General features: G+C 39.0%; 2 protein-coding genes and 1 long non-coding RNA gene across 4 annotated transcripts in view; all 3 read right to left on the bottom strand.

The window, feature by feature from the left end:
* cenpx (centromere protein X) overlaps positions 1 to 6078 on the bottom strand; it is a 15851-nt gene extending 9773 nt beyond the window's left edge. Inside the window, exons 1-3 of the mRNA XM_063019069.1 lie at positions 5995 to 6078; positions 5800 to 5851; positions 5653 to 5706 (exon numbers count right to left, since the gene is read on the bottom strand). Of these exons, the coding sequence (XP_062875139.1) occupies positions 5653 to 5706; positions 5800 to 5851; positions 5995 to 6030 (142 nt within the window). The 5' untranslated portion in view covers positions 6031 to 6078. The remainder of the gene's footprint in view (positions 1 to 5652; positions 5707 to 5799; positions 5852 to 5994) is intronic.
* Positions 6079 to 19702: 13624 nt separating this feature from the next.
* LOC134300036 (uncharacterized) lies at positions 19703 to 20802 on the bottom strand. Its single transcript, XR_010007295.1, has 2 exons — positions 20111 to 20802; positions 19703 to 19878 (listed from the first exon to the last, which is right to left on the bottom strand). It is a non-coding gene; the product is annotated as an uncharacterized LOC134300036 (long non-coding RNA).
* A 5780-nt stretch (positions 20803 to 26582) lies between these two features.
* On the bottom strand, positions 26583 to 68975 carry tsen54 (TSEN54 tRNA splicing endonuclease subunit). Of its 2 annotated transcripts, XM_063019009.1 has the most exons (10): positions 68890 to 68975; positions 65365 to 65523; positions 64118 to 64181; positions 63944 to 64027; positions 50053 to 50151; positions 41572 to 41624; positions 36088 to 36638; positions 34871 to 34940; positions 27551 to 27664; positions 26583 to 26855 (listed from the first exon to the last, which is right to left on the bottom strand). In XM_063019009.1, exons 1-10 carry the CDS (start codon positions 68949 to 68951, stop codon positions 26708 to 26710), a joined length of 1404 nt encoding a protein of 467 aa, XP_062875079.1. In that variant the 5' UTR covers positions 68952 to 68975; the 3' UTR covers positions 26583 to 26707. The 2 variants fall into 2 exon arrangements, with proteins under 2 accessions (XP_062875079.1, XP_062875080.1); XM_063019010.1 differs by lacking the exon at positions 50053 to 50151.
* Between the last annotated feature and the right edge of the window lie 3114 nt (positions 68976 to 72089).

Raw genomic sequence — 72089 nt, 5'->3', positions numbered from 1 at the left:
GGAACCAGAGCTGGGATCTTGAATACACCGTATCGAATCTCAGATCTGCCTGCCGGCTAAGATTGGCCTGTTGTTCAGATGGGCGGGACTAAGCTGGATGGGGTCTCTCTCTCTCTCATGACTGGTGCAATTACAACCTCTGCTGGCTGACTGATGCCGCCTGAACAGAGATAAGAAAAGAGTGCTCTGAGAGTGTGTCTCTCCATACACAACGCTGAGCTGCACTGCACTCGTCAAAGTGTAGGTGATAAGATGCATATGGCATGCTGCCCACGTGTCGGAGGGGGCGTGGGTTAGCTTCGTTCTCCTCAATCAGAGCAGGGATCGACATTGGTGGAAAGGAAGCATGATGCAATCGGGTAATTGGATGGACTAAAAAGGGAGAAAAAGGGGAGAAAATGCATAAAGAAATATATATACAGTGGATATAAAAAGTGTACACACCCCCATTAAAATTCCAGGTTTAGTGATGTAAAAAAATTAGACCAAGAAAAATCATTTCAGAACTTTTACCACCTTTAATGTGACCTATAACCTGTACATCTCAATTGAAAAACAAACTGAAATCTTTAGGGGGAAGAAACAATGTGGTTGCATAAGTGTGCACACCCTTAAACTAATACTTTGTTGAAGCACCTTTTGATGTTATTACAGCACTCAGTCTTTTTGGGTAGGAGCCTATCAGCATGGCACATCTTGACTTAGCAATATTTGCAAAAACGCTCCAAATCTGTCAGATTGTGGGGGCATCTCCTGTGTACAGCCCTCTTCAGATCACCCCACAGATTTTCAATCGGATTTAGATCTGGGCTCTGGCTGGGCCATTCCAAAACTTAAATCTTCTTCTGGTGAAGCCATTCTTTGGTTGATTTGGATGTATGCTTTGGGTCATTTGGGTCATTGGACAGTTTGGAAAGTCTGATCACGTCGCCATCTTTCTCATGCCTAAATATAAACAAAGGCTGAAACAGGAGGTTCCGGTTCAGAGGGAGGTCACGGGCTGGACGGACCAATCGGTGGCTGCCTTTCAGGACGCTCTGGATGACGCAGACTGGGATATGTTCCGAGAGAGCTCCGCCGATGATGTCAGCGTGTTTACGGAGGCGGTTGTGGGATTTGTTGGGAAACTGGTGGACGATACGGTGGAGAAAACCGTAGTGAAAACTTTTCCCAACCAGAAGCCGTGGGTGGATAAAACCATCCGCGACGCTCTGACCTCTCGCACCGCTGCCTACAATGCAGGGCTCATCAGCGGTAACATGGAGGAATATAAAGCTGCGTCTTACGGAGTACGCCGAGCGGTGAAAGAGGCGAAGCGGCGCTACGGGGAGAAAATAGAGACGCAGTTCCAGCAGAGTGACTCTAGAACCCTGTGGCAGGGACTACGAACCATCACGGACTACAGAAGCCCACCCTCCAGACTGGTGAGTGCGGACGCGTCTCTGGCGACCGAGCTGAACACTTTCTACGCCTGCTTCGAGGCTGCAGCCGGCAACGCTAACAGCGCTAACAATGCCATCAGCACTACCGGTGTGACCAGCATGCAGACGGAGCTCGTCGGAACGCAGAGACCGCTCATCATCAGGGAGAGTGATGTACGGAGAGCTTTCAGGAGAGTGAACACCAGGAAAGCAGCAGGACCGGACGGGATCGCCGGCCGAGTCATCAAAGCCTGCGCGGACCAGCTAGCACCGGTGTTCACGGTGATCTTCAACTTATCCCCGACCCAAAGCATCGTACCAGAGTGCTTCAAACAGTCCATCATCGTTCCAGTCCCGAAGAAGAGCCAGCCAGCCTGCCTTAATGACTTTCGCCCAGTGGCCCTGACATCAGTCGTGATGAAGTGCTTCGAGAGGATCATCAGAGACTTTATCACCTCATCACTTCCGGACTCTATGGACCCTTTACAGTTTGCATACCGCCACAACCGTTCCACAGACGATGCCATCACCTACCTCCTTCACACCACATTATCACACCTGGACGCTGGGAGGGGTAATTATGTTAAAATGCTGTTTGTTGACTACAGCTCAGCATTTAACACGATTATCCCTTCTAAACTAACCATCAAGTTGGAGAACCTGGGACTTCATCCATCCTTGCGTCACTGGATCTCTAACTTTTTGACGGACAGACCACAAGCTGTGCGGGTAGGAAAACACATCTCACCCACACTCACCCTTAGCACTGGCGCCCCCCAGGGCTGTGTCCTGAGCCCCCTGCTGTACTCACTGTACACATATGACTGTGTGGCCACTTCCAGCTCTACCACCATTGTCAAGTTTGCTGACGACACTGTTGTGGTGGGCCTGATCTCTAACAACGATGAGAGGGCCTACCTAGAGGAGATTAAACACCTGGAGAACTGGTGCCAGGACAACAATCTCCTCCTTAACGTCAGCAAGACAAAGGAGCTGATAGTGGACTGCAGCATAAAGCAGGAGAGGAACTATAACCCCGTTATGATCAGTGGCACCGCAGTGGAAAGAGTAGACAATTTCAAGTACCTTGGAGTTCACATCTCTGAGGACCTGTCATGGTCTTGCCACACCACTGCGCTGGCAAAGAAGGCCCGTCAGCGTCTTTATCACCTAAGACGCTTAAGGGACTTCAAACTACCATCCAAGGTGCTTCGTAACTTCTACACCTGCACCATTGAATCCATCATAACGGGAAACATCACAACCTGGTTCGGAAACAGCTCCAAGCAGGATAGGCAGGCTCTACAGAGGGTGGTGCGTTGAGCTGAACGCATAATCCGGACTGAGCTTCCTGACCTGCAGTCCATATACAGGAAACGGTGCTGGACAAGGGCCAGGAGGATAGTAAAGGACCCCAGTCATCCCAGTAATGGACTGTTTTCTTTGTTACAGTCTGGGAAGCGTTTTCGTGCTCTAAAAGCCAAAACGGAGAGGATGAGGAGGAGCTTTTTCCCAAAAGCTATTCGAGTCCTCAACGAAAATAGCATTTAGGACCATTTACACAACGTGCACAATCTAATTTATATGCGTGTATACTGTTTTATATGTATATGTATGTATACGTATAGATTAGTATTTGTGTATTTATTTATCACATCTGTATAGCATTATGTAGCATTATGTTCTGCACTACTTGTCACTTTACTTTACACACTTGTTCACTTTAAATTGCCCTTTGTAATTATATTGTTAATTCTTCTAATGTTCACTTTACTTTAAATTGCTCTTTTTAATTATATTGTTAATTGTTCTAGAATGTTTCTAGATTCTTACTTTTAAAAACATTCTATATTTTTTGTATAATATATTTTTTTAACTATTTTGTAGTTTTTGTAATTACTGTGGCGGAGCAGTCACTAAAGCATTTCACTGCCAGTTGTACTGTGTATGACCATGGGTGTGTTCGAAAAGCTAGTGTGCTGTCTACATAGGCAGCATTTTACGTCATCCTGTGCGCGCTCCCGAGAAGGAGGCTGTTCGAAATCCTAGATGCCTTAAAATCCACACTTCTGAGGCATCTTATTATTTCAATGTTATTTTGGCTCAAGAACGAGTGAGATTTTGTGCCAACATTGACTGGTATTTGGAACTGTTCATAATTTCCTCCACCTTGACTAAGGCCCCAGTTGAAGAAAAACAGCCCCACAGCATGATGCTGCCACCACCATGCTTCACTGTGGGTATGGTATTCTTTTGGTGATGTGCAGTGTTGTTTTTGCGCCAAACATACCTTTTTGGAATTATGGCCGAAAAGTTCAACCTTGGTTTCATCAGACCATAACACATTTTCCCACATGCTTTTAGGAGAGTTCAAATGCGTTTTTGCAAAATTTAGCCGGGCTTGGATGTTTTTCTTCGTAAGAAAAGGCTTCCATCTTGCCACCCTACCCCATAGCGCAGACATATGAAGAATACAGGATATTGTTGTCACATGTAGTACACAGCCAGTGAGTGCCAGAAATTCCTGCAACTCCTTTAATGTTGCTGTAGGCCTCTTGGTAGCCTCCCTGACCAGTTTTCTTCTTGTCTTTTCATCAATTTTGGAGGGACGTCCTGTTCTTGGCAATGTCACCATTGTCCTATATTTTCTCCACTTGATGATGACTGTCTTCACTGTGTTCCATGGTATATCTAATGCCTTGGAAATTCTTTTGTACCCTTCTCCAGACTGATGCCTTTGACTATGAGATCCCTCTGATGCTTTGGGAGCTCTCAGCGGACCATGGCTTTTGCTGTAAGACGCAACTAACAAAATGTCAGGAAAAGCCTACTAGAACAACTGAACTTATTTGGGGTTAATCAGAGGCACTTTAAATGATGGCAGGTGTCTACTGATTCCTATTTAACATAAGTTTGAATGTGATTGGTTCATTCTGAACACAGCCACACCCCCAATTATAAGAGGGTGTGCACACTTATGCAACTACATTATTTTTTTTATTTTTTACTTCTTCCCCCTAAAGATTTCAGTTTGTTTTTCAATTGAGATGTACAGGTTATAGGTCACATTAAAGGTGGTAAAAGTTCTGAAATGATTTATCTTGGTCTCATTTTTTACATTACTAAACCTGGCATTTTAACAGGGGTGTGTACACTTTTAAAGTTTGTCAAAAAACACCTAGACAAAGACCAGGACTTCTGGAACAACGTGCTTTGGACAGATGAATCCAAAGTTGAATTAATTGGGCACAGTAACAAAAGACATGTTTGGTACAAACCAAACACAGCATTTGAGCACAAGAACATCATACCAACTGTGAAGCATGGAGGTGGAAATGTCATGATTTGGGGCTGCTTTGCAGCAGAAGGGCATGGCAAGCTCTCCATTGTAGTATCCACAATGAATTCGTCACTGTATCAGAGAGTGCTTGAGGAAAATGTAAGACTGTCTGTCCAAAAACTGAAGCTGAAGCAGAGGTGGACCATGCAGCATGACAACGACCCAAAACATTCCAGTAAATCCACCAAGGAATGGCTCAAAAGAAAGAAATGGAGAGTTCTGGAATTGCCAAGTCAAAGCCCAGATCTTAATCCTATAGGGATGCTGTGGGGTGATTTGAAACTGGCTTTGCATGCAAGAAACCCCTCAAACCTCACACAGCTGAAGAAATTCTGCATGGAGGAGTGGGAAAAATGTTCTCCCAGTCGATGTCAGAGACTGGTATATGGTTATAGGAAATGTCTAATTGAGGTTATTTCAGCCAAAGGGGGAAATGCCAGCTATTAGGGCACAGGGTGTCCTAACCTTTTCCTCACAAAAAATTTCCATTTTTGTTCATTTTACATGTGTCCAAAAGTAAATTTTTCAGTTTTATTTGTTCAGTTACATAAATTCCATCTTTCAATATTGTTTAAATGAAGCTCAAATGTCCATATGTTTAAAAACATTCAAAAAGACAAAGGTTTTCATGGGGTGTCCTAACTTTTTTACATGACTGTACATAACAAGGCGGGGGGAAAAAACACGTTCTGAATGCTGAACTGGTTCCGCTCATGGTGTTCATGTTACTGTTGTATACTACTACCAAGATCATTGTGTAACTTGTGCCACTTTGGTTTTTAAGTGATCATGAGTATTATCATAATAGTGCTAAAGTGGAACAAGTGTGTACAACAGCAATAAAAACGTTCGGCATTAAGGTAAAGGGTACGTCTGAAAACAAGAACTTACCAACAACAAAAATTTTCAACATTTCAGCCATCAGACTGACAGCATCGTTGCTGGCTAAAACAAAAAGAAAAACAGATCACAAAATACCTAGTAACCTTCCGGAGTCACTAGAACATTAAAATGTGGTTTTCGATTATACTACCAAACCTTTGGCTTTGTTGTTCTTGAAGAACTGAGTCAAAAGTCTGCTAACAGTCTCCTAAAAATACAAGTTTCATACTGAGTCAAATGTGGCAAAAGGTGTCACGTTTGACGAAAAATAGCTTAAGGACTACGTCAACACAGATATGTTGTAGTATAAAGAAATTATTTAGAGAAGTAACATAGATGCACAAACGTTACCTTTTTGAAGACTATTTCGCTCTCTCTACCAGCCATAGCTTTGGGATAAGAACCAACAGCTATGTTGCGTTATAGTCTTCTTCTATGCCCGCGTTTTATAAAAAATCTGCTGCCATCTTGCTGTAGCCGAATGCAGTGCCAGTCACTGTGATTGGTAACGCCTCGAGCATTGTTTCTTCTCCTTTATGTTTTTGTAAGTGCGTTTATATGCACACAGGTAATCTGATTAGAATCAGACTCGAGCAGTAATTGTTTTTATGGTCATGCAAACAACCTTTAACCCCCCTCCAAAGCATTTACAGTTGTAATCAGAAATAATTATTTATGACTCAAACTTCTGCGAAGCTGTGGAAGTGAAAGTTGGAACTTTAAACATGGACACTGACTGGAAAAGCAAGAGCGCTAGCTGATATAATGGAAAGGAGAAATGTAGCAAGCCCACTTGTAGCAAGCCTGGAGATCTGTGGTTTTGCTCTAACAGAATCATATCAATCTGCCTTCCAGCTGTGACTGTGGTTAAGGCATGGACACACAGATAATTTATGTGTTGGGTGACTGACAGCCTCTTAACTGACAGCCACCTGTGCCTCTTTGGGCATTAATTCATTTGGGATGGAAGTGTTTCTATTATTCATGGTTTCTTCCTCACAGAAGCAACCAGCTTTTCTCTCAAAACTGTCTGCAATTTCAGTTTGGTCCTGTCCAATTTCTGTTGCCTTTTTTGCTAGGGCTCTAGAGATTACATGACTTCCCTTTTCTGAAGTAGACCCTATTTAGATCCACACCTATGTTTTTATTTCTGCACTATTCCTTTTCTATCCACTTTCTCTAGTGCAGGCTGTGGATATTTTTCTGTCTTACATTTGTTGAATTTGGTCATTGCATAGACCATCACCTTGTTGGACATCCCATGTCAAAAACAAATGGTATTAAAATAGTGTGCCATCTATGTGATCTTTTCAGCTATAACAAGAGCCACTCTTCTAGAAAAGCGTTTTAAAGACTTTGCAGTATGTTCATTGGGCATTTGTGCCCATTCAGGCAAAAAAGCATTTGTATGACTGAGCATCATTGATGCTGAAACAGGAAAGGGCCTTCCCTAAACTGCTGCTTCAAAGTTAGAAGCATAAAATTTCCTTTATATAATTGGTTTATTAAAACTAATTGAAGTTGTTGTGGCTGAAACACATTAATTAAAAGAAGGAAGAATATATCAAGAGTGTAGTGGAGGTAGAGTTTTTGACAGAGTGATGAGTATGAAGCTGGAAATTGAGAAAGTGCTGACATCATGGACTAACAGAAATACCAGGGCATTTAAGGGTAAAGTGTTATGCATTTGATGAAATTGAACCTTGGTAATAATTGGATTTTCCAAGAAGACAATTATCCCAAACATAATCACCAAATCAACCAAAGTTTGATTAAGTAATCGGTCCTGGAATATCCTGAGAAGGCCATCTTAGTCTGCAAATTTAAATCCTTTACATTTAAATAAAGTAGTTGCAGCACAAAAGCCATCAAACCTAAAATGATATAATGTTCATCACTGTAATGTTGCAGTGCTTACTTTTATTAATTACATTTAATTTCATGATGCTCTAAATTGCATTGTTAGACCAATGCGGAAATAATTTATTTAGGACTTTCAAGCAACAAAAGGTTCTTATAAGAGTGTTACTGCTAGGAATATGTTAGTTATGGCCCTCCTCCATGGTTATATTATTAGATTATTGCAATGCTCTTCTCTCTGGATGTTCTAGTAGATTCATAAACAAGCTCCAATTGGTTTCAAAATGCTGCAGCTTTTACCCCGAGGTGATTTTGAAGGGAACCTTTTTACCCACTTGAGGCTGAAGCCTGCGATGTTTGAGACTGCAATGCCCCTCCTGCTAAATATGATGGAAATCTGCCGTGTCTGTACTCAAAATGCCCAGAGTTCCCTATTAGAATTGACTGCATAATAAAGAACTTAAATTCTTTTTTCTTTTCGCTATTTACACCTTTTGTTTAAAATTATTTTTGTTTGTGTATGGTTTGTTTAATTGTAATTTATATAAATGACACAACATGCTGTGTCTGGTTCCTTTTAAAATTTCTTTCTGTTATTTTAAGAAAGTTCTTTCCTGCCACTGTCCTGAATGCTGTGAATTTGAGATAATATTTATTGTAAAAGTGAAATACAAATAAATTTGACTTGACATATATGGTTAAAATATGTCTTAAGAAGAATGTTACTGTTGTAAAAAAAAATACTGTCCAATTTATTTCTGTGCTTTTAGAGTTGCACATACATGTTTAATAAACTGCAATTGCTTAAAAAACTAATTTTGTGTATCAGTGATGGAAGTGCACTATGTTTTAAAAATGTCCTGTTATACAGAAGTATTACAAAAACATTACAAACATAAAACATACTTGCTTTGACCAAAACCATAGATTAAATGCTCTTTAATTAAACACATTATTAGTTAGATTGTATGAGTATGAGTACACTGTAAAAAATGAATCAGTGATCCAGTAGATTTCATACAAATGCCCAGCTAACAATTTTTGGTTCCCAGAACGTTCCGGGAACGTTAGTTTTTGGTTCCCAGAACGTTCTGGGAACGGATCATTTTGGTTGCCCTTTGGTTCCCCAGGAAAGTTTTCTTTACGGAAATAGAACGTTCCCGTTTGGTTGTGCATTATAGTTGTGGGAACGTTTCCCTAACGTTCCCGTAACCTTAAAATTATTGAAACCTTAAGGGAACCTTTTGTACTAACCTTTAAATTATTGAAAACTTTAGACAACCTTGCAATAACACTCCGGTAACACCGGCAGCCCGTGTCGGCTCTGACTCTTTTTGAATGACTGCCCAGAATCGGGCCAAATACACTGGCCCAAATCCGGATGCCAGATCTCCGCCGACTCTCCCATAACTGGGCCGGAATAGCCCCCGAAACACTACGATACCATTTATTTACCGTTTTCTTCTCCTTTCACATCCTCACAGATAAAATAGTAGATTTATGCTACAGATTAACTACAGATGCTACAGATTAACTACAGATTGTGCAGTAGAAAGTATTTTATTAAGATAATTGCAGCAAGTAGTATAATAATAATAATCAGAATATTATAAATAAGACAAATTACAAAAGTGAACCAAAATGACAGCTATATGAATACTATACATAGAAAATAACATATGATTGCATATAAGAATAATAATTATAAAAGTAAATTATATATATATATATATATATATATATATATATATATATATATATATATATATACAATATAAAGAAGTACTGTTTGTTTGTTTATTAGGATTTTAACCTCATGTTTTACACTTTGGTTACATTCATGACAGGAACGGTAGTTACTCATAACACAAGATTCATCAGTTCTCAAGGTTATATCAAACACATGAACAATTTAGTGTCTCCAATTCACCTCACTTGCATGTCTTTGGACTGTGGGAGGAAACCGGAGCACCCGGATGAAACCTACGCGGACATGGGGAGAACTTGCAAACAACACAGAAATGACCCAGACCGCCCCACCTGGGGATCGAACCCAGAACCTTCTTGCTGGATCTTGTGACCTTGGCTGATGATCTACACCGGCTGTTAGATGCTGCAGAGTAGTGTTCATAGTTTTTACTCATGTATGAGAGGTGAATAAGCAAATGTGGCTCAGTGATGGTAGTGGACACTTGAATATCTACAAAAAATACAAGGGACAATCTTTGGGTTATAAAATTATATACGATCAGCCATAACATTAAAACCACCTCTTTGTATGTATACTCTTTTTCTATCAGCTCCAATAACCATATACGTAGTTTACTAACCATTTACTGACTTTCCCTATGGGATTAATAAAGTTATCTATCTATAGGTGCACTTTGTAGCTCTACAGTTCCACTGTCGTCCATCAGTTACTCTGCATACTTTGTTAGCCCCCTTTTACCTTATTCTTCAATAGTCAGGACCTCCACATGACCACCTCAGAGCAGGTATTATTTAGGTGGTGGATCATTCTCAGCACTTCAGTGACACTGACGTGGTTGGTGGTGTGTTACTGTGTGTTGTGCTTATATGACTGGATCAGACACAGCATCGCTGCTGGAGTTTTCAAATACCGTGTCCACTCACTATCCACTCTTAAATTATACACACCTGCTTTGTTGGTCCACCTTGTGGATGTAGTCAGAGATGGTAGGGTCGTCTGTTGCTTATTATTGTATTACTATTATTGTTGTTGTTGTTCTTGTTGCTTATTGTAGCTTTTAAGTTTACGTTATCCACAGTATTCAATGAACTTTAATTATTTAGCAGCTGTTGTCTAATGCTAGAAACTGTTAGCCTTTTAGCTAACGTTACCTGAAGTGTTTCAGTTCAGACTACCAGTTAACCTGAAACTCACTAGATAACATTACCATAAACAGTTTCCATTTCCAAATTGTTCTCTATCTTAATCCAAAACTCATTTATATACTTTCTGCTTACATTTTACTAAGTAAAAAGTTGTTGAGATTAAATGTTTATTTACCTCACACGAACGAACGATTCCTCTTCTTCAACGGCTCGCATCGCACTGTTGCTATGGTGACGCTCGTTCTGCCGCCGCTGAATCAGAGACTGGACGCTGGGCCACAGCCGGACAACCAGCGTCGGCGCGCACGCGTTTCTACGAGCACCAGCCAAACCCAGCTGTGGTAACAACTGGGCCGGATCTGGCTACATTGATTCTGGCCGATTCTGACACTCGGCCGACTGTGCCGATAGAAAAGTGGGAACTGGGCCAGATGATTGTGCTAGCTGGGTTAACTTAGAAACCTTCTGGGAACGTTACTGGAACGATACTTTATACACATAAGAAATAAAACCTTATACAAGCTTTACCTAACGTCCTCTGTTAGTTCTCATAAAACCATGAGAGAACGTTAGGTTTCATAGCTTTATAGTTGGTACTTGTAAGTAAAGGTTGATCTACATGGACCGTCTCAAGCAAAAGGCTGTTTTTTTGGTAAGTTCCTACCAAAAAACTTTAAAGATCATAAGAAAACCTTCCGGGAACGTTACTGGAACGTTACTTTAAACACATAAGAAAGAAAATCTTAACTCAACTCAACTCAAGTCAACTTTATTTATAGAGCACTTTAAAAACAACAACAGCTGTGACAAAGTGCTGTACATAGATAATTATAAAACATAAAACAAACACTAGAAACAATGAGAAGTCTCATGCTGGATTGAAAGCCAAGGAATAAAAATGGGTTTTAAGACTAGTTTTAAAAATAGCCAGTGAAGAGGCCTGTCTAATATGGAGTGGTAGGTTGTTCCATAATTTAGGGGCAGCGATTGAAAAAGCTCTATCCCCTCTGAGCTTACGCTTTGACCTTGGTACCTCCAGGAGCAGCTGATCAGCTGACCTGAGGCACCGAGCAGAAGTGTGGGGATGGAGCAGTTCAGCGAGGTAAGGCGGGGCAAGTCCATTTAAAGATTTAAAAACAAACAACAGAATCTTAAAATGTACTCTGAAATGCACGGGCAGCCAATGGAGGGAGGCCAGAATGGGGGTTATATGCTCTCTCTTACGTGATCCCATTAAAAGTCGGGCCGCAGCATTTTGCACTAACTGGAGACGTTTGAGGGAGGACTGGCTGACTCCAAAATAAAGTGCATTACAGTAGTCCAGCCGAGATGTGATGAAGGCATGGATCACTGTTTGAAAGTGCTCATGTGAAAGGATTGACTTCACCTTTGCCAGCTGCCTCAAATGGAAAAAGCTGGATTTGACTACTGCACCAATTTGACGGTCCAATTTAAAATCACTGTCCATCTTAAAACCCAAGTTAGAGATTGTATGCTTCACATGCTGTGTCAAAGGGCCCAAATCAACAGGAGGGGCTTCACAGGAACCACTGGGACCAAACACCATCACTTCTGTTTTCTTTTCATTGAAATTCAGAAAATTTAAGGCCATCCAGGCTTTAATGTCATTAAGACATAACAGAAGTGGCTTAATAGAGAAAGCATCTTTCTTCTTCAGCGGGACATATATCTGACTGTCATCAGCGTAGCAATGAAATGAGATGCCATGCTTTCTCAAAATGGAGCCCAGTGGAAGCAGATAAAGTGAGAAGAGGAGGGGTCCTAAAATTGAGCCCTGTGGAACCCCATACGGCAGGGGAGCTGGGGAGGAGTCTGAACCAGCAAAACTCACACACAAAGTTCTGTCCGTCAGATAGGACCTAAACCATTCCAAAGCACTACCACAAATGCCCACTAGGTGCTGCAACCGGGAGACTAAAATGTTATGATCTACCGTGTCAAAAGCCGCGGTTAGATCCAACAGGACAAGGATCACATGGTCACCAGAATCATTGGCCAGGAGGATGTCATTGAAAACCCTAAGCAACGCTGACTCTGTGCTGTGCAGGGTTTTAAAACCAGACTGAAAGACCTCCAGGATATTATGCTCATCCAGAAAAACTTTCAGCTGAGCATAAACAACTTTCTCCAAGATCTTTGAAATAAAGGGCAGCTTGGAAATAGGCCTATAATTAGCCAATACCGTGTGGTCAAGGCCAGGTTTCTTAAGCAGGGGTTGCACTACAGCATGTTTAAAACTCACAGGAACAACACCAGAGGATAGACTCCTGTTAATAATGGCCAGAACCTGTTGCCCTATACTATGAAAAATCTCTTTAAAAAAGTGAGGAGGCATATCGTCACAGGGAGAACCAGAAGGCTTTAAATGGCCTACCACATCCTCCAAGTGCGACAGAGTCACCGGCTCAAAACTATCAAACACAGTCAGGCAAGGGACAGAGTCAGAGGGGTCGAAGGCAGGAGCTGTGGTAGGAGCTCGTGCTGCGACAATCTTGTCAATAAAAAAGTGCAGAAAGTTATCACACATTTCAGGGGATGCTTCTGAACAGATGGGCTGAGGGGCCTTAAGAACAGAGTCAATGGTTTTAAATAACACCCGTGGATTATGACAATTTGCCATGATAATATTTGACAAATATTTTCTTTTGGCTTCTTTGATAGTGTTCTGGTAAGAACGCCAGCAATCTTTTAAGATTTGAAATGAAACCTGCAGCTTGTCCTTCTTCCATTTGCGCTCAGCTTTGCGACACTCCCGCTTTGCTGCACGAGTTCTGTCATTAAGCCAGGGCTCGGGTTTAACTTTCGGCTGTATGGTTCTTAATGGGGCCACTGAGTCCAGTATGGTTCTGCAAGAGACATCAAACCAGGAGCTGAGCTCCCCCGTATCAACAGAGGCTGAGTCAGGAGGGGGACAAAGCTGATCGAAAGCAGCAGAGAATTGACCAGCAGTGAGGGGGTTAACACTCCGACAAAGCCGAGCAGGAACGCAAGATTTAACTGCAGCACAGGATAAAACAACATCGAATAAAACAGGCATGTGATCAGAAAACCCACTGTCACAGATCTCTAAATTTGACACAGACAAACCATGAGAAAGAACAAGGTCTAAGGTATGACCATGTTCATGTGTGGGACCGGACACATACTGCACTAAATTAAAAGAGTCAATGATGTTTAAAAATTCCCTCACCAGCGGTTTATCAGGACAACATACATGAATGTTAAAATCCCCGACAATAAGGATGCGATCATAATTTGGCATAAGTCCAGCCAGGAAATCAGAAAAGTCATTCACAAAGTCCTTATTGTATTTAGGGGGTCGGTAGATGACAGCGCACAGCACCAGGTCAGCGCGACCCACCTCAAATAAGGTGACTTCAAAACTGGAGAAAGAAGATGATACAGCGTGCTGTTTACATTTAAAGTCATTTTTAAACACAGCCGCCGTTCCTCCTCCCCGGCCTGACGTCCGCGGTGAATTAAAATAATTACAGCCAGCCGGTAAAAGTTCAACAAGAGCGCTGTACTCACCGGCACCAATCCAAGTCTCAGTCACACAGAGAAAATCCAGGCTTCGGAAACAGAAGAAATCCTTTAGGATAAAAGTTTTATTTGCCAGTGATCTGCCATTCACCAGACCGATCCTGGCGGGAACTGGGGCCTGTGGTTTAGCGAATCTGGAAGCCCGGAGCAACGTCCTCAAATTACCTGGATTCACCCCACGCTGGCGGAGCCGAGGAGAGCAGGGGCGGCGGGGCCCGAAACCTTCATCCAAGTCGGTGACAGGTACCAGGGAGATGTCGATGGGCTCCAGAAAGCGCCGGGACACACTAAATGGAGGGGGTAATTCATGTCCTGTCCGGGAAATGGACGGAGAATTTGCCAGATAGACTTTCAGCTTCACTAACCGACCGGCACGTTTACCGCGGCGGCGACGGCGCTTCCGCCGGGGGATTAGAGCCGAGGCCCGGTACAGGTGAGTCGGAATATCCGATAGGAGCGGGGGCAGAGTGTTTTGTCTATCATAATTAAACACATTTAGATAGCTGACATTATGTCTAAGATCCAGGAGAGATTGGCGATCATACACCAGTAGAGACTTAATATGTGAGATGCCAAAGCTTAGCAACATTAACAACGCTAACCAAAGCGAGAGTAACAGACGGCCAGCCACACACACCGGCGCCATCATGTCACAGGCCACACAGACTAGTTAAAATAATTGAACTAACAGACACGCAATTAGCGCAGCAGATTTGCTTACCCAATACAGGAAAAAGATACAAATAAATAAAAATAAATAAAAGATAGTCCAGTTGGCGCGCAGATCCAGCCGGTGCGCAGATCCAACAGCGGCGGTGTCACCAGATCCAGCCGGTGCGCAGATCCAACAGCGGCGGTGTTAGTCACCAGATCCAGCCGGTGCGCAGATCCAACAGCGGCAGTGTCACCAGATCCAGCCGGTGCGCAGAACCAACAGCGGCGGTGTTAGTCACCAGATCCAGCCGGTGCGCAGATCCAACAGCGGCAGTGTCACCAGATCCAGCCGGTGCGCAGATCCAACAGCGGCAGTGTCACCAGATCCAGCCGGTGCGCAGATCCAACAGCGGCAGTGTCACCAGATCCAGCCGGTGCGCAGATCCAACAGCGGCGGTGTTAGTCACCAGATCCAGCCGGTGCGCAGATCCAACAGCGGCGGTGTTAGTCACCAGATCCAGCCGGTGCGCAGATCCAACAGCGGCGGTGTTAGTCACCAGATCCAGCCGGTGCGCAGATCCAACAGCGGCGGTGTTAGTCACCAGATCCAGCCGGCGCACAAAGTAATAAAAACTTAGTTTAAAATATTAAACTTTGGCAAAAATTGATTAAATAAAATAAAATAAATAAATAAAAACAACAATAATAAAATCAACTGTATTAGGTTTTTAAAAATAAACAAAAAAAATCATATTGAATACCCAGCTCATTTAACCGCTCCAGAGTGAGTTTAACCACGGGGAGGTCTGAAACTAAACACTCGGCCATCACACCCGTAACAAAACAGCTTAAAAACTCAAAAACAAACCAAAACTTTCATATAGAAATAAAAAATAAAAGTAAAATAAATCTGCGGTACTACTCTGCGTGCTGTGTGAGGATTCGTGTTGCTATGTTACAATGACAAGGCAACTTTTAGATAACGTTCTCTGTTAGTTTTCATAAAACCATGAGAGAACGTTAGGTTTCATAGTTCCCGGAACGTTCCGGGAACAGCGCTAATTTTTTTAACGAAAATAGAACGTTCCCATAACGTTATGGGATGGTTCCCTAAAAATAACCATAGGGGAACCAAAATCTAACGTTACGGGAACGTTCTGTGTTAGCTGGGTGTTTTGTGTTAAATTTATTTAATGGAATTGAGTTCTTGAATTTATGGCTATTATTTGAGTAAATTTTACTTATTAAAAAATGCTATAAAATCTACTTATTTTATTCGTGTGAATATAAAAATAATAAGTTATATAAATACGTTGATTTCAATGTACAAGCACTTCCGGTCTGTGCGCGCGCGTGTTTTTTTTTGTTTTTCTCATCTAATCCTCAACGGTTGTGAAGAGCCTCCACAACGGAATCCAGATTGCACAGTTTGTGAGCAAATGAACTAAGGTAAATAATTCTGTTCTATTAATCTGTATAGTTACCACAGTTTATTACTGTAAACTTAGTATTAGTTTTAAGTTGAACGTGAAACTGTGTGTTGTTACATTTGCTTCAAATAACAACATTACATGTTAGAGATGCTGAAGTATTCTTGTAGTTTTATTAATTACAACGTCTCACTTTTCTCATCTGAAAATAGGTTGAACTGTTCTTTAGGCTTGTCATTTTGTGAACTGAGCTATTTAGGTGGTTCATTTTGGCCTTTTTTGTAACTTAGCAAATATCTCTGTTGGCTGAGGTAAGTTAGCTAGCTAATAAAAACTTTTCTCATTTGAATGCTTAGAGGAAACAACTTTAACCCAGCGTTGAGAGCGAAGTTAAAACATGATAACATACAGATGGTATGCTGTATGAAGTTTTATCTGAAATCTGGAAAAAAGTTTAGCATTCATCTGTAAACATGCTAAGCTTGTTAGACAAAACATAGTTAACTTCATTTAAACCTCATGTCAGGGTAGTTAACTTGGTTAACCACAACATACCGAGTAATTTTTTTGCAAACCTCAATTATCTTAATATTCAAAGTCATTTGTGAGACATATTTAAACTATTCCAATTTGGTACATTTTATCTTAATAAAGATTAAACTATAAACATGTAATTAAAATGAAATGTGTTAATGTCAAGTCAAGTCAACTTTATTTATATAGCGCTTTTTACAATAGACATTGTCTCAAAGCAACTTTACAAAATCCAGGACCAACAGATACAAAAACCCCTGTTGAGCAAGCCGAGGGCGACTGTGGCAAGGAAAAACTCCCTGAAAATTACAGGAAGAAACCTTGAGAGGAACCAGACTCAGCAGGGCCCATCCTTCTTGGGTGGCCTGGAGGATACTTTAAATAAATACACGATTTACACAAATCATACAAACACAGAATTAAATGATCTAAAAGTCATAACTGGTAATAAATAGATAAATAAACAATTAAATAATAATAGAGTTGTTTTCCGCTCTAGTCTTCAATAAAGTCTGTAGTGATTTCTTGTCGTTGCAATTACTCCAGACCAGTCACATCTGACAGGAGCAGCATCGTTGTCCCGGCAGTCTCGACTTTAATCCTTAACCTCGGCGGGTAAACAGGTTTCCATCAGAATGCCCTCGGGGTAAAACAACAGAGAATGTAGTTAATAATGTACAATGCTAGTTGACAAACAGTTTTACAGAGAGTTTTAGACTCCGGCAGCCCTAATTATTACAGCATAACTAAAAGGGAGAGCGAGCAGGTAACAAGGTCATGAAGGCTTTCACAGGACATCAGCGCCCATCTCCCCATCGTCACCAAACCTTAGTGATCGGACAAGAGAGGCAGAACGACAGCAACCCAACATCCCTGATCACCACAAGTTTCTATGACCAAGAACCCCCAAGCTCTGCGCCTTTGTCTATACTAATCAAAAGCCTGAGAAAATAAATATTTTTTCAGTCTAGACTTAAACATTGAGACTGTCCGAATCCCGAATAGAGGCAGGAAGATTATTCCAGAGTTGTGGAGCTTTGTAAGAAAACGCTCTTCCACCAGCCGTGATCTTTTTAATTTTAGGAACTATAAGTAACCCTGCATCTTGTGAACGAAGTGGACGCGCTGGGCTGTAGTGATTAATAAGTTCACTCAGATACTGTGGAGCCAGACCATGTAGCGCTTTATAAGTTAGTAAAAGTATTTTGTAATCAATGCGAAATTTAACTGGCAGCCAGTGTAGAGATGATAGAACAGGAGTAATATGGTCAAATTTTTTAGTTCTAGTTAGCACTCGAGCTGCTGCATTTTGAACTAATTGGAGTTTGTTTAAGGATCTACCAGAGCATCCAGTTAGAAGAGCATTACAATAATCTAACCGAGAAGTTATAAACGCATGGATCAGTTTTTCGGCGTCATTAACAGATAGTATATTTCTTATTTTAGAAATGTTACGCAAATGATAGAAAGCAACTCTAGTAATATTATTAACGTGTGTATCAAATGAGAGATCTGAATCTATTGTGACACCTACGTTTTTTACATCTGGGCTGGGAGTAACAGAGAACGTGTTTAAGTTTAGCACCAGGTTAGACAACTTGTCTCTTGCAGCTTTAGAGCCAACAAGTAAAACCTCTGTTTTATCTGAATTAAGTAAAAGAAAATTACATGACATCCAGTTTTTTATGTCGTTTACACAATCTTCTATCTTACTGATTGTGTCAGTATCATTTGGTTTGGCTGATATATACAGCTGTGTGTCATCTGCATAGCAGTGAAAGTTTATGCCATGTTTATGAATAATTTCACCTAGTGGAAGCATATAGAGTGTAAATAATAGCGGTCCCAGTACCGACCCCTGTGGAACACCATACTTTACTTTTGTAGTTTCCGAGCATTTATTATTTACATAAACGAATTGAGAGCGGTCAGTCAGATATGATTTAAACCAAGAGAGTGCGAGTCCTTTAACACCTACTGTATTTTCTAGCCTCTCCAGTAAAATGTTATGATCGACCGTATCAAACGCTGCGCTAAGATCTAATAGAACAAGAAAAGAGACACATCCATTATCAGAAGACATTAACAACTCGTTAACTACTCTAATTAATGCGGTTTCGGTACTATGGTTGGGTCTATTAATGTGACAATTAGTTTGATGTCTGCGTGTTGCATTTCCAAAAATGTAATGTTTATTAACTGCATGTTTTGACAAGACAAATTGAAGTATTAACAAATTACTTTTGACACTTTTCATACTATAATAATTGATGTTGCAGGACCCTGAAGGTTTAGAAGTGGACCAGCTCTCATCGCCAGTAGTTATGTTGAGGAACATGGGAGCTTCTGCAGGTGACACACCAAAGGACATCATGATTATTATTGAGAAAGTACATGTCATCACAGGACTAAAAGATAATGCTATGGCTCATGCTGCCTTCCTTGGCTTGACCCATGTGCTAAACCGGCAGACATTACAAAGGCATGGCTGTGGAAGAAAAGGGTCAAGTATTGGACCGGCCTACCAGAGAGAATGTGTGGAGAATTTTGTAAGAAATACGTGACTATGACAACTCTGTACTTTTGCACACCTTAAGACAAGTTTTCAGGAAGAATGATACAAAATACACACTCAAAAAAAAAATTCTTTGGCTGAACTTAATTGAATTATGGAAAGTATTTCCACACAATTGTATTTATTTCTTTGGACATAAAGCAATTTTGTTTATCCACCACAATTTATTTAAGTAGTCTAAACTTAATTTGATCTGTTAAGTTTGACTCAACTCATTAAGGTAATCTGGACAAGATTTTCTAGTGTTGATCCAATTTATTTTCCTAAAGTTGATGCAACTTATTTCATTTAAGTTGTTCCAAACCATGTTGATTTAACTTATTTTACTTATGTTGGTTCTACTAATTGTACTAAAATTGATGTAACAATTAAGTTAATTTTGTTGATTTAACTTATGATTTAAAAAAATTAAGTTATTACACATAAAAGGCAAGTTGATTAAACTTTCTTTTTTTGTTATAGCAACTGCTTTTCCCAATAATTCTACTTATCTTGAGCTCAATTTAAAAAAATAGTTTAAAATAGTTTGTTAAATACATTTTAAATATCAATTAGAAATGTTTATTTATAGAAAAACAGACAATCATAAAATTCTTCTCTTTTTTATTTCACTTCAGAAGTATTTACTTAAAATACAACATGTCAAGGAAACATTAAAAACTGTACAGACTGTATGAAAGCACAAACAGCTCTTTACAGTAACCATGAACCTGTACTGTTTCACACGGCGAGCTGATTTCTTAACATTTGGCTGGCAGCTCTCTAAAACAAAACAAAGAAACAAGAAACAAAAATATTAATATCAACATTAATAGCGTTCATTTAAGGATTACAATAAAGCAAGCCAGCACACTCTTTGCTTCGTATGAAGGCTAGCATGCTAGCATGTAGCCTAAATACGGCAAATAAAGCATTGCTGTTTGATTATTTATTTAGAGTCAACATTAAAATAATTTATTTTAAACAAAATTGTTAAGTAAAGTACAACACTTACCAACATTAGACTGGAGTTGGGTTAACGGATGAAAGATGAAAAAGCTCCGTCAGACTGGTGTACATGCTACTCAAACACAGCACAGTCGGGGGAAAAAATTCGTCGACTTAGTTTAACAAAGGTTCTACTTTCCAAAATATATTCGAGAAAGACACGTTTACTTTTACAAAAAGCCTTAAATGAAAAGTAAAAAGTAATTTGCAGGTTACAAAAGTTAAAACAAATGACCCTCACACAAGAAAAAATGGCTACCCGAAAATCATTTTTGATTCACCAACACCTGAAAAGGAGCGGACTTACACGTTTATGGGAGGGGTTTTCTGTTCAATTACTTAACTTTTTTAAGTTAATCAAAAGTAATTTTTTTGTTTAATGAATTTAAAACCTCGCAAGAGTTGGATAAACTCAATTTATTCTCTTTTATTTCAGTTGATTGATTTAGGTCAATTTAACAATTAGGATAATTACGTTGTATTAACACAGATATTTTAAGTACATTTTAAAAATGGGTCAAATCAATTAATATCAATTTGATTTGTTTGCTTAACAAGAACGAATGCCAATTCTTTGTTTTTTGAGTGCACTGGAACACTTCATTCACCGTGCCAAAACATCTTTGTGTTGAGACAGAATGGCAACATTTCAAAGTGGTAAATGCTTTACCATCCCAACTTTTTTGGAAGGTGTTGCAGCCCTGAAATGCAGGAATGGATGTTTACTAACATGAAATTAATGTGACCAGGCAAAAACTGAAAAATGTTGGGTTCATTCTGTCTGCAATTTAATGAGTCAAAGGAAATGTAAGAAACACTGCATTTTGTATTTGCATTTTCCGGTCTGTCTCAAATTTTTCTTATTTAGAGTTGTATATTAAATTATCAAAACTGTTTTACTATTTTCTGTTTAAAAATTTAAATAAATTTTTGTTTAAGCAGTTGAAACAAAATTAAAATTTCAGCTGGGACAACTTTATTTTTAAGTCACTGCAAGAGTATTCAAATAAAGAATTAACCTCTGAAGTGGTTCCTTTTTCATGTTTTCCATTTACAGTTATTCATGTCATTAATATTATTATTCTGTTGGCTTAATTTTATTGAGTAAATATCACTAATTATGTTTTCTATAGTCAACTTAATTTTATTAGTACTAATTGTAGTTTGCGCTTTGAATCTACTTAATTCTTTTGTGTAGATTGAAATTAAATATTTAATATATTGTATTACCTCTACTCAAATTAAATGGATTTTTTAAAGTGTTATAATTGATAACATTTGAATCAAAATATAGCCTAGTAGTATTTACTTAATAGTATTGCGTGTAATCTGTTGCCTCAATTTTATTGAGTAGATATAGGGTAATATTTTTTTACAGTGTACAGGTGTTACACCAAAATCTGCATTTACATAAACTACATAAATAGGGATCGTTGGGATCATAAGTTGCGATTGTTCCTTGTTCAGAGCATGTCATTGCTGCAAATCGTTTTTTCCTGTGGAAAAAGAGGCAACGTTTCTCAATCATTTAAATAAATAACACTTTTACACATTTTACAGGAAACATAAACAATAATTCATTGAGTACCCATTTGCATCAGAATATGTGACCCCACTGTACACTCATAAAAATCTAATCAAAAACCAAACAAGATTTTAGCTGTTGTGTCCTCCTCTCACATTCATTTGCTCACAGGTATTCATGTCTGGGACCAGCAGAGAGCCAGCAGCACCCAGGTTACAATTTCTGACAGCTGTCATCAGAATATGTGACCCCACTGTACCCTCATAATAAACCAGTCAAAAACCAAATAAAACGTTTTCAGGTGCTGTGTTCTTCTTTCACATTCATATGCACCCAAACATTAATGCCTGGGATCAACAGAGCCAGCAGCAGCCAGGTCCCAATTTCTGACAGTTGTCGTCAGAAATTTGTCGTTGTCGTCAGACAAGCTGGTGTTAGACAATGCTCTCAGGTGTTGTGTCATCTTCTGACATTCATTTACACACAGGTATTCATGTCTAGGATCAGCAGAGAACCATTTTTGATAGCTGTCATCAAAACATTTGACAGAAAACACAAAGCTACATGTTTTAAAACATAAATGTATTTTTATGGGTGTGTTTGAAAACCTAGGGAGCTGCCTTATTGTATACATAGGCAGCTGCCTAAGTAGAGAGGATTCTAATAAGTCATTGACTCATAAGGCAGCTTATTCGAACGCACTACGTAGACATTGCTATCTACATACTGCGTTCGAATAAGCTGCCTAACATCGGGTTTCGCTTACTAAGCTAACACAGTTAGCATTATGCCATTCAAACCAATGGGATGAGGTGGCACAACACGCTAGCATGTCAAATAACAGCTCCGTGTACTGGAAATGGTTAAACTGTCCCTGACAAGTCCGAACTTGCAAATAAATACACTTGTACAAGTTTATACAAATTAAAAATCAATAATAATTTATTTACATTTGAAAATAACTCCGCACTGTCTGCCATGTTTTTTAAAATTTTTCTGTGAGAATGCTGGGATTGCCTTGGCCGCTAAGGACGCTTCCGATACCTTACTAGACAGCTTCTAGGATCTAGGATTTCGAACAGCCTCCTTCTCGGGAGCGCACATAGGATGACGTAAAATGCTGTCTATGTAGAGAGCTCCCTAGGTTTTCGAACACACCCTATATCTTTACTTTAAAGATATATTAACAAAACTCAAAAATGGCAGAAATGGCAAACATCTAAAACAGTCAAGTAAATTTAAAACTAAGTGAAACATTTGGACAATATTCACAAATAATTATTAATTTTGCCTAGCAATAAGGTTGAACGCTTAGTAATGTGTATACAGTTGTGTTCAAAATAATAGCAGTCCAACATCACTAACCAGATCAATCACTGTTTTTGGTAGAAATTATATTACTACATGACAAAAAATACTAGTAGATGTAGTAGAGTAATAAAAAACCAACAGACACAACAGTCATGACATGCATGCGGCTGATTCTGTGTAATTAAATAATTAACTAAAAGAGGCGTTTTCAAAATAATAGCAGTGTAAAGTTCAATTAGTACGGTCATTCATTCTGTGAAAAAACAGGTGTCAAACAGGTGGCCCTTAATAAAGTATGAAAGCAGCAGATGTTGTACATGCTGGTTATAGTGCAATTCTCTCTGAAAAACTGAGTAAAATGGGTTGTTCCAGACATTGTTCAGAAGAACAGCGTACTTTGATTAAAAGTTGATTGGAGAGGAGAAAACATATAAAGAAGTGCAGAAAATTATAGGCTGCTCAGCTAAAATGATCTCAAATGCTTTAAAATGGCAACCAAAACCAGAAAGACATAAAAGAAAATGAAACATTCGAATGGATCGAAGAATAGCCAAAATGGCAAAGTCTCAGCCAATGATCAGCTCCAGGTAGATCAAAGAAGGTCTAAAGTTACCTGTGAGTACTGTAACAATTAGAAGACGTCTATGTGAAGCCAAGCTATTGGCAAGAAGCCCCCGCAAAGTCCAATTGTTGCAAAAACGACATGTGCTGAAGAGGTTACAATTTGCCAAATAACACATTGACTGGCCTAAAGAGAAATAGCGCAACATTTTGTGGACTGATGAAAGCAAATTTTTTTTTTTTTATCTACATAAGCAGCAGACAATTTGTCAGACAACCCCCAAACAATGAATTCAAGCCACAGTACACTGTGAAGACAGTGAAGCATGGTGGCGCAAGCATCATGATATAAGGATGTTTCTCATACTATGGTGTCGGGCCTATTTATCACATACGAGGGATCATGGATCAGTTTGAATACATCAAAATACTTGAAGAGGTCATGTTGCCTTATGCCGAAGAGAAAATGCCCTTGAAATGAGTGTTTCAACAAGACTATGACCCCAAACACACCAGTAAGCATGCAACGTCTTGGTTCAAGAAAAACAAGATTAACGTTATGGAGTGGCCAGGCCAATCTCCGGACCCTAATCCAATAGAAACCTGGTGGAGTGACATAAAAAATGCTGTTTTCGAGGCAATACCAAGAAATGCAGAGGAATTTTGAAATGTAGTCCAGTTGTCCTGGGCTGTAATACTTGTTCACAGGTGTCAGAAGTTGGTAGTTCTCAGAAACAGTGGTTATACAACTAAATATTAGTTTAGTAGTTCACAGAAAAGCTAAATATTCAAGCATTTTTCAGTTTATACAATAAATGTTTGAGTTTGTAATGAAAAATGCAGACTGCTATTTTCTTGAACAACCTAATATTCCCTTTTCTTTAATTTCTGTAAAGTAATAACAAATTTGATCAATTTTATTTCATGTTTTGATTTAGAGTAGAATGTGCAGTGTTTTCAATGCATTTTTGTGTATAAAAATAAAAGCTATTACAAGAATTTTGAGCTTTAGTCACTTTTTTAAACACACTGCTATTATTTTGAACACAACTGTATGTAGAACAGCTTTAGTATTTCTTTCTGTCTGGTCTCATGGTGGTCACCAGCACCTGTCACAGTGGTCACACTGGATCTGAAACCAAGGTCATGAATAGTAGAAAGTTTTTATGTCAAACATTGCTTCACTTTAGAAGCAGCGTTACCCGATGAATCAAGCAGAAGTCGTCTGTTGTGATGGATAGATGGCCTGGAAACGTTTTAGACAATCACCATTTATTCTACAATTTATCCTACTTAATCCCGAGTGTGTCCTTAAAAAATAATAGAAATACATAAAGAAATAAGTTTTACTAACCGTGAATATCTAATGATTTGTAAATGTGTAAAAATTCCACTTGCAATCAGCAACAATTAGGATCTTCAATTTCAAAACAATTAAAAAGTATAATTTAAAAAGGTGATGTGACTCAGTGGTAAACATGCCTATGCCCAGCGTTTCTCAGTGTGTTGCAAACATTAATGTAAATGGTGCATCATGAAGAGGAGAATTAGACAGCGGTGACCATGAACTGGTGAGCAGCTCAAGACTTGTAAACAGCAAGAATAGACAAATAATGTAAGAATATACAGCAAGCTATGATAGAACAGAGGCAGGGAGATTATTAAGAGATTATTAAGTTGTGGGCTATGTAAGAAAATGCTCGTCCACCAGCTGTTATTTTTTTTATTCCAGGAACTATAATTCTGGGAACTATAAGTAATCCAGCACCTTGTGAATGAGGAAACATGTTATACAGAGACCCCTGTGGAACACGCGTGTGCACCAAGAGAGTGCAAGTGCTTTAACAGCTACTGTATTTTCATACTGCAGTTAGTTTAGTTTGGGAGATTGAATTAAAGGAATTTAGTTGGATAAATTTGTTGGATAATTCACTATTATCCCCCATGCTGCTCCAGGTGAATTGATGCTTAAATGATACAGTTGCATTTGCCAGCGCTTTTAGGTTTGCTCTGACGTCGGGCGCCCTGGCCCCTGAATACAGGTGACTATGGTTTTGAAGCTGAGAGTCTCCCATAACCATTAACAGGTTATTAACAGGTTTCTCAGCGCGTGCGTCGCTAAGTAAGAAAAACCTGTTGGACACATAGAGCTGATAAGTTTGGTGCTTAGCCCTACGACTATGTCGCCGAGACTTCAACCAGTTGCCTGCTGTGAGGGCTCTAATGACGGAGTCTGAACTAATGGCATGCTGATCTGCAAAAACAATTTCTGAGCATTTCTCATTATCACTAGTCTGTTCTAAAGCCCGAATGCACTTGCACTGAAATCTTCGTCAAACTAACTACTACTCTAATCTACACATAAAACTATCTCTAACGACAGAGAGAGAATAACTAAACAAACCACACTTCAGCACAGGGAAACAGAGCTGCTGCAGGAGCCATGACAACAGTGAAAAAGATACTTAGCTTAGAATCATGAGTTAAAGTTTGTGCTGGTAGTCACAGAAAACGGCTTTAATACCAGATGAAAAACATGTTAATGTGCTGGAGTAAAAAGTAAACAAAATGTGATTAGTTCAGAGGCCGGTAGCAGGAGTTTCCCGGCTACAGATTTACGTCAGAGAACACAAGCTCTACTTTATGTCAAAGACTATAAAGCTAAACACGTTATATTATTTATATATTAAAAATATTAATTTTAAATTTTAACGCCTGAAGGTTTTGTGCCAAATCTGATACTTGGAACTGTTAATAATTCCCTAATTCATAATAAATAGTTAATAATATCACAATAAAGCACATACAGACAAGGGGTCTATGCATTGACATTGCTGTCCTAAATAAACCACAATATTTTAAAAATAAATTACAATGGCAGTGTACTGATTTGGTGTACAAATGTTAGTACTCTGCTGTAATTTTAACCAATTATATTGTAATTGGTTGTATCCTAAATATACTACAGTTAAGAGCAGAAGTTTTTAAACTTTTTAAACTTTAAATTTATGTCATGGCAGTCTTTATACGTCAATGATGTCTGCAACAGAAACATCTACGTTGCTTTTAAAAAGAAAAAACGTTTGGATTTTTTCAAGTTTATTCTTGTTTTTTTTTTTTTAAATACACTATCAAAATAAACATGCAGCTACATCTGAATTATTTAGTACATGGGTTAATACACCAGTGACCAAGAATGAACATAAGTTAATATACATAAGCAGGAAGCTTGAAGTCCCTAAAACAGTAGAAGGAAATGTCTCCATGGTCCACTACTGCAAACGTTACAGCCACATCCTTGCTCTGGAAGAACAGCTGCTTCATGTCAATTAAGTCTGGCACTGGATTGTCAAAACTAGGCAAAGAAGAAAGTCCCAAGTCAACAGTTCAGACTCAGTAAAACCTAAGTTCACACAAACAAGACTAAAAAGATGTATGATTAATAAATTATGTACTAGAAAACAATACAGTATTTGTATACAGAGAGATGCAACTATTTTTGTATTAATTAAAATAAAAAACACAATGTAAAAAAACACAAATATTGTATTACTAATGTGAAGACAAGAGGAAAAAGTATGTAAACCTTATGTATTTTTAGACCACTGCAGGATTTCTTGCATGAACAGCTTACTTTAGGTCATAACACTCTGTTTTAACTGGGTAAGGACTATGGCTTAGTCAATTAAAAATTAACTTTATTATTATTTAAACCATTCGTCTTCAGATTTGTTTTTGGCCATAGTGATGTTGCAGCATCAAACTTCTTTTTTTAAGTGGTACTAAAACCCACACCTTTAATCACAAGTGATTTATTTCATGCTTAACTGTAAAAAAATAATTATATGTAAAAATTTTTAATATTTTGGTGTTTAATATAGAAATGAAAGGCACAATTGCTTTTGTGTTACTAGTTAAGACAATGTGTTTTCACTATTTAAATTTGATTAAGAAATCCAGACAATTCCAGATAATTAACAAACTTTTTTTCAAGCAAAACATCAAATGCTAGCATATAGTGCATGATTTCCATTGTGTGTCTTTACTTACCTGCAAACACACATGCATGTATAAGGTTTTCCTGGCTGACTCTTCTTAAACTCAGCAACTGTATCAGACTGGTAAACATTAAATGAGATCCTCATTTCACCTGAATGGGGTAACCTAATAAGACAGAGAGTAACAGACCAAAAGACCAAATAAGATGACACAACAACCACATTTGTTTTTGATATTTAATATACTTTTGGTACATTTATCTAAACTGCTTTTGAATGTATCTATAAAAATATGGACAAGCAAAAGAATGTATTTAAAAGCACAAACAAAAATGATTATTAAACCAACAAAAAAATTAAAACAGTGGACTTGCATTAAATACTCAATTAGAAAAAGACAAATCAATAAAAAAAAAAAGTTTGATTCAAAAACTGGTGGTGATAATACGTTTTGTTTTAAAATTCTCTATTAGGGACAGGTCAGGACTGCAGGCAGGCCAGTCCAGTATCCATACCCTCTTCTTCCACAGCCATGCCTTTGTTATGTGTGCAGCATGTGGTTTTGCAATGTCTTGTTGAAAATTACATGGATGTCCCTGGAAAAGATGACGTCTTGAAGGCAGCATATGTTGCTCTAAGATCTCATTGTACTTTTCTGCATTAATGCTGCCATCACAGAAGTGTAAATTGACTTTGACAAAGGCACTGACACAGCCCCATACCATGGCAGACCCTGGCTTTTGGACTTGTTGCTGATAACAGTCTGGATGGTCCTTTTCATCTTTGGTCTGGAGCACACGGCATCCATTTAAAAAAAAATTAAAAAAAAGACCTGGAATGCTGATTCATCTGACCATAATACACGTTTCAACTGTGTGATGGTCCATCCTAGATGCCTCAGAGCCCAGAGGAGTCGACGCCGCTTCTGGACATGGTTAACATGATGCTTCTTTTTTGCACAGTAAAGTTTAAAGTGGCATTTGTGCATGTAACTTCGTATTGTAGTGCTTGACAAAGATTTGCCAAAGTAATCCCTTGCCCATGTGGTTCTATCAGCTATTGTTGAGTGGCGGTTTTTGATGCAGTGCCGTCTGAGGGATCAAAGATCACGGGCGTTCAGCCTAAGCTTACGCCCTTGGCCTTTACGCACTAAAATTCCCCCCGATTATTTGAAGCATTTAATTATATTATGCACTGTAGAGGGAGAAATATGCAAATTCCTTCCCACCTTTCTTTGAGGTACATTGTTTTTAAACATTTCAATCATTTTCTCACACACTTGTTAATAAACTGGAGATCCTCTGGCCATCTTTGCTTATCAAAGACTCAGCCTTCCCTGGGTGCTGCTTTTGTACCAAACCATGATTACAATCACCTGTTGACATCACCTGTTTGAAATCACATCATTATTTAGTTTTTCACCTCATTACTAGCCCTAAATTGCCCCCTGTCCCAACTTTTTTTTGGAATGTGTTGCAGGCCTGAAATGCAGGAATGAAGGTTTATTAATAAATGAAATGAAGTTGAGCAGACAAAACATGAAATATCTTGGGTTCAAACTATCTGCAATTAAATAAAAGTCAAAGTAAATGTAAGAAACACTGCATTTTTATTTTATTTGCATTTTTCATACTGTCCAAACTTTTTCTGATTTGGGGATGTAGAATTTAGAAAGGCCGACTCAAAACTGAAACCATTTAATTGCATGGATCAGTGGTTTGTCTGCCCCAGGAATCAGCAATCTTAACTATGTAACTGGCATAATGGATTTACAGAAATTTCAATGCATTTTAAGGAGAAATGTTATTCCTTCCGTGAAGAAATTGAACCTTGGGTTATAACTGGACTTTCCAGCATGAAAAGCTTGGTTAAGAAATCAGTCCTGGGAAATTCTGGCATGGCCTTCTCAGTCTCCAGATGTAAATCCAGTGTTTTGACTTAGGATGAGATGGGAGAGAATTAATAAACATTTCATAATAATACATTTTATTTCTAGACCACCTTTCAAAGTCAAGGTCGTTTTACAGGATGTATGTATTGATGAACAGATAGCGATAGAAATCATAATAGTTAACAAATAATAAAAGTTAATTAACCCTGTAAAGGTCTCACCAAGAAAAGGATGATTTGTTTAGCTGCTAACTTTAAGTAGGTTAGAAAGGCTGTTTTCTTAAAACTGCAGTGTCATTCACCAATATTTTTTAGTTTAACACGTCAACCAATGAGTAAATACGGCTCAAACGAAATGTTTTAAATACAGCAAATTTTTTACCCAAGTACATAGACTCAAAGTAAGCTCAACCTAATGGTTGAGCAGACAAATAAAGGGTTTATAAGATTACAATTGGCAGTGTGACAGAGTCACACATTAAGTGGAGTAGTGCTGAGTGAACATGTGTATCTTAAGTTTGGATTCAAAGGCGGAAAGACTCTGAAATCTAAGCAGAGTTTTGTATGCATTGCATCTTATTTAAATACAGTAGACCCTTGAGTTAAGTACCGTTTACCATACAAACATTTTGGGTTACGAGCAATCTTTTTCAACTTAACGTACGAACAAATTTCGGATTATGAACCGAAATTCGCAAAACACATGACGTCACGAACAAGTTGACTCCGACGTCTCTCTCTCTCTACATATACAGTGAGCAAACATTCGGACAGCGGAAAGTGTTTTTTTTCGGTGTTTTCTTTTTATTTTGTTAAATTCTATATTAAAATGGCCCCAAAGAAAGTGCAGAGAAAGCTTAGTGGTGAGAAAATATCTTAGTGCAATACCCCACTACTACCTCACTGCTGTTTTTAAACAATGTCTACTGTACTTTTTTTATATTTATAGTTTAGTCTTTATTCTTTATATTAAAGATTTTTAGACATACACACGTGTGTGTATTGTGTATTTGTATATAATTTTTGTTCTTCTATTCTTACTTATTGTATGTGTAAGCACTGTTGGATTGCTACTCAATTTCGTTGTACACTGTGCAATGACAAAAAAGCCATCTTATCTTAAAATGAAAAAATCTATTACTATTTGTTGTTGTATAATTACTCCTCCCAGTAGACGTCACTGTGCATCAGACAGAGGGGACAGTTAGTGAGAGAGAAGAAGGAAATCGTTTGAGTAAAGAAGACTTTCTTTTGTGCAATTACACCTACAAAATACAACACTATTGAAATAATGAAGGAAATAATAGAGAAGTATTACCTAGTTATTGTTGTTTCTGGTAGATACATTTTATTAAAAAAAAAAAAGAAAGAAAATTTATTATGGTGTATGGTACAGCACACGTACTGTATGTACATACTGTTTTTATGTACAGTACAGTACTACTGTTTATTGTTATTATTGTTTATTACAGTAATGTCTATTCTATAATTTAAGATTTAAGGGAAAATATACTTTTATTTATAACAAAAAAAAAGACCATTTAAGACATTAGAAAGGTGGTTTGGGGGGTGGTTTGGGAGGTCTGGCACGGATTAATTCTATTTACATTATTTCTTATGGGAAAAATACTGTAGGTTTAATCAACGAACATTTTGACTTAAAAACAGCCCTTTCAGAACCAATTAAATTGGTAAGTCAAGGGTCTACTGTATTAAGAAGGTAGACCAGTGAAAAGTTAATAATCCAGCCATGAATTAATGAACACATAGATCAGCACGGAAACAAGCAATGTTACAAAGGTGATACAAGTTTGACTGCAAGGTATCTGGCAGTAGTAGAAGTACAGTCAAGCTGGAAATTCTGCACACTCCTTTCACCTTCTCCACGTTTTATTACATTACAGACTCATTCTATTATAGATTGAGTTCATTTTTTGCCTCAAACATCTACATGCAATCATCAATAATTACGAAGTGAAAACAGGGTTTAGAAAATATGCAATTTTATTTCACTGACAAAAATCTTTTATTTAGGGGTTACATACAGTGGTGTTAAAAAAAAATAGCAGTGGTTTTAAAAAAGCGAATAAAGCACGAATTCATTATAATAACTTTTATTTCCATAAATGCAAAGGCACTGAAAATACTACACTTTCAATCTTAATTAAAAACATTAACAAAATTTAGCCAGTTTGTGTTAATCCTTTACAGAAAGTTAAGAAAAATTAATTAGGCTGTTCAAAAAAAAGCAGTGCCAGCATTTTTCTTTAAAAACTCAAAAAATGTATGTATAAACTGTAAAAAATGTTTGAGGTTTCACTTTACTTTAAATTACTGAACTAATATTTAGTGGCATAACAATTGTTTCCGAGATCTGTGTTGCATGGAGTCGACCAACTTCTGACACCTCTGAACAGGTATTCCAGTCCAGGATGATTAGACTACATTCCACAGTTCTTCTGCATTTTTGGGTTTTGCCTAAAAAAACGCACTTTAGATATCAGCCCACAAGTTCTCTATGGGATTGAAGTCAGGGGATTGTGCTGGCAACTCTATTACCTCTACTGTCTTCACAGTGAACTTTGGCTTGAATTCAGTGCTCGACATACTGTCTACAACCACTAGACCCAAAAAGAACAATTTTGCTTTCATCAGTCCACAAAATGTTGAGCCATTTCTCTTTGGACCAGTCAATGTGTTCCTTGGCAAATCTGAACCCATTCAGGATATGCCTTTTAATGATGTTGGACTGCTATTTTTTTGAACACCACTGTATCTGTACACACCCTTAGCCTAATACTTGGTTGCTGCACCTTTGGCAGCAATTACAGCTTCAAGGCGTCTTGGGAAAGAAGCTACAAGCTTGGCACACTTGTTTCTGGACAGTTTTGCCCAGTCCTCTTGGCATATCCTTGCAAGCTCTGTCAGGTTTGATGGGGAGCGTTGGTACACAGCCATTTTCAGCTCCTTTCAAAGATGTTCGATTCGACCTTCGCCCCAGTTTGAGGTCCAGAGTGCTCTGGGGCAGGTTTTCTTCAAGAATCTCAGTGTACGTACTTAGCTGTTTTCATCTTTCCCTCTATCAGCACTAGTCACCCCGGTCCCACTGCTGAAAAACATCCCCACATCATGATGCTGCCACCGCCATGCTTTACTGTAGGGATGGCATTAGCCAAGTGATGAGCGGTGCCTGATTTCCTCCAGACGTGACGCTTGGTATTTAGACTAGAGAATCTTGTTTCTCATTGTTTGTGCCTTTTTTGTGCTTTTTACTAAGGAGTGGCTTCCGTCTGGCCACTCCACTATACAGGCCTGATTGGTGGAGTGCTGCCTGGATGGTTGATCTTCTGATAGGTTCTCCCATCTCCACAAGGATATGCTGGAGCTCTGTCAGAATGACCCTCGTTTCCTGGTCACCTCCTAGGCCAAGGCCCGTCTTCCCCGATCGCTCAGTTTGGCCGGGCGGCCAGGTCTAGGAAGATTTTTGGTGGTTCCAAACTTCTTCCATTTACAAATGATGGTGCTCACTGTGCTCTTTGGGACCTGTAAAGCTGAAGCAAATTTTCTGTACTCTTCTCCAGATCTATGTCTTGACACAATCCTGTTTCTGAGGTCTGCAGATAATTCCTTTGACCCCCATGGCTTGGAGTTTGCTCTGGATATGCACTGTCAACTGTGGGACCTTATATAGGCAGGTGTTGGCAATCCCCAACCATGTTCAATCAATTGAATTTACCACAGGTGGACTCCAATTAAATTGCAGAAACATCTTAAGCAGTATCAGTGAAAACAAAATGCACCTCAGCTCACTTTTGGGTATCATATCAAAGGGTGTGCACACTTGTGTACATATGATATTTTACATTTTGATTTTTAATAAATTAGCAAAAATGTCTGAAAACCTGCTTTTACTTTGTGAGTGGAGGCTATTTTGTTTCTGTAATGCAATAAAACGTGGAGAAGGTAAAAGGGGTGTGCAGACTTTCCGGCTTCCGCCTTGTAGTTTCTGTACTACCATTCAGGAGAAAAAGGTCCTTCACTTTTCTGAGAACAGCCCTAGACCAAATCAGCATTACTTCTGTTTTATTACAGAAGAAAATTTGGAGAAATTAATGACATCCAGTGTTTAATGTCCAGTAAACAGTTTAACTGATAGTATGTGGGAAAAAAATACTGGGGCAAATACTAAGGTAAATTTGGAAGTCATCTGCATGGAAATGAAAATTTAAACAGTGGGGCAAATACTAAGGTAAATTTGGACACCCCAGGAAAACCTTTGTCTTTTTTAACATATTTAAACGTATGAACATTTAAGCTTCATTTGAACAGTATTGGGAGATAGAGCTTGTATAACTAAACAAATAAAACTGAAAAAAAAAACTTTTGAACATAAGTTGTAAAATATGGAAATTTCTTGTGAGTCAAAAGATAGGACACCCTATGCCCTAATAGCATTCAACAAGTCAATAATGGTTTTTAATTTTAGTAACTGGCTTGATAGATAGATTGATGCTATCTTGATAGATAGATAGCATAAAACCATAGAGAAATTTCTTTATAAATTATCAACACCCCAAGATTAATAAAATATCCCATGTCAGATGGGTCTCTGAAGCACTTCTGAAAAAGCATAAACGAGACTTTACTGTCTGCTTTAAATAAGTTACACCTATTCCAAGGTCAAATTCAAGCACTTTTCAAGCACTTTCAAGGTCCATTTTCAAGCTTTTCCAGCACCTTACAGCTGTGATAAATTACATATTTACACAAATACATACACTATATTGCCAAAAGTATTCACTCACCCATCCAAATCATTGAATTCAGGTTCCAATCACTTCCATGGCCACAGGTGTATAAACCCAAGCACCTAGGCATGCAGACTGCTATTACAAAGCTTTTACGAAGCTGAATAGGTTGATTATAGTCAATAAGAACTGTCCAAAAATAAAAAATACACATAACGGCTCCCAGAGGTTCCCATAACGGCTCCCAGAGTCACACACTAGCTGTTGGTCGCGAACGAGCTCTTTGAGCCAACTATTTTCTCTGCGGCAATGGCAGACACTCCACATGCAGAAGTAGTGAAATTGAAGAGCCATTTTGGAGCAGAAAGAGCCGGCTTCTCTCGGTGAGCTGAGCCCATGGCTGAGCCAAACGGCTCACCAAAAAGAGCCGAAATTCGCATCACTCTTACACACAGGTGCAAGCAAGGCGCAGGCGGAGCATTTTTCATTTTAGGCTCTGCGACTTTTTTATTTCTCTAATAAGTGCACTATTCGGTCAGATAGCTATTTGTAGTGAAAGAAATACTGTTACGATTTCAAGCATTTTCAAGCACTTTACCCAAAATTCCAGCACTTTTCAAACCTGGAAAATACGACATTAAAATTCAAGCATTTTCAAGGATTTCAAGCACCCGTATGAACCCTGAAGTTTTCTTCAAGTACACAGAATTGTTGAAAAGTGAGTTCAGTAATACCGTATGTGGCTGGAGGCTTCTTCCAGCAAACCAGAAGACTGAATAAGGCCGACTTGCTTCAAAAGAATACCTGTAGCACAAGGGGAGATGATAAATGAAAACAATTATGATGGCCATCTATATTCCAAATAACTGTTTCTTCTCATTATATTTTACCAACAATACAATAAAGTATTAAACAAATAACACATTTCTTTTAAACAAAAATACATTTTTGCATTGCAACCTTTTCCTGCCTCAGGTACAGCCAATTGAGCCTGGTGTATAGCACAACTCAAAAATACCTTCGTATTTTATTCTGCCAACTTGATTTTTTTTGCATTCCCCCAATTTTCCTCCCAATCTAGTCATATCCAATTACCTGATTGACTAACACACGCCCCTTCCGTCATGTGTGCAGTAGCCAACTGAATTTTTTTACCTGAACGAGGCAGGTTCATATGAGTGTATCAGCTCTGCACACAGAGAGCATGGCAGGCACCATCAATCAGCCAGCAGAGATCGTAATTGCATCAGTTATGAGGAATCCCCTCTGACATCTTCCCTGAACAACAAGCCAATCATTGTTCATGTAGGCGACCAGCAGGTAGCAGAACTGAGATTCGAACTGACAAGTTTGAGATGTCAGCTTTGGTGTGCTAGCGTGTTTTATGGCTTTGCCACCTGAGCGCCCATACAACTTTGATTTTAGGCTTTAGGTTAAGATAGTGGAGCTCTGCAGCTTAGCAGGGATATACAATCCTAAGCCAATATAATTTTACATTTACGGCATTTAGTAGACGCTTTTTTTATCCAAAGCAACTTAACGGTTGTGACAGTATACAATCTAAGCAATTGAGGGTTAAGGGCCTTGCTCAAGGGCCCAACAGTGGCAACCTGGCAGTGGTGAGGCTTGAACCAGCAACCTTCTGATTACTGGACCAGTACCTTAACCACTAGGCTACAGCTGCCCTAGGCTACTAAACCACTAGGCGACATAAATGCAAGGTATAATTTAACATACATTACAATTAAGAACAACTCTTTATATAAATATAACATGAAATAGGTAATTAATATTGTTCACATCGTTGCTTCATCCAAAACCTGATAACCTTAAATCATTCAAATTAAAAAGGAATAAACTGCTATATGTTATTTACAACTATAATATAAAGCCAATAATTTCACTAGCATCTGACATTTAAACACAATTAAAAACACACAATAAAACTTACTATGTGAACTACACTGCCCAGGTTGAGTAAGTGGTGTGATCTGCTCCCAACGGTGGGCAGGTCTTTCCCTGCATTGTTGACTCTTAGTGTTTGTTACCAGCTCGGAATACTCTGCCCAATTTTTGCAGCTGGATACCTCACCATTGTCATTTATGTTGCAATGCATTTGGTTGTGCTCCCTCTGTTGTTCTTTTCTTGACAGACAATCCCCTTTGAGGTTGATCTTTTTTTGCCAGGGGACCATATGACACCTAGGCACCCAAAGTGCACCAGGGAGCAAACTGGGATCAGGAGAAGCCAGAAATGCATGGTTGCCACTACATGAGCCCAGATCAGGGAAAACGATGCATCTAAAGTCCCAGCGTGGAACTGAAGGCTGATTTGAAGTAGGACGTGATTTGCTTAAAACATCCATCCACCAGTTTCTGTCTGGCTTATTAGCGGAGTCTACCTCTGAATTGATATGCTCATCCTGAGAAGGCTGGGTTGTTTTTGTCTGGCCTGCAGCTGCTCTGGTATTTCTCGATGTGGTAACTTCTTGTTTATAGTGTCTAAAAAGAAGCACAATAATAGGAATGATTACAAAATTGCCTTAAGTCTAATCTTAAGTCTATGACCTGTAGAAATCTTTAGTAGCTAAAATAACTTTAACATGATATGTTTAATACTGATTAATACTGATATGCCAGAATCCGTTTCCCATTAACAATATGCTTGGCTCGATATAGCTATATACTAGAACCTTGTTCACAAGAAAAATGGACAAGCATGCCACTCAGGTGGTGCAGCGGTAAAGTACGCTAGCACACCAGAGTTGTGTATATACATCGTATCGAATCTCAGCTCTGTCTTCCGACTGGGCTGGGTAGCTGCATAAACATTGGCTGTTGTTAATAGGGTTAGAAGGTAAAAAAGTCGGATCATAGGTCCTCATAACTGGTGCAACTGATGACGCCTGCACAGGGTTGAGGAATAATGCAGATGGGGGCGTGGCCCTCCATACACAGTGCCTGTCAGTGTATGAACTCGACTTGTGCAGATGAAAAATGCAGTCTGTACTGACTGTACGTGCCAGAGGGGGGGGGGATATATTAAAAAAATATATATGTTTAACATAGCAGGGGTTGCCAGTAAACTGTAAGGCAACACAAAAAAATGTGCACCCACATAGAAAAGAGTGAAATGAGTAGAATAAACTGACACTAACTGTGTGGCAGCCATGTCATCAACATCGCTATAAACTTAACCTACCTTTTGTTACAGGTGCTGAATTACTGAACCTTCACTGCATGGCAGCAGTGTTGTTAGTGTCAAAAAGAGATGTTACATGCAATTTGTTTAAAATGTTTATGGTGCAGTTGTATTACAGCCAAAAGTAAAAACATATTTCACAGTACCTGGACTCATACAGTGGGGAAAATAAGTATTTGATCCCCTGCTGATTTTGTAAGTTTACCCCCTTACTTAACAGTCTATCATTTTTATAGTAGGTTTATTTTAACAGAGAGAGACAGAATATCAACAAAAAATACAGAAAAAAAACATTAAATAAAAGTTATAAATTAATTTGTATTTAATTAAGGGAAATAAGCATTTGATCCCCTACCAACCAGCAAGAATTCTGACCCCCACAGACCGGTTATGTGCACAAAAGGCACACAAATTAGTCATGTCCCTGTATAAAAGACTCCTGTCACAGAATCAGTTTCTTCTGTTCAAATCTCTCGACCACCATGGGCAAGACCAAAGAGCTATCAAAGGCCGTCATGGACAAGATTGTAGACCTGCACAAGGCTGGAATGGGCTACAAGACCATCAGCAAGAAGCTTGGTGAGAAAGAGACCACTGTTGGTGCGATAATTCGAAAATGGAAGAAATACAAGATCACAGTCAATCGCCCTCGCTCTGGAGCTCCATGCAAGATCTCACCTCGTGGGGTAAGAATGATTCTGAGAAAGGTGAGGTCAGCCCAGAATTACACGGGAGGAGCTTGTCAATGGCGGTTATGCACCTTAAAATCAATAGAAGAAAAATAATTACGGCGGGGATGTTTTGCTTGTAACGTGGTTTCCGTTGCGTTTCCAGTTCTTCCCAACATGTTGAATGGATGCTAACAACAGAGTTTTGTTATGTGATTTAAAGTTGTATGGCTTAGCATTATTGTGATTCCTAAAGGTAATTTATTTGGGGGAATAGAGGACATTCACTGACTGAATCAAAGTGATTGATAAGAAATAAATATTGTGTATACCTTTACTTTTATGGAGGAGAGAGGATTTTTGTTTGACTTGATTGCTTTTCTCCTGGTTTTGTGTTATTTAGGAAGTTAGGTTAGGCGATTCTGTGCAACATGTAGGAGACACAGACAGGGGAAGCACCCATGCACTGGTGAAGCTCAGACAATGAGGATTTCAAACTGTGCTCCTATCAATTCACATGGTGAATTTAACACCACAAAATGGACAAGCTGCTTTTTTTCAACATGATCAAAAGAGACTTTGCACATTCTGCTGCCGTTTGTTTTACTGAAACTTGGCTTAGTGAATTCGTGCATTACTTTGCCAGGCTTCCGTCTACACCGAGCGGATCGCATAACTGAGCTTTCAGGTAAAATGAAAGGTGGTGCACAAATGTCACAGTGTTACACAAAAACTGCACTATAAATTTAGAAACACTGATTATTAAGTGCAAACCTTTCTATTCACTGCCAAAGTTTTCTTTCTTCATCTTGGTCGGTATTTACATCTCACCCCAGGCACCCCTTGTGGATGACTCAGAGGAAAACCTGGCTGACCAGTTAACCAGTTTGGAGCAGCAACATGTGGACTCACTTTGTATAATCTTTGGGGACTTTAACAGGGCAAAATTAAACCACAAAGTGCCAAAAGTCAACACATCAACTGTCCCACCAGGGGCAATGATACACTGGACCACTGCTACACAGTTATTTAAAGATGCATACCACTCTGTCCCCCATGCAGCTTTGGGACATTCTGATTGCTGTTTGGTTCTTCTTGTTCCATCATACAGGCAGAAACTAAAACCAGCTAAGCCTGTGGTTAAAACAGTAAAGAAATTGACCAGCGAGGCAAAGCAGTAACTATAGGACTGTTTTGACTGTACTAATCGGAGTGTTTTTGAGACTGCAACCAACTCTCTGGATGAACTCACTGACACTAACATCGTACATCAGCTTTTGTTTTGTTTGTTTGTGTGCCTATAAAGACCTTCTGCAAATACAACAACAACAAACCATGGTTTAGCCAGATTAAGGAAACTTTATCAACTGAAGGAAGATGCCTAGTAAAGTGGGGATAGTGCCCTGTACATGCAGGCCTGCAAGACATCACTAAGTACTCCTAAGACCACCCAACTCTGCTGCGACAAATAAAAACCTGGCAGACGACCCTCTTCTACTGCAGACAGTACACATTCACATTTTTGGGACAAAAGTACACATCTTTACATAGATCCTTAACAAGTCACTAGAGCTGTGTGAAGTCCCATCCTGCTTCAAACGCTCCACCATCATCCCAATCACTGAGAAACCCTCCATCACAGGACTGTTGCTCTAACATATGTGGTCATGAAGTCCTTCAAATGACTGGTTATGATACATCTAAAGAACATCACAGGCCCCCTGCTCGACCCTCTGCAGTTTTCCTACCGGGCAAACAGGTCAGTGGATCATGCAGTCAACATGGGACTGCACTACATCCTAGAACATCTGGACAGTCCAAGAACTTAAGCAAAAATCCTCTTTGTGGATTGCACCTAAGCCTTTTAACACTACTATCCCAAAAATCCTCTGCTTCAAACTGTCTCAACTTAGTGTCCCTCGCCATCTGTCAGCGAATCACCAGCTTTCTAACAGGCAGGACACAACAGATAAGGCCCACATGAAATACAGTCATTGGACTAATCCAGGACGGAGGTAAGTCTGCATACAGGCAGGAGATTAAATGGTTGGTGCTCTGGTGCAGTCAGAATAAGCTAAAGCTGAACACACTCAGGGGTTTTTGTATCTGTTGGTCCTGGATTTTGTAAAGTTGCTTTGAGACAATGTCTATTGTAAAAACCGCTATATAAATAAAGTTGACTTGACTTTACTTGACACTCAAGACTGTAAAGATGATAGTGGACTTTAAGAGTAAACCCTTAATGCAATATCCAACAGCACTGTGTCAGCTGTGGAAAACATCAGGTTCTTGGGAGCTACAATCTCCAAAAACCTGAAATATAAGTCCAATACCAACTCCATCCTCAAAATAGCCCAGCAGAGTATGTACTTTTTGTGGCAACTAAGGAAACATGGCCTGCCACAGGAGCTGTTGAAGCAATTCTTGACAGTTCATTGGCACTTTAATCACTGAATCTGTCCTGTGCACATATATGGTTTGGATCAACCATGAAAAAGGACAGATGCAGATGGCAAAAAGTTGTGGAAACAGCAGAGAACATAATTGGTGCTCAACTGCCAACCCTCCAGGACTTGTACACAACAAGGAACCAGGAACCGGCAGAAAAAAATAATATTTAGACTCCTCACACCCTGGACACAAACTTTTTAACCTCCTATTATCTGGCAGGCGCTACAGAGCCCTGCACACAAAATCCAATGGACACAGAATCATTAAACTCATTAATAACCAACCTGTTGTTTACTTGCCACACTGCACTATACATATAACCCATCACCCCCTCTGCACACTCCCACACAGGCCCCTAAGAACACAGACACATATTTAGCTCATATTTGCTGTTATTATTGACTGTTTGCTACTGTTACAGACTGCATGTTTTGCGTCTGCGTTTGCAATTATGTTGAGATATAACCATACAGAATTTTATTGCACTATGCACAATGATAAATAAAATGTCTATTCTATTCTATTTGATGTCTGCAACACACTTTCATCATTTTGGAAACTAATCATTATTCATCATTTTTTGGCATTGCCCTGCACAAACTGACATTTTCCTGGATTCCGAAAATACTTTTACAATTTTATGTATGGTAAATGGTAAAGACCCAAATTATTTGCAATATTGTATTAAGAAATTTTCTTTTTGAACTAAGTGACAAGTATCTAAAAGTGATGAGTCACGACCCATCGTTTCCTGCAAAGACTAAGCTATTTGTGGATTCTTCGTTCATATCCAGTCATGATACCCTTGCCTGTTACAACTGACCTGCTTGTTATGAAATGTTTTACAATGATGTAACTTTAATATTCTACACTTTCATATTGTTTCTCCTATTTTTAGGTGTGTTGGAGGCAGCAAATTCTAAATTGGTTTATATATTTACGAAACACAATTAAGTTGGTCAGCCAAAACATTTAAAGTCAATTCTTTGTACTGTAGACAATAATAAACTACAGATTCTTGTTTTTTACATTTAACAAAATGTCCCAACATTTCTGGAAATTAGGCTTGTATATATTAAACCATAATGCACGTGTGAATATAAACAGCAGTTACCTAGAGTCAAAGCGATTTACCACATATCCCAGTCTCTTTAAATGAGCAAAGACCTATAAAGAGAAAAAGGAATCACGTTTAATATAACCTAATAAGCTTAATAACAGAAGTTACAAACCACAGATTCTTGATTTTATTGCATTTTACAGAATATCTCAACTTTTAAACAGATGTCGTTGAATTTTAAAACCAGAAATTTTAATGGGTAACACAGCAATTGTTCATTTGATGCCTGCAACACATTTCAGAAAAGTTGAAACGGGGCAAATTATGACCAGAAATAGTATGAAATGTGAAAAAATGAAAACACTATTAAATTTATAATTTATAAATATATAATTTTGAATATATAATAAATAAAGCAGAGGTTGTTTTGCTAATGGTTGACAAGGTCTTTAGAAAATTGTATTAGGTATTAGAAAGGCATTACCTTGCTATTAGCCGGCATGGTAGCCTTGTTTAGTTTACTGTTGCTGTAACCTGTCTACTTTTGTAAAAAAATAAGTGTAAAAATAAGGAAATTGCCCAGTTTTAGAGAAGACAAAATACTTGTAGTCCTTTTAGGTATGAAAGTCATTGTCTGTTTTTACGCTTTATCCTGGTCAAGTTTGCATTGGGTACAATTAAATGAGCAAAAGAAAACACCCCACCACTCCATCAAAGGGCATGGGTATGAAATTAAGAAAGTTATTAAAGCTCGTCACATGATAAATGATTTCAGATTATTAAAAAAAGCATGATTTTATACTTTCATTTACATAGAGGCCAAAAATATCCAACATCCATATCACCCTTGTTAAGTAAGTAATTTCCCATCCTTGTTTACTTAAACAACTTTAGCAAATCTTGCAGAATAAAATTCCCACCTTTACCATCAAAGTCAAGTAGTGCCCTTTAAGTGTCTCCATGAACACATGGTCCTGACAACAGAATTCCATAAGAGTAGAAGGGGAAAGATATACTATATGTAAGGCTCTACCTAATTCACGGCCATGAAAATCGTGTCACGGACCGTGGAATGAGCCGTGTCTTGTGAAATGAGCCGTTTCCCGTGAAAAATGCAATTTGCTGTGAAATTTAAGGTGTGTTTAATGTTTTAACATTTTTTATTATTGTAGCATATAAAATATAAGGCACAATATAAGGCGGTCCTAGCAATCAAACAGCATTGTAATTAAGTACAGTGGTGTTAAAAAAAATAGCAGTCACACATCATTAACCTGATAAATCACTGTTTTTAGTAGAAAATACATTTCTACATAGCAAAAAATTTACTTGAAAGTGTAGTAAAGTAGTGAAAACAAAACAAACCCAACAATTAACACATGCATGCTGCTTATTCTGAGTAATCAAAGCATTGATTGAAAGGGGCTTGTTCAAAATAATAGCAGTGAGAAGTTCAATTGGTGACGGCATTCATTCTGCAGAAGAACGGGTGTCAATTTTGGCCCTAATTTAAGAAGATATACTTAACTTGTCATTTTTACATATACAGTTGTACAGTACAATGAAATTCTTTCTTCGCACATCCCAGCTTGTTTGGAAGCTGGGGTCAGAGCGCAGGGTCAGCCATCGTACGGCGCCCCTGAAGCAGACAGGGTTAAGGGCCTTGCTCAAGGACCCAACAGTGGCTGCCTGGATTTGAACCGCCAGTCTTCCGGTTGATAGCCCGAAGCTCTACCCACTAGGCTACCACTGTCCCTATTAAGGTAGGAGGATGGCAAATGTTGCACATGTTCGTCATAGCGCATTTCCTTCTGAAATACTGGGTACAATGGGTTGTTCCAGACATTGTTCTGATGAACAGTGTACTTTGATTAAAAAGTTGATTGTAGAGGGAAAAACATACAGAGAAGTGCAGCAAATTATTGGCTGCTCAGCTAAAATGATCTCAAATGCCTTGAAGTGACAAACAAAACTTGAAAGACGCAGAAGGAAGTGTGGAACTACTGTTCGAATGGATCGAAGAATAGCCAAAATGGCAAAGGTTCAGCCAGTGATCACCTCCAGAAAGATTAAGGAACATCTGAAGTTACCAGTGAGTATAGAAGATGATTAAGTGAAGCCAATTAACCAGCAAGAACTCCTTGCAAACTCCCGTTGTTAGGAAAAAGACCTGTCCTGAATGGGTTAAAATTTGCCAAGGAACATATTGACTGGTCCAAAGAGAAATGGCTCAACATTTTGTGGGGATGAAAGCAAAATTGTTCTTTTTGGGTCTAGTGGCCGTAGACAGTATGTCAGACGACCCCTGAGCACTGAATTCAAGCCAAAGTACACTGTGAAGACAGTAAAGCATGGTGGTACAAAATGATGATATGAGGATGTTTTTCATACCATGGTGTTATGCCTATTTATCACATACAAGGGATCATGGATAAATTTAAATATATCAGAATATTTGAGGAGATCATGTTGCCCTATGTCAAAGAAGACATGTCCTTAAAATGGGTGTTTCAACATGACAATGACCCAAAACATCTTGGTTACAGACAAACAAGATTGAGGTAATAGAGTGGCCAGCCCAATCCCCTGACTTCAATCCCATAGAGAACTTGTGGGCTGACATCTTAGTTCAAAATGCAGCAGCTCGAGTGCTAACTAGAACTAAAAAATTTGATCATATTAGTCCTGTTCTATCATCTCTACACTGGCTGCCAGTTAAATTCCACATTGATTACAAAATACTTTTACTAACCTATAAAGTGCTACATGGTCTGGCTCCACAGTATCTGAGTGAACTTATTAAATCACTACAACCCAGCACGTCCACTTCGTTCACAAGATGCAGGGTTACTTATAGTTCCTAAAATTAAAAAGACCACAGCTGGTGGAAGAGCATTTTCTTACAAAGCTCCACAATTTTGGAATAATCTTCCTGCCTCTATTCGGGATTCGGACACAGTCTCAATGTTTAGGTCTAGACTGAAAACATATTTATTTTCTCAGGCTTTTGATTAGTATAGACAAAGGCGCAGAGCTTGGGGGTTCTTGGTCATAGAAACTTGTGGTGATCAGGGATGTTGGGTTGCTGTCATTCTGCCTCTCTTGTCCGATCACTACGGTTTGGGTAGGAGAGGTGGGCGCTGATGTCCTGTGAAAGCCTTCATGACCTTGTTACCTGCTCGCTCTCCCTTTTAGTTATGCTGTAATAATTAGGGCTGCCGGAGTCTAAAACTCTCTGTAAAACTGTTTAACTCAACTAGCATTGTACATTATTAACTACATTCTTTGTTGTTTTACTCCAAAGGCATTCTGATGGAAACCTGTTTACCCGCCGAGGTTAAGGATTAAAGTCGAGACTGCCGTGACAACTATGCTGCTCCTGCCGGATGTGACGGGTCTGGAGTAATTGCACCAAGAATGACAAGAACTCACTACAGACTTTATTGAAGACTAGAGCGAATAACAACTCTATTATTATTTATTTATCTATTTATTACCAGTTATAACTTTTAGATCATTTAATTCTGTGTTTGTATGCTTTGTGTAAATCGTGTATTTATTTAAAGTATCCTCCAGACCACCCAAAAAGGATGGGCCCTGCTGAGTCTGGTTCCTCTCAAGGTTTCTTCCTGTAATTTTCAGGGAGTTTTTCCTTGCCACAGTCGCCCTCGGCTTGCTCAACAGGGGTTTTTGTATCTGTTGGTCCTGGATTTTGTAAAGTTGCTTTGAGACAATGTCTATTGTAAAAAGCGCTATATAAATAAAGTTGACTTGACATCTGAAGTGCGTTTTTTTTTTTTTAGGCAAAACCCAAAAATGCAGAAGAACTGTGGAATGTGATCTAATCATCCTGGACTGGAATATCTGTTCAGAGGTGCCAGAAGTTGGTCGACTCAATGCAACACAGATCTCGGAAACAATTGTTATGCCACTAAATATTAGTTCAGTAAAGTGAAACCTTAAACAATTTCAGTTTATACATACATTTTTTGAGTTTTCAAAGAAAAATGCTGGCACTGCTATTTTTTTTGAACAGCCTAATATTCATTTTTCTTTAACTTTCTGTAAAGGATTAACACAAACTGGCTAAATTTTTTTAATGTTTTGAATTAGAATTGAAAGTGTAGTATTTTCAGTGCATTTGCATGTATGGAAATAAAAGTTATTATAATGATTTTGTGCTTTATTCACTTTTTTTAAATCACTGCTATTTTTTTGAACACTACTGTAAGTAGTCTCAATGACTGAAAATAAACAGAATTACAGTCACGTTTGGTCAAAGATAATGTGGCATCAGTTTTATGACTCAAAACCTAGTGGTGTGTTTAATTTAAAGCTGTTCTGTAATGTTAAGTAGTCTAAAATTTGTTCAGTTATGTGAAAAACTACAATAAAAATGTAGAGAGTTTTTAGTAACAGTCATTACTTCTTAATGTGGTGCAGCAGTTAAGAGGTCAATTACTTTTTTACAACGGTTACATAAATTACATTTTCTTTTACAATATGTCTTGTGCTTTATTTGTTTTCATTTTAGCACATCATGTTTTATTAAATAATTTAACTGTATATAGCACGGGTGTCAAACTCATTTTCACCGAGGGCATTATGGTGGCCCTCAAAGGGCCGATTGTAACATATCTTGCTGTGATTGCAGTCTGCCTTTTAAGTCTTGGACAATTTGTTGTTTTTCTTGGAGACTAAATTCTGTGTTTGGTGTCAAAATTTCAAATTTATTCTGTATATTTATAATGTATATTTACATTTATATTGTACTCCTTTACCACAGACACGGACGTATAACACGAGAGACGTACCGTTTTTTCTTCTTGAAACACAAACTTGTATTCACTTTCCCATATTTCATTAAATTACCTCCTTCTGCCTCAGTTTTTTCTTCATGTACATTTTGAGATTATTTGTAAATATTTCTCAACATCATCTAGTGGCAGGATGCGATCACTTTGCATGTTACAAAATCGGCATGCATTGTGGGAGATGCAGTTAAAGTACGATTTTACAGTGTATTTTAAGACAATTGTTTTAAAGAGATTTTTCCCCCTTTCTCAGCTAGACAGACAGACAGACAACTCGCTCCAAAATACAGTAAGGTCGGTAAAACTACAAAATACAAACAATAAAAACACTAAAAAAACTTAATACAGTACATGCACATAGCTGTAGTCCTGTGTTACATCTAGTACAATATGAAATTTTGTACAATAGTACAAACGTACAATAGCACTAACGAGTTAGCATTTTGTGTAAAAAAAAATTGCTATAGTAACGGTAACAACCGTATTTAATTATGGAATTACGGTAAATTCGTAACATACTCGCTAAACATTTACAAACAACTGACAATATAAATGTCTACTACCTCCAGGCGATGATTCTGTATTGGCTTGCAAGAGAATTAACTTCTATTTATTATTTTTTACACTACTGACATTACCCCGCTTTCTTTTGCCACTAAAACGTAAAAGTGACATGGCTTCTTAGCAAAGGTCAAAGTTAGTTGCCATGACAATGTCAACGGTTGCTGCTTAAAGGTGCAGGTGTCCCATAAGTGCGTCTCTGAACCATCACAACAATCATACGTCTTTTAAGCTCTCGTGGGCCACATAAAATGACGTGGCGGGCCGGATTTGGCCCGTGGGCCTTGAGTTTGACACCCCTGGTATATAGTGTTTGTTAGGAGACATACTTTTACATACATTGCTGCAAACACTACTGTCTAAATATCCGTAAACTTTCAAGTGACTGCTGTTTAAAACTTATTTTGTTTAGAGATCTCCTCATAGAAATTTTGAGAGGGCTTGCTTGCTTAGGAGTTGGCAAGTAAAGTGGCACTTTGCATCAAACATTTCAAGCTATCTTGTGTTGTCCATTTAGGAGCAATACTCATGTAATTGTGCTGCCAGCTCACTAAGGTGTGTAGACTTTAGCACTAAAAAAAATTATCAGTTTAAAAAAAAAAGTAATACATTATTTTGTTTGCACAGGTAAAAAGTGAGAAAAAGTGAAAATTTCAAAAATTTTTACAAGGACATGGGTAAACATATAAACATGTAAACATACTCCACCAAGTAATGAGTGAGCCCATAAAAAACTGCTTGTTGCTTTTTCTAAATCATTCACAATGTGTGATTTTGCCTTTTGGTTTAATAAGCTTTATTACATGTGCTTTGCTGTTTGTAATTTCAGTAAACAGTAGGCTCATGTACTGTATATTGTCGTTCTGTTGAATTCTGTAAATAGAAGTACAGTAACTACTGTAGTGGTTAAGGTACTAGACTAGAGATCATGCCCCACCACCAAGTTGCGACTGTAGGGTCACTGAACAAGACCCCTTACCCTTAATTGCTCAAACTGTACCCAGCTACAATTGTCAGCTGCTTTTGAAAAAAATGTCTGCCAAATGCCATAAAAGTAAATGTAACCTAAAGGAATACCCACTGAGGGCACTAAACCACTAAAATTGCCCATGTTTTAAAGCCAGTACCTGTATATTTAAAAATGTTATCTCACCAAAAAATACATTTAACATAAAAATACTTCCAAATGGTTATTTTCAAAAAAATATGCAAGATTTCTCCTATGTGTGCTCTGTCAATGTAACTGAAACTATCAAAGCAGTCTGAAACACAATCAAGCTACTATAATAAACATGTGGCTTCATAACTGGAAAATGTATTTTAAAAATGCTCAAAACAAATGGGTTATTTTCAAGGTATACACAGAGTATTTAAGGCTTTGTGTTGAGTATCTTGCAGGGGAGTGGTCAACAAAACTACGTACATTAATAAGTAACTAAACCAAAAAAAAATTGTGATTAGTAACCATGGCTCATATACAGTGTATCACAAAAGTGAGTACACCCCTCACATTTCTGCAGATATTTAAGTATATCTTTTCATGGGACAACACTGACAAAATGACACTTTGACACAATGAAAAGTAGTCTGTGTGCAGCTTATATAACAGTGTAAATTTATTCTTCCCTCAAAATAACTCAATATACAGCCATTAATGTCTAAACCACCGGCAACAAAAGTGAGTACACCCCTTAGTGAAAGTTCCTGAAGTGTCAATATTTTGTGTGGCCACCATTATTTCCCAGAACTGCCTTAACTCTCCTGGGCATGGAGTTTACCAGAGCTTCACAGGTTGCCACTGGAATGCTTTTCCACTCCTCCATGACGACATCACGGAGCTGGCGGATATTCGAGACTTTGCGCTCCTCCACCTTCCGCTTGAGGATGCCCCAAAGATGTTCTATTGGGTTTAGGTCTGGAGACATGCTTGGCCAGTCCATCACCTTTACCCTCAGCCTCTTCAATAAAGCAGTGGTCGTCTTAGAGGTGTGTTTGGGGTCATTATCATGCTGGAACACTGACCTGCGACCCAGTTTCCGGAGGGAAGGGATCATGCTCTGCTCAGTATTTCACAGTACATATTGGAGATCATGTGTCCCTCAATGAAATGTAACTCCCCAACACCTGCTGCACTCATGCAGCCCCAGACCATGGCATTCCCACCACCATGCTTGACTGTAGGCATGACACACTTATCTTTGTACTCCTCACCTGATTGCCGCCACACATGCTTGAGACCATCTGAACCAAACAAATTAATCTTGGTCTCATCAGACCATAGGACATGGTTCCAGTAATCCATGTCCTTTGTTGACATGTCTTCAGCAAACTGTTTGCGGGCTTTCTTGTGTAGAGACTTCAGAAGAGGCTTCCTTCTGGGGTGACAGCCATGCAGACCAATTTGATGTAGTGTGCGGCGTATGGTCTGAGCACTGACAGGCTGACCCCCCACCTTTTCAATCTCTGCAGCAATGCTGACAGCACTCCTGCGCCTATCTGTCAAAGACAGCAGGTGGATGTGACGCTGAGCACGTGCACTCAGCTTCTTTGGACGACCAACGCGAGGTCTGTTCTGAGTGGACCCTGCTCTTTTAAAACGCTGGATGATCTTGGCCACTGTGCTGCAGCTCAGTTTCAGGGTGTTGGCAATCTTCTTGTAGCCTTGGCCATCTTCATGTAGCGCAACAATTCGTCTTTTAAGATCCTCAGAGAGTTCTTTGCCATGAGGTGCCATGTTGGAACTTTCAGTGACCAGTATGAGAGAGTGTGAGAGCTGTACTACTAAATTGAACACACCTGCTCCCTATGCACACCTGAGACCTAGTAACACTAACAAATCACATGACATTTTGCAGGGAAAATGACAAGCAGTGCTCAATTTGGACATTTAGGGGTGTAGTCTCTTAGGGGTGTACTCACTTTTGTTGCCGGTGGTTTAGACATTAATGGCTGTGTATTGAGTTATTTTGAGGGAAGAATAAATTTACACTGTTATATAAGCTGCACACAGACTACTTTTCATTGTGTCAAAGTGTCATTTTGTCAGTGTTGTCCCATGAAAAGATATACTTAAATATCTGCAGAAATGTGAGGGGTGTACTCACTTTTGTGATACACTGTACATGACTCTTGCATAGTGGTAGGTTAAATTTAAACTCACTTGGTAATGATGTAAAGTCACTGTTTCGTCAGTAAGAAAGTTTTCATAGCCCTCCTGAATTGACAGAGGAAAATCCTTGTAGAAAACTTGCAAGCAACCCTGCAACATTTAATGTGGAACAATAAGTAAATGACACAATGGGATGATTAAAAGCAACTTGTCATATGATGGGAATTAACAGATCAAAGATTTTCTTTTATCTCACACTGTTACTTGTGTAAATAACAGTTTAAGTTTTTGCCACATTACCATATGATTTAAACAGTGTATGATATCTTTAAACGATTAAGGGAATTTGGAGGAATTTAAGTGCATAAAGGGCAAGGGTACAAGCCAAGGCTGAACACAATATCTAATCCCTCAGGGAGCACTGCATCAAGAGTCATCATGCATCAATAGCTAATATAACCTCATGTCCAAGGAATTATTTTGGCAAATCTTTGTCAAGCACTACAATATGGAGTTGCATTCACAAGTGCCACGTAGAACTTTACTATGCAAAAAGAAGCCTTATGTTAACCATGTTCAAAAGGATGGACCATCACACATTGGAAACATGTATTGTGGTAAGATGAATTAGTATTTCAGATATTTTTAGGAAGAAATGGATGCTGTATGCTCCGAGCTGTCATGGTATGGGGTTGTGTCAGTGCCCCTGGCAAACGTAATTTACACTTCTGTGATGGAAGCATTAATGCAGAAAATACATTTACCAGGGATGTCCATTTCCTTAGCTAGATCACATGCTGCACACATTATGCAAAGTCATGGCTCTGAAGAAGAGAGTATGGGTAATTAATTGGCTTGCCTGCAGTTCTAACCTGTCCTCAAAAGAGAGTGTGTGGACAATTTCGAAAATTTTAAAACAAAAAATGGAATGTTGGAATTTCTACAGTGTCAAAAACATTGGTGGAGCATGCAAAGCATAAAGCACACATATACTGCTTTTAACTCAGAAAGAACTGCACTGATTGACACAAAAACCTCAGAGACACATAGCATAGGAGGTTCCTAGGCTATGTCAAAAAATACGGTGTAACTGCAAGTCAAGTCAACTTTATTTATATAGCGCTTTTTACAATAGACATTGTCTCAAAGCAACTTTACAAAATCCAGGACCAACAGAAAAAAAAAACAAAAAAAAAAACTGCAGTGCTAGATGGTGCTATAACATGCAAGATAATGGCACGCAAACAATGATTGTCTGATTGACATGAAATTTGGCAGTGATTGTGTTATATCCTCCTTCAGATTTTATGCTCCTGACATCATATCTAAAAAAAAAAAAAACATGGCCGCCACTGACCAATCAGGTTGCAGGAAGTATTTGACCACTGCACAGACCAAACTGTAAGTCATCCAGACATGAGGCTTTGTCAACAGGTACCCCCCAGGTACCCTGTAAGACATAGAGATAGAATTATGTTCAGGAATGGTCCTATACTCAAGTAATGGGTCATATTGGGCTAATTTGTGCTTGGACCCTGGAAATCACCGCTTGCCGTATTTTCTGATTATAATTTGTTGCCTGATACAGATACTGTGTACCTTTGCAGAGGCAAAATGTGACACCTGCTGGTTTTATAAGATATGTTACTTTTATTCTATTAGTATTAATTAATTATTTATTTTATTAATTAATACTATTGTTTTTAAAGGCAATGTAAACATTTTCTATTCCGTGACTCCTCAGCCTGCCAGGCTTCTTGCATGTTTAGAAGCTGGAGGTCAGCAGAGTGCAGAGGGAACAAAAGCAAATGCAAATTGGGTGCAAAGAGGGAAAAAAAACCAACTACTTGCCATTTTTGCACTTCCTTTTTGTCACACATCAAGGTCCTGGGCTACCCCCCAGATTTTACCTCAGTTTTTAAACTAAACTGTGACTAAAATTACTAAATGGTTTTAGTTAGACAACGTGCACTTAGAAATGTATCTGTAATTATTTCCCTTGCAACTAAGGCTTTATATGAAAGTTATCTTCTGTTAAGTATTTTGTTTTCTGAGCACCATCAATAAGGTTAATAAAACTGTCTCAAATATACATGTACTTCATTTCCAGAAAAGTTGGGGCATTTTATACATTGACAACAAGTAAAAAATATTTATTTATTTATTTTAAATATTTATTTTAAATATGTTTTCACTGATGAACTTTTTTGTATTTTGTAAACAGAAACACATTTAGAATTTGATGCCAAAAAGTTGGGACAAAAGCAAAATAAGAGTGAAATGTCATAGAATATTGAAGTTACAGCATTTCACAATATGTAAGTGAATTGGTAACAGGTGAAAGAATCATGATTGGATGTAAAAGAAGGATCCACCAAAAGATCAGTTTTTACAAGCAATGGGTTGTGTCTCTTTACTTTGTGCCAAACCGCAAGAGAGAATTGGCAATCAAGTAAAAAGAACATTTTCCAATGCAAGTTGGCAAATAATGCAATTTTGCAAATTTCACCATCTACTGTTTAATATACTGTAAAAAGATTCAGAGAATCTGGATATCTTTGTCCTTGTAGGGCAAAGCTGGAAACCACTGTTGAAATTGCATGACCTTTGAGCTCACAGACAGAATTGTATGAGCAACTGTCATGCTACTGTGACAATTAAAGCCACATGGGCTCAGGAGTATTTCAGACAACCATTGTCACTTAGCAGAGTCCACCGTTGCATCAGGAAACACAACCTGAAACTTTGTTACACAAAAAGAAAGCTGTACATCAATTCTATGAAGAAACTCATCTCAGGTGGCCTAAAACACAGTGAAAATGTGTACTGTGGTAAGATGAGTCCACAATTTAGCTGGTTTTCTGAAATTTAGTTCTCTGTGCCAAAGCTAAAAAGGACCATCCAGACTTATAAGCGAAAGTTGCAAATCCAACAACTGTCAAGGTATAGTGGTAAATGAGTTTTGGATCGAGAGTTTGGAGAGGACATGCTCAACTGGAGCTCCTGAAGTTATACAATTTAAATAGTTTTAAATGGGATAAAGCAGAATAAAAAATTAATTAATTATAAAACAAGGTAGGAGGACAACAACATAAAAGAACAAAATAAGAAAATTGGAGGACAAACATTTGTAATAATCATCGGATAAACCACACCAAAGGAAAAGGACTATCCTAAAGACAAAGTGCAAAAGGGACTTCAATTCAGACAAACTTTTTCAAGGATTACTACAATTTCAAACCCAATAAGGACAAACGGACTAAAAAGCAGTTATAAAGTGCAGAGGTAAGAACCTGCTAGATAAATTATTTTTAGTCAAATAAGCAAACATCTGGGATAAATAAATCAGCATGGACATGGCATCTACTGGAAAACTACTTTCTCTTGCCATCAACTATCCAAAAGAACTAAAAAGTGCACAGGCAAAGAAAACATACAAGCAGAACTATCTGAAAGACAATCCTGAAGTTCTAACAGCAGATTGGACACTAACAGGAGAAAATGTGACCATCACCAGTCTTCAGTTCTACACAGAGCTACCCAATACATGGCACAGAGTTCTATGCACACATTACAAACACCATAAAAAACAAGGTCTGACCAATGGAAGACAAATTGTAGTGAAAGAAAAGGACAGTGAAATTGGATTTCTGAGCATTAATGTACTCCACAGTGGCATAATACAATTTCAAGGGAATGAAGCCAGTCTCAGCACTGTACAAGAGGACTTTTACACATTAAAAGCAACAGTGGAGGGGTGAACAGCGATGAGGGGGCTGTTAACACCTCCAGCAGAAGGGCCATCAGCAAGAAAAGGGCAGACAACCAGCCATCAGATGAGGTGGAATTAACAATGAGGAGCCATACATCCAACAAAAGACTGATTGACTGCACCTTCGACCAGACACAAGAGGAGGGGTGCGAAAAGGAACCCCATCAAACAACAAGCTGCACAATACACACCAAAGAACTGTCCCAGCTCAGACAGTGTCTGTCACTACAGGAAGTGGAATTGGTGGAAATGAGAGAAGAAGTTAAGGAGCTCAAACAAGACAGAGAAACTCTATGGAGGGAATTACGGACACTAAAAGACAAATTACAAAAACAAGAGGAAAACCTGATGTACTTGACAGAAAAACCACAGGACATCAGTTCCAGCCAGGAAACTATAGAAAATACAGCGATGGAACCCCTCACACCGGAACCACATTCTGCACAGCCAGAAATTCAAAATTTAAAATCACAGCCTTCCGAATCACAGAGCCACCAACTAGAACCTTCCAGAACACAAGCACAGCAACCCATACCACAACGTCAAGCACAGACAACTTCAGCCACACCCGGACAATCAGACAAAACACCAAACAAAAACATCAAGGCCGATATAGTGGTTCTAATTGACTCAAATGGAAAATTTCTAAATGAGGATAAACTCTTTCCTGGTAAAAAAGTTGCGAAAGTCTGGTGCCCAGGAACCAACAACGCACATAAAATACTTACACAGTGTATCCTGGATGAACCGAGCCACATCATCATTCACACAGGCACCAATGACTTAAGAACTCGGCAAGAGAGGGTAGCTGAGTCTATCAAGAGAGCACACACAGTACCAGCCACCACTACCCGACGCATCTGCAGCACTACCAGCAACAGCACAGCTGCCCCTCCACAAGAGCTGCCCCTGCACAACGAAAAAATACCAACAACAGGCAAGCAGGACCCAGCCACACTACTCAACAGACTGGCATCACCCAACAGCCAGAGAAGCTGAGCTACGCGGGAGCAGTAAAAAACCCAACAAGCGACAATGCTACAGAACTGGGAGAAATTAAGCAGCTGCTAACCCTCATCAGCACCAAACTGCTGGGTTAACACAGCTCCAAAAAAATCCTACCTACCTACTCCCACTCACTTTTGTATATAAAAAGTACAAATTCTATTTAGCTTTATCCCTAACTTTAAAACTAATTTAATTGTAAACTTTGTACAACCAAGAGAATGAGACCACTGTCTATCTCTATGTGGAACATTCAGGGCATTGAATCTTCACTGTTTGGATGTAAAAGTGAAACTCCAGAATTCAAAGAACACACAAAAGACACGGACATCCTAATCCTCCAAGAAACATGGTGTCGATCCACCATCCACTGCCCGACAGACTACAACGAAATCATTATTCCCTCAACTAAACTTTCTTCAGTTAAAAGAGGAAGAGAATCCGGCGGGATTATAATCTGGATTAAATCAGAAATATCAACGAAGATAGTACATTTAAAATCTGGAAAATACCATACATGGCTTAAAATCAGCAAGGACATACTAAACACATCAAAAGACATTTTCCTCTGTGGAGCATACATTCACCCCAGTGACTCCCCGTACTACGATGAGGAGATATTCACCCAGCTACACAACGAGATCTGCAGCTTTCAGGCCCAGGGAAACATGCTGATATGCAGAGACCTAAATGCACGCACCGGCTCTCTTCCAGACTTCAACACAGAGCAAGGGAACAACTATATATTTGGACACCAGTATCCTCGGAACACTACAAACCTTCCTCACCACAACTCCGACCAGCACATCAACAAGAATGGAAAAGCCCTACTACAGCTCTGTCAAAGCCTGGGTCTGTACATCGTAAATGGTAGGTTACGGGGGGACACGTTGGGTAGGCACACTTTTTGTTCACCTCTTGGCAACAGCACCGTAGACTATACAATTACAGACCTAGATCCTTCATATATCGATGCATTTACGGTAAAACCACTCACACCTATATCCGACCACAGTCAAATTACGGTATTTATCAAAAAGTCAAAAACTAATTTTACTATACAAGCACAGCCCAGTAGGTTGTACAGCGTTAAAGCGTACAGATGGGCCCAAAACAGCACGGAAAATTTCCAAAAGGCAATCAGCAGCACTAAAATACAAACATTACTAAATACTTTTCTTGACGCAGTAAAACATCTTAATAAAATTTTCATTGAAACCGCCCAAATTTGCCAGCTTAAACAAAAAAGAAATAAACCAAATAAACCAAAACAATTAAAAGATGAAAAGTGGTTTGACATAGAATGCCAAAATATTAGAAAAAAAACTAAGGACCCTTTCCAATCAAAAGCACAGGGACCCAAAAAAATGTCGATTTACGCCTCCAATATTGTAATATATTAAAATCATATAAAAGCATACTCAAAACCAAAAAAGCACTATATACTAGGGGTGGGTTTATAAAATCGATTTTTCGATTTTAATCGATCTTTATTTGAACGATCCGATATCGATTCATATAAATGCAAGATCGATTTTTTAAATACGCCCCTTTTTACGGTGCACACGGAAATCTATTACTATTGTTACCCCCTTTAATTTCGCGTGACCAGCCACTGTTTTTTCATGCAACGAGATCTGACCTGCACATCAGTTTAGCATGGCAGAAGCTCAAGTTATGACCACTACACAACTTTTTGCACTGATTTTCGCTCGGCTCTGGATTCGGGAGGAACTCGGTGTTCGCTCTGCGATCAAAACTCGGCTCTCAATCAATGTGAGAAACAGCGAGGGGAAACACAGGGGAGAGGTTGGAAACAGGTGGTGGAGCGCAATATAGTTTCTATCAGAATACATCAGCACACGCGAGATCGTTCTCTACAAAACAAAATATTTATTAACCTCCAACTCACTACAGAACGATCCATGCTGCTCGTGTTGCCAAATCCACTCAGATTCATTTATTTCATCAGCGCACAAACTTTGATTGCTCGCTACTTGTTGATGTGCATGTTTGGACGTGGTATCATTAAACCTTTCATCACTTCTCACGTGTGTTTTCGTGACAAAACGTAGTTTTGGAGACCAGAGAAGCTCGCCTGTGATTCCCCCTGGTGATGGATGGTGTAGTGTAAAACTCCCCATCGCCGATCAGTCGTGTAGTGTGAACATTACAGTGACCACGTGTTAATCAGAGTGTCGTGTAGTGTAAACTTGGCATAAGCTGTACAACAGCCAGGTGTATGTTTACATTACATTTACAATGTTGTAGCATGTCAGACAAATGGAAGAAAACAGTAACATTCATTTTTTATTATTATTTCATTTGTCTGACATGCTACAACATTGTAAATGTAATGTAAACATACACCTGGCTGTTGAATGTTACTGTTTTATGTTTTGGATTAATTATTTATGTAAACAAAATACACAAATATTTTTAATAATGAGTGTTCTTTGTACAATTATCACATTCGTTCTCTGAACATCTGCACATATGTAAACAAAACCTGTTAATGTAACTCAAATATGCCTAAATGTGTTGAATCGAAAATCGAATCGAAAATCGAAAATCGAAGATCGAATCGAATCGGGACCTGGTGAATCGGAATCGAATCGATCCAGGAAATTGGTGGCGATACCCAGCCCTACTATATACACACAGTTAAAAGAGGAAGAGAATCCGGCGGGATTATAATCTGGATTAAATCAGAAATATCAACGAAGATAGTACATTTAAAATCTGGAAAATACCATACATGGCTTAAAATCAGCAAGGACATACTAAACACATCAAAAGACATTTTCCTCTGTGGAGCATACATTCACCCCAGTGACTCCCCGTACTACGATGAGGAGATATTCACCCAGCTACACAACGAGATCTGCAGCTTTCAGGCCCAGGGAAACGTGCTGATATACGGAGACCTAAATGCACGCACCGGCTCTTTTCCAGACTTCAACACAGAGCAAGGGAACAACTATATATTTGGACACCAGTATCCTCGGAACACTACAAACCTTCCTCACCACAACTCCGACCAGCACATCAACAAGAATGGAAAAGCCCTACTACAGCTCTGTCAAAGCCTGGGTCTGTACATCGTAAATGGTAGGTTACGGGGGGACACGTTGGGTAGGCACACTTTTTGTTCACCTCTTGGCAACAGCACCGTAGACTATACAATTACAGACCTAGATCCTTCATATATCGATGCATTTACGGTAAAACCACTCACACCTATATCCGACCACAGTCAAATTACGGTATTTATCAAAAAGTCAAAAACTAATTTTTTTAGATCAACTAACTCGAATAGAAGAATCCATAAACACAAATAGCTTTTAGGAGCACTGGAACACTTTAAAGAAAAACAATGCAAAAGAATTAGCCATTCAAGATAGTGACACGTGGATCAATCATTTTAACTCACTTTACAAAAATATTCAACCCGATAAAAGACTAGAACAAAACAATATAGTCGAGAAACTTACCAACCTTGAATTTGCAATAAAAGACTCACAGAACCCACTCGACTTTCCAATTACTGAGCAGGAACTAAATGACAAAATTAAATCCCTTAAACCAAACAAAGCTAGCGGACCTGATGGCATCCTAAACGAAATGATAAAACACTCTAGCAAAAAATTCCAATTAGCTATTCTTAAATTATTCAACATGATCCTGACTGTCGGATACTTCCCTGACGTATGGACTCAAGGCCTAATAACACCTATTTTTAAAAATGGTGATAAATTAGATCCTAACAACTATAGAGGAATCTGTGTGAAGAAGTAACCTGGGAAAGGTTTTCTGCAGTATCATTAACTCAAGAATGATCGACTTCCTTATGAAACACAGTATCCTGAGCAAAAGTCAGATTGGATTCCTACCAAATTATCGTACCTCAGACCATATCTACACTCTACACACGCTAATAGACTTACACGTAAACCAAAACAAAAATAAAATTTACGCATGTTTCATAGATTTTCAAAAAGCATTTGACTCGATTTGGCACAAAGGTCTATTTTACAAAATCCTGGAAAGTGGTGTAGGGGGTAAAACATATGACATTATTAAATCCATGTATGCTAACAACAAATGCTCTGTAAAAATTGGCAAAAAAAGGACCGAATTCTTTCATCAGGAGCGTGGAGTGAGACAGGGATGCTGCTTAAGCCCAACACTATTCAACATATATATTAACGAATTAGCTAATATTCTAGAAAGCTCCACAGCACCCGGTCTCACTCTCAATGACACAGAGGTCAAATTCCTGCTATATGCAGATGACCTGGTCCTACTATCGCCCACTGCACAGGGTTTACAACATAACCTGGACCTGTTGCAGCAGTACTGTCAGACCTGGGCCCTGACAGTCAACATTAAAAAGACAAAATCACTTATATTTCAAAAAAGAGCCAGACATCAGACACACACACCAATATTCACATTAGGAACACACAAAATAGAAACATGTACAGAATACAACTACCTAGGGCTAAAAATGGTCTCAACCGGAAACTTCATCCCTGCAGTCAATGAACTAACAGAAAAAGCACGTCGGGCCTTCTACGCAATCAAGCGACAAATTCCCGTTAAAATCCCCATCCGAATTTGGCTTAAAATATTCGACTCATTAACCCATTATCCTATATGGCAGTGAGGTATGGGGCCCACTCACCAACCAAAACTTTAATCAATGGGACAAACACCCAGCCGAAATTATACACACTGAATTCTGTAAAAGTGTTCTTCAAGTGCACAGAAACACGACGCACAACGGCTGCAGAGCAGAACTGGGCCGATACCCGCTAATAATCAAAATCCAAAAAAGAGCCGTTAAATACTGGTTCCATTTAAAGAGCAGCGACCCCCAAACGTACCACAGCAAAGCCCTGCAATACCAAGAGGTGAACACAGAGAAGAGTCCTCTCATCAAACTGGTCCTGAACCTCACTACACACACACACTCTACACACACACTACACAAATACACAGTACACAAACACAGACTCTACACAAACACACACAGACTCTACACAAACACACATTACACAAACATACTCTACACAAACACACACAGACACTGCACAAACACACATTACACAAACACACACAGACTCTACACAAACACACACAGACCCTACACACACAGACACTGCACAAACACACACAGACACTGCACACATACACATAGACTCTACACAAACACACATTACACAAACACACAGACACTACACAAACACATACTACACAAACACACACCGATACCACACAAACACACACAGACTCTACACACACACACACACACTACACACACAGACCCCCCACACACACACATTACACACACAGACGCTACACACACACACTACACACACAGATGCCACAAACACACACAGACCCTACACAAGCACACACAGACTCTACACAAACACACACAGACTCTACACACACACAGACTCTACACAAACACACACAGTCTCTACACAAACATACGCAGACTATACACACACAGACTCTACACAAACACACACAGATACCACACAAACACACACCACACAAACCACACAAACACACACCACACACAGACTCTACACAAACAGACTACACAAACACACAGACACTAGACAAACACACACAGACTCTAAACAAACACACACAGACTCTACACAAACACACACAGACTCTACACAAACACACAGAGACTCTACACAAACACACACAGACTCTACACAAACATACACAGACTCTACACAAACACACACAGATACCACACACACACACAGACCCTACACAAACACACACAGATACCACACAAACACACACAGACTCTACACAAACACACACAGATACCACACAAACACACACAGATACCACACAAACACACACAGACTCTACACACACAGACTCTACACACACACACTACACGAACACACACAGACACTACACAAACACACAAAGACTATACACAAACACACATCACACAGACACACACAGACTCTACACAAACACACACAGACTAAAGTACAGTGAGTACAGTGACTGAGTACAGTGACTGACACCAAACTCAGAACCACACTGACAAAGTACAGACTCAGTGCTCACAAGCTGGCCATCGAGACCGGACGCTACAGGAACTCATGGCTCCCCACAGAACAAAGAGTGTGTACACAGTGCAACACCAACACCACAGAGACTGAGCTGCACTTCCTAACTGAGTGTCCAAAATATACTCACATACAGGAGGTGTACTACCAAAAATTCCAAAAACTTCACCCTGAATTCTGCTCCCTCACCAACACCCAGAAACTCTTCATCATGTTGGGAGAGGAGAAGAAGAGCAGCACAGTAGCAGCTCAGTATGTATCTGCCTGCCACAATCTGAGAGACACGGACTGATACAACCAAACACAGGAACAAGCCTGATGGACCTACACAGAGACAATGTTTAATCTTTATTCTTCTACATCTGCCTTTATTCTAATTTCCTTTTTATGCTTCTGTTTAATTATTATCTAAAATTTTATATTTTCCTAAAGTTATTTAGTTTTGTATAATTATATAAACATCTTTCCAATGCTTTAGCAATACTGTAACCTCTTCAACAGTCATGCTAATAAAGCTCTTTGAATTGAATTGAATAGTGGTAAATCAGTGCCCACAGCATGGGTGACTTGAAAATGTTTGAGGCTACCACTATTGCATTTTAGAGAGACATGCTGCTATCAAAGTGACATTAAAGTTTGTAGTAGTAAACTTTATTTCATTTGTTAAAATACAATCTTTCTTGCATTTTAGGCCTTCATCACATTTCAAAAAAAGTGGGGACAGTATGTATCACTTTGTAATGCTTTCGTCTTTGGTTCAGGGCAGCACGGTGGCTAAGTGGGTAGAACTGTCGCCTCACAGCAGGAAGGTCCTGGGTTCGATCCCCAAGTGGAGCGGTCCAGGTCTTTTCTGTGTGGAGTTTGCATGTTCTCCCTGTGTCCGCGTGGGTTTCCTCCGGGTGCTCCGGTTTCTTCCCAAAGTCCAAAGACATGCAAGTGAGGTGAATTAGGAACACTAAATTGTCCATGACTGTGTTCGATATAACCTTGGTGAACCATCTGTAAACAATTCACCTGCATAATGTGGAATGCTGTAACTTAAATATTCCATAAAGATTTCTTATTTTGCCTTTGCCCCAACTTTTTTGAAGGGTGTTGTGTATATATTTACAAATTGCAATGCTTAGTAAAAAGATCTTTCTAATCTTATCGGTTAAATAATGATTAAACAGAATTAATTAATGTATTTCACAAAATGTCCCAATGTTTTTGAAAATGGGGTGTGTACATGAAAAAATTGTTGAACTAACCTTTATGCAGTCCATATCTGTCTCCCCTATTGCTTTCACAGCTTCACCAATTGGTGTTCTCAATTCCCAAATGATTACACAATTCCACTACTTGTGTCTGTACTGTTTTAAAACCAATAGGTGTCAAAAAGGGTTTGTAGTTTATTATCTATTTTTACTGCCATTTAAGACATTATATTGTGGCAAGCTGTCATAGAAGGCAAGGGACATTCTTCCTGCTTACGTAATAAAATATCTTATGCTGGAGCAAGCTGGCTCCAAGTAGGCAACGGCTATTCCGCTGGCAGAGGAGGATGACCGCGGCAACAGAAGATGCCCAAATGCAGACAACGGCATGATTGTCAGCAAAAGAAGATGATCACAGACAACAGGCCGTGGTGCCTTCCAGTCAATGATGCTGTGGATAATGGCAAAAGAATTTGCCCAGTACACACCACTGTGTGATGGCAAATCAGCATGGAAGCCTAATGAGGCCCACCTGCAGCTGACGGCAAGCTATGAGTGAGGTGCAACTGAGGCTGGCGTCATGTCTGGGTGGCCGCTCTCGCAACACTTGCCTAGGCGCTGGCTAGGGCGGAGTGAGTGTAGACCATTCTGTCGTTCCATCCTCATAATTGCTCTTAACCCTGACTTCATTGTAGGATGTTTGGGGTGGCAGAAGGATTTTGGCTGGTGTCCACAGTAAAAGGTATGCAGGAGAGAGCACTGGCTGCAGCCCGGGGCCCTACCCAAACGGCAATGTCATGTCGTGCAGTGGACGTCCGCCAGCCAGAGTACAACTCAAGTCTGTTACTGGTGAGGCAGTTAAGATGTTCAGCAGTGGGCAACTCAAGCTGAAGGCTGGACAGTGAATGCTTAAGCATGAGTTCTAACTAGCACCCACTGTAGACAAATGCATACTGGGCCTTGATTTTTTTAAAAGCTGTGCACGGCACCATCGACCTGGAGCATAACACCATTTTTGTTGTCAGGGTTAAGGTGCCCATGGCAGGGCCCACAAAGAGCAACAGCTGTGCTGCGGCAGCAAACTGGTCTGTCGGTGCGGACAGCTCATGCAGCGAGTACTGGTGGGCTTCCTGTGGACTCAATGTATCTTGACCATCTGCTGGTACACAAATCCAGTTTCAAAGAAACTTTGACTACATTGGAGAACATTTTCTGCACAATCCATTTATAGGGTGTCGTTCACGCTACGAACGGATCACACATCACAAGTGTGGCTGCTGCAGTGCCAGGAGTCTGAGGGGCAGTTGCCATACTGGCTGGCGATGTTGCAAAAAAACCAATTCCACATTCAACATCGTTGAATATACATGGCAATGCTAACACGCTTTCTCGACGACCATGCCAGGAAGAAGCGTGCCGTTATTGTGAGAGGCTGGACACTGCTTAGAGCTGTGCAGAGAGGTGGCGGCAACTGAAACGGTAAGCATCAACTCGGACAAGTTGAAAGAGGTTTAGTTATCTGACCCTGAGTTGTCGACGCAACGGGACCTGCTATGGGCCCAACCAGTGCCAGAATGGTCGATTGTGACGCCTCACAGGCTGTTAGTGAAGGCATACTGGTACCAGTGTAATCGTTTAGTGGAGCGAGGAGGTAAGATGTACCGCTGGGCTAGCCCTCAGACATTGAGGTGTGGAAGCTGTTGGTCCCTAGAAGCTTAAGTAACTTAAAGAGTGTTTGGTGACCAAAACTCTTTGCCGTTTGCTCCAGTCGTCGAGATGTCCAACTGTTTTTGCAGTGCTACACTTGAAAAATAATGGATAATGTCCATTGCTTACTTTAATGTGACCATACTTACACACTCCATAAGGTAAAGAGCCTCCTCTGGAAACAAACACTGGTTCCCTCGATCTGAAAACCCCATTGTCTGCCAAAACTTCCCCTACAACACAAAAAGTGTAGATGCACTTAACACCATGCATAGAAAATGATGTTAAAAACAGTTATCTTAGTTATTTATAATGGCACCTACTGCTGGCGACAACAGTTTTACTATCCTTTCTTTGGGAATCCATTCCGCAATTACAAGGTTCCCACTACATAGGAGGAAAACAAATATGTTAATCATTAACATACATCACAGTTTTCTTAAAGCAGTTTGAAGATAATGCTTGTTTTAACCCTAAGCTGCAGGAAGACAACTACACCATGTTCCAAATTATTATGCAAATTGGATTTAAGTGTCATAAAGATTTAATTTTTTGTTTCTCAATTAAACTCATGGATGGTATTGTGTCTCATGGCTCTTTGGATTACTGAAATCAATCTCAGACACCTGTGATAATTGGTTTGCCAGGTGAGCCCAATTAAAGGTCCCTAAGGGTGTGAAAACGACCTCGGCAAAGTATATAGAGTTTCTGACTGACCACTATCTTCCATGGTACAAAAAGAAGAACTGTGCATTCCATAGCAAAATCATCTTCATGCATGACAATGCACCATCTCATGCTGCAAAGAATACCTCTGTGTCATTGGCTGCTATGGGTGTAAAAGGAGATAAACTCATGGTGTGGCCACAATCCTCCCCTGACCTCAACCCTATTGAGAACTTTTGGAGTATCCTCAAGCAAAAGATCTATGAGGGTGGGAGGCAGTTCACATCAAAACAGCAGCTCTGGGAGGCTATTCTGACATCCTGCAAAGAAATTCAAGCAGAAACTCTCCAAAAACTCACGAGTTCAATGGATGCAAGAATTGTGAAGGTGATATCAAAGAAGGGGTCCTATGTTAACATGTAACTTGGCCTGTTAAGATGTTTTTGATTGAAATAGCTTTTGATTTCAGTGAATGTGACCTCTTAATGCTGCAAATTCAACAAATGACCATTTTCAGTTCTTTACAACCTATAAAATTTTTTGAACCTCTGTTGTGCATAATAATTTGGAGCAGTGCATTTTAAGTTTTTTATTTTTGAGAAATATACTGTATTCATTGGGAGGTTTGTTCAATAAAATTCAGTTTAATTAAATATTTAACTGAAAGAAAACTGTGATCAGGATTGTTGACACATTTAAAATGCTTGAACTTAAAATCTTTTAAAAACATATTTGCATTTTCTACAGGTTATGTGTTTAAAAATATTGAAAGGACAATGTAAATGTTAAACCTACAAAAGACATGACCAACTAATTACTAAACGTGCAACAAGAATATCTCTTTAGGCACCTTTAGACATTTTTAAAGCTTAATGTTAAAAAGGCTAAACAGTGTGCCACTTACATCCTTTCTACTCGCTCCTCTGCAACCAACAACCAGTGCTCGTTAAAAGTCTTTTGCAAGCACACCCTCTGCTGCTCAGTGTCATTAGGGCAAAAATCTTTTTCGCCCTTTATAGGAATTCTATGGCTTCGGCTTCGTGCTTGAAATAGTTCTGATGGACTGCAAGGGAAGATGAGAGGTGGGGATACGGGTGAAAAAAAAAACAAGCAAAAACTTTGAAATCAGCTCTTTCTTCAAATCTTTCAAATCTTCAAGTTCAAGTGGATTCAGACAATATTTTGACCTTTTGTCTGAGCTGGTGTAAAAATGTATTTGCCACACATTTGTCACACTTCAAATTACCAAATCTCTTTTAATATTGGACAGAGATAACCCATGTCAACATAAAACTCTTTTTTAATGATTATTTTATTTATTGAAGGAAAAATGCTGTTCAGCCCTACCTGGCCCTGTGTTCATTCGTTCATTGTCTGTTTTACCACTGCTTTATCCTGCTCAGGGTGGCGTTGTTGTTTAATTGTTGTTTAAACGCCATGTCAGCTGCCATGGCTATTATCATGGCTGACTAATTGATTCAGTCTTTAAACGTCAAAGTGGTGGGTTGATTTGCTTTCTTTACTTGTGTGAATGGGGGTTAGAGTGTTTGTGTTTCTATGAGGGTGTAGAGTTTTAAGTGTTTTTTTCCTAACTTATATGGCGTTTTTAAGTGTAAGTGCAGTTTCTGGGAGGCTATTGAGGTGAAGATTAGCTGTTTGTATTGTAGAATTTTGTTCTGATGGTGTTCATCTGTTGGCATGAATAAAGGATGTGTTAAATAGAAGTACTTGATCCACAGAGGAGACAAGTGGGGACCAGGTCTCCTTTAAGCAATTAAGTATGGGTCAATTTGGTGTGTAGATACTTTGTTCCCATCATTTTTTGGGGTTTTCAGCTCTATCCGTTTTAGGGTGGATCTTGTAGAGTTTGTTGGTGGTATGAGTTTCCCATTCTTTTTGCCAAGCTGATGTGGTGTATGCTTTTATAATTGGTCTGAGATTGAATTGGCGCTTATAGGCATTGTTGGATCAGGGATGTTTACAAGCTGCTTTGCTGTCAAGTCTGCTTGTTCATTTTCTTTTAAGGCCACAGTGTCCTGGGATCCAGCAGAACTTTATGTCATGGTCACAGCTTTTTAGTTGCTTTAGTTTTTGGGTTATAATTGCTATTATTGAGTGTGTGGAATTATGAGATGCTAAATCTTGAAGACAGGTTTTTGACAGAGATTGTGAGGTAAGTCTATTTTTAATTTCCATGAAATGTTGCTTATATAATATTGGGCTGATTGATCCTGTTTTGTGAGGTTGAGGATGATTTGTCTCTGAGGTCCCAAGGGGAATGTGGGGGCTTACTCGCAGGCCTAGGTTAAATCTTTCTAGGGTTAAGTGTGTAAATATGGCTAAGTTTTGGGTGGATGACTGATGGGTATGCTGGGTTTGATTTGTTGAATGACATTTTAACTGCATATTTAGTTCCAGACGTCTGATTTCGAGAGGTAGCTCATTTGTTTAATGTAAAGGCTGAGCAGCAGGGAGGTTTTGAAAGCTCCCAGGGCTAGGCGGAGGCATAGGTGGTGAATGGGCATTTTGATGTAGGGTTTCCAAGCTGCTCAATAGTTCATGCTAGCATACTCGAGGCGATATCTTACCAGTGTTCTATGAAGTTTGAGAAGGAGAGCATTATCTGCTCACCACTTGGTGCTTGCTAGCAGTTTTATGATGTCTGGTGATTTTAGGCATTTTGTTTTGGCTTTTACATGTGGAATAAATAACAATCTGTTATCAAGGATGAGACCTAGGAATTTTGTTTTATTCACTACTTGAATAGGGTCTGAGCCTAGACATAGCTCAGGGTTGGGGTGGGTGTAACCCACTAGGCAAAAGGCAAGAAACACCCTGGACAGGTCGCCACTCTATCATAGGACACACACATACACACATGCACACGCAGACGCACACACAGCTAGGGCAATTGTTTATCTTCAATTAACCTAACTGCATGTCTTTTGAATGTCAAAACCCATGCAGACATGGCAAGAATCGAACCTAGGACCTTCTTGCTGTGTGATGACAATGCTACCCACCAAACCACTATGCCAGCCCTGGCCCTATGTAAAAAAAGTAATTGCCCCCTAAGCTATTAAAACAACTAGTTAATTAAATTCAATTGAAAATTGGGACAATTTCACTAGCCAGACCAAGGCATAGTAACTGCCAGACTGGTTCAATCTCAACATCATTTAAACAGAACCTGTCTGAAGATGTAAAGCAGGCTAGTTAGTCTCAAAAAGCAGCAAATGATGTCATTTTTTAAAAACATTTAATTACAAATGCAAAACAAAGTCATGGAAATCTTCCAGTAAGTGTTACAAAGCCTTTTCTAAGGCTCTGGGACTCTAGCCAACCACAGTGAGAGTCATTCTCTAGTTGGAGCAAAAAACTTTGAACAGCAGTGAACCTTCCCAGGAATGACTGACCTATCAAGAAATATCAACTGGTCTGGAGCTGTTTGCTTTCACAGGACCTGGACAACATGTCCTAATTGATGTAACCATGAGTTCTGCTCTCTATCAGAAAATCCTGCAGGAAAATGTTCACTCATCAATTTGTGACCTAAAATTCAAGCGCAGTTAGATTATGCATCAGGGTAATTCGTTTTTACATGGGTTATATCAATTTTAAATAAAACTTTTTTTATCCTCAATAAACAGAATGATGCTTTAAAAAAAATCTCTAAATGATTCATTATTAAAACTAAAAAGGTAGAAATGAATGGGTAAATTATATAGACAAACACAAAGTGTGCAAAAAGTCAAGGGGTCTAAATACTTTCTGAATTCACTGAATGTGCATTAAATGCTAAATTAAATCGTCTTGATTTTTTTATTATTATCATCGATATTATGTATTAATAATATGATTTATTGTTAATTTCACATTTTTTAATTAAATTGTTGAAATGTTAAAAATCTTCGCTCTTACAGGCATTGACAGACGGGCTAAGAAACCTTTTGAACCAAAGATGGCAGCATCAAGGACCCACTTCCTGGTGGAAAATGCGCCAGAGAGCAAAATTAATTCAAATGAATAGGTACAAACAATAAAGACACTTTCATTTGGTTATTTCCATGGACGCACCAGATAAGAAAAGTACATCTCGCAGGTACACGCGTTTTACTTCGCTTGACTTTGAACTGAAGTGAACACAATCTAACAGTTAATATGACTGCGCGCGTTGTCATTTGGCGTGTATGCAGCCATGTGTGCCTGTTGCTTGTTGCATGTATTGATCTAACGTAACATATAATTAAATTATTGATGTGTCCAAAAATACATTCAACCCCTTACTCTGACTTGACTTGTCAAAAGTGGAAGTGAGAACGTTTACTTCTCGTTGAGAGTTGTATTTAACATTTGTTACGCACATCAATGTGTCAAAAATTACAATTATTGTTTACTTCTTTTGATAATGCCATAGATTTTTACTTACCAGAGTAATTCATTACTAAACTCTATGCGAATTGGTTCTGTGATACTGCTTTTAGCAGCCATGTTTACCAATGATTATTGTCGGCGCCTGGGTCCTAGTGCATACAAGTTGAAAGGCTTATTGGGTACAGTTTTCACCAGAGGGCAGCACAGTACTACAGTTAATTTCACCGATTAATTTTGCGATGGGTCTAGTCCACCAGGAATCACGGGCGCTGAAATACACGCTGTATAGATTGACGGTCGATCGCAGATAAACAGATTTACTTACCTTTTCTTTTACTTTACCAATCTACTTTATACAGAAATATAAAGTATTTCTGTATATATAAAATGAAATGTTTGTCGAAAAGTAGCATGCATGTATTTAAATAAATCCTAACAAAAACAGATAACGAAATTTTGGCAATATCAAGCCAAAATAACTAAAGTAAAAGGTGAAGGTGTTTGCAAGCCACTTTAGCCTCATCTCAATAACAATTTATGTTGTATGGTTTGTCAAAATAAGTGGGTAAAAATATAACCACGCTGCTTCAAGAAGCTATTTAATTATTTCTGTAAATGTCTTAAAGCTGTAATAACCAACAACGGCGCATATGCGCACATAGAAAACACCAATTGTGAATCACATCATATTTACTAACAAGAAATTAGTATGCCATGACACAAAGTTAACTAATGTTACAGAACTTTTTAGACCACCAGACTAAATAATCTAAAGTGGCATATGTATAATTTGATCTCATTTTTTGAAACATTTTAATAATTTAATCAAAGGGGAAAAAAAGTTAAAAAACAATAAATTCCAAATACTCAATACTGTTACTACATACATATGCTTTACAAGTGTACGCAAACTTTTGACCTTAATTATTCTTCTTTACTCTTTCTTACTCTATCATGAACTGCACATATCAATTACATTTAGGTTTTTGGGGTAAAATGTAAGGTCTTTGAAAACATTTATAGAAATCCTACTATTCAAACTCAAACACTACTACGGTACAAAGAGCCACTTCTTTTACAGCCCTCACAACCCCTCCTTCCTTACTGCAGTGAACAATAAACCACATTTACAGGAAGCCAGATAGCTTCCCAAGTGCTCTACCTAACCATAGAAACAAATGCTTTGATGACGCTGGTGTCTCCTTGGGCCGATGTGTAGGCCTAAAGTGTAAAACTCAGGTCTCAAAGGACCACATACCTTAAAAAAATTATGAAAATCATGTTTTTAAAGGTATGCTATTCTGATAAAATGTACATTGATATGACTTAGTATTAAGTCTGTGATTTTGTAAGTGATCTTGAATTTTAGCCCACCAATTTTAGCCCACTGGTGTTTGTTGACATGGCTCAGTTACGGAATCATGTCTTTCTGCCTTTACTTGCTTCTGTGTTATTCTGGAAGCCATTTTGGAGCCAACAGATCATTTGAATCGGTTTAGCAAACTGACTCCAAATGGCATTTCTCCTCTCTCATTTTGTTTATCAGTTTATCTGGTATAATGTGCAAATATGTACAATGAAAGAGATACAAAGATGGCGGGCGATACAAAGGGGTGAGGGAGGGTATTTAAAGGAGTAACAAATGCTTCTGTTCACACACAATTACAGGTCCTTCTCAAAAAATTAGCATATTGTGATAAAGTTCATTATTTTCCATAATGTAATGATACAAATTAAACTTTCATATATTTTAGATTCATTGCACACCAACTGAAATATTTCAGGTCTTTTATTGTTTTAATACTGATGATTTTGGCATACAGCTCATGAAAACCCAAAATTCCTATCTCAAAAAATTAGCATATCATGAAAAGGTTCTCTAAACGAGCTATTAACCTAATCATCTGAATCAACGAATTAACTCTAAACACCTGCAAAAGATTCCTGAGGCTTTTAAAAACTCCCAGCCTGGTTCATTACTCAAAACTGCAATCATGGGTAAGACTGCCGACCTGACTGCTGTCCAGAAGGCCATCATTGACACCCTCAAGCAAGAGGGTAAGACACAGAAAGAAATTTCTGAACGAATAGGCTGTTCCCAGAGTGCTGTATCAAGGCACCTCAGTGGGAAGTCTGTGGGAAGGAAAAAGTGTGGCAGAAAACGCTGCACAACGAGAAGAGGTGACCGGACCCTGAGGAAGATTGTGGAGAAGGGCCGATTCCAGACCTTGGGGGACCTGCGGAAGCAGTGGACTGAGTCTGGAGTAGAAACATCCAGAGCCACCGTGCACAGGCGTATGCAGGAAATGGGCTACAGGTGCCGCATTCCCCAGGTCAAGCCACTTTTGAACCAGAAACAGCGGCAGAAGCGCCTGACCTGGGCTACAGAGAAGCAGCACTGGACTGTTGCTCAGTGGTCCAAAGTACTGTTTTCGGAAATCAAGGTGCCAGAGTCTGGAGGAAGACTGGGGAGAAAGAAATGCCAAAAGGCCTGAAGTCCAGTGTCAAGTACCCACAGTCAGTGATGGTCTGGGGTGCCATGTCAGCTGCTGGTGTTGGTCCACTGTGTTTTATCAAGGGCAGGGTCAATGCAGCTAGCTATCAGGAGATTTTGGAGCACTTCATGCTTCCATCTGCTGAAAAGCTTTATGGAGATGAAGATTTCATTTTTCAGCACGACCTGGCACCTGCTCACAGTGCCAAAACCACTGGTGAATGGTTTACTGACCATGGTATTACTGTGCTCAATTGGCCTGCCAACTCTCCTGACCTGAACCCCATAGAGAATCTGTGGGATATTGTGAAGAGAAAGTTGAGAGACACAAGACCCAACACTCTGGATGAGCTTAAGGCCGCTATCGAAGCATCCTGGGCCTCCATAACACCTCAGCAGTGCCACAGGCTGATTGCCTCCATGCCACGCCGCATTGAAGCAGTCATTTCTGCAAAAGGATTCCCGACCAAGTATTGAGTGCATAACTGAACATAATTATTTGAAGGTTGACTTTTTTTGTATTAAAAACACTTTTCTTTTATTGGTCGGATGAAATATGCTAATTTTTTGAGATAGGAATTTTGGGTTTTCATGAGCTGTATGCCAAAATCATCAGTATTAAAACAATAAAAGACCTGAAATATTTCAGTTGGTGTGCAATGAATCTAAAATATATGAAAGTTTAATTTGTATCATTACATTATGGAAAATAATGAACTTTATCACAATATGCTAATTTTTTGAGAAGGACCTGTATATAC

Source organism: Trichomycterus rosablanca, chromosome 22 (genome assembly GCF_030014385.1).
Source record: "Trichomycterus rosablanca isolate fTriRos1 chromosome 22, fTriRos1.hap1, whole genome shotgun sequence".
NCBI classification, from domain to species: domain Eukaryota; kingdom Metazoa; phylum Chordata; class Actinopteri; order Siluriformes; family Trichomycteridae; genus Trichomycterus; species Trichomycterus rosablanca.
The sequence above is the reverse complement of the archived record's forward strand: the minus strand, read 5'-3'. Positions and strand labels throughout refer to the sequence as shown.

Excerpts from the sequence above, each read along its gene's own strand:
- tsen54 (XM_063019009.1), bottom strand. The coding sequence starts at position 68,951 with ATGGCTGCTAAAAGCAGTATCACAGAACCAATTCGCATAGAGTTTAGT. Across the intron at positions 50,152-63,943 it reads CTCTTTACCTTATGGAGTGT|GGTTGCTTGCAAGTTTTCTA; the intron begins GTAAGTATGGTC and ends TAAATGTTGCAG. Across the intron at positions 36,639-41,571 it reads GTAAATCGCTTTGACTCTAG|ACACTATAAACAAGAAGTTA; the intron begins GTAACTGCTGTT and ends GCTTCTTTTTAG.